Consider the following 72,089-nt stretch of genomic DNA (forward strand, 5'->3'; position numbering starts at 1 on the left):
CATGAGAACTACATGAAGGGTAACTGAACTTTGTATAAATCTTGGACCCTGTGCACCAAAATCAATACACGATTGGCCAGACTTTGAACCTAATTGTCTATGGAGCACAGTCTTATTTGGATGGGTCATGCTGTGTGGTTCTTGGCAAATACTTTGAACACAAATCTGATTAGTCAATCCATGGAAAATGCATTTATTTCTGGAGAAGACTCATATAAATCAAGTTTTCAGAGACCATATGCCAAATTATGAATTTACCCTAAGTAATAGAAGATCAGGAAGAACATGATGACCCAGTTTCTTTTTGTGCACATGCCACATGGAATGCTGTGGGGTTTCTTTGCATTTGGTGGTTTATTCATTAAGTCGTGTCCAACTCTGCGACCCCATGAACTGTAGCCCACAAGGCTCCTCTGTCCATAGGACTTCCCAGGCAAGAATACTGTAGTGGGTTGCCATTTTCTTCTCCAGAGGCTTTTCCCAACCCAGAGATTGCCCATGTCTCTCCTGCATTGCAAGCAGTCTCTTGTATTACAAGTGAATTCTTAACCAACTGAGCCACTAGGGAAGCCTTTCTTCTTCTTCTTCTTTTTTTTTTTTTTGCATTATTTGTTTACAATTCTTCCTTTTCCTCTCACCTTTGCCATGATTGACTGAGGGCAGAATATGCTTACTACTTTCTCTAACTTTGGTCTTGGTCCTATGACCTGGCTTGGCCAATGGAATATGAGGGATGTTCTGTACAAAACATGTACAAACCATCCAGTGTGAAGCTTTAAATGTTCTTCTGTGGTTTAGATTGCATTTGTGTCCTGCTCTGCAAGTATGCCCAATAGCCACAGTCCTTCATCCTGAATCTTGGAATAAGCAAGAGACATGTGCAACAGATCTGAACCCAACCTGAAGTCTGAAATAGAACAACTTTAGCCAACCCAAAGATCTGTGAGCAAGCAACAAGTGTTTGTTAATGAAGGCTACTAGGATTTTTGCATTGTTTGTGATGGAGCATTACTGTAAGTTACTGGCCAATACAGGTGCCAAGTCACAATCAGAAAGATACAGATTGGGAATGGAATGAGATCAGGTGGTTCAACCTCATTATTGGGTCTGATCACCTTCTCTCTTGAAAGGGCATTTCCATTATCAGCTTTCTTTTCCTTTGCTACTCTGGCTTACTAACTCCTCTTCTGCTCAACATAGCCTGTTTTTTCTTTTTTTTTTCCTTGATGGGGAATATCTTTAAGTGAGATAACATGTCTCTTTCATGTTTAAAGTTTTACCTACAGAAAGGAACCACGTTTCCCTGATTTTTAGCTATAATGATGCTTCCTTTGAGCTTCTTCTCAGTAGCAGCATCTATTGTAGTTAAGCCTGGACCATTTGGCAGGTGGGAAGGAAGCCCCTGCTAAGCTCTAGTCATAGTGGAAATTAAACCACAGTTAATACTGAGAAGTTTATGACTGGAGCATTTTGTGATCAAGGCAAACAAGGACTGGGATCCTGCCTACCTCCCTGAGATGGGGATGGGAGATGTGTGTTCATGAGCTGATTAACTTTAACTGCTGACCACATACCTGGAAAAGTGAGAGGAGAGAAGGGGAAGCTATGAAATGTGGGCTCAGACTAAGGATCAGGAAGAGTCAACCAGGCAGTTATTCTAGGTCCTCCAACTCCAATTAAACCAAATCTAATTAGTTAATTGAAAATTGACCAAGTCAGTTGCTTGGAGGGAGGAGAGTTTTAAATGGAGACAACACTTAATATAGTCATATAATCTCAGGATTAAGACCACAAGTTCAAGCAAGTCTACTCGGGTTTGTGCCCTGTTCTCTGCCACCACTGTAAGCTGCATCACATGACTGAACCTCAGGTGTTTTATGGCGGTAGGAAAATGTCCCCCTCCTAGGTTTGTTTTGGATATTAAATTAAATGACATGCATAAATGAGTACTTATTAGGGTACTGCTTGGAACATAGTAAAAACTCAAAAAATATGGCTTATTATTTATTAGATACACAGTAGCATCAAATCTTGTATGATACCAGATGTAAGACAATCTTTATGTTTAAGGAACTTAGAGTCTAACTGAAAAGGCTGCTATTTATCTATAAGAAAGTAAACAACTGTTCAGACAGTATTATATATTTGAAGGGGAAATTATAAATATCAGAGTATATTTTATATTTTAGCATTAGCTGAGATTTTTCTGTGCTTGGAAGACAGGAAAAATTATTATGAGACTGAGTAAATAAATTACAGTAATTTCACGTGATGGAGTACTATGAAGCTGTGAAAAAGAATGAGAAAGAACTCTAGATTCTTATTTTGGTGGTCTCCAGGGTGCATTGTTAAGCAAAAGCCAACAGAGTACAGGTTCAAGTTTATAGTCTGCTACCTTTGATGAGAAAAGCAATCAAATAAAATAATTATGTGGCTGTTTGATTACAAAATAAGAAACACTGGAAGGATAAGTCAGTTTTAATAAAAACAGCTACCTTTATGGATGAGGAGGGATAAAAACCAGATTCCTTTGAGTGTAACTTTTATATAATTTTGATTTTTCATCATATGAATATTTTACATATTCAAAAGACAAAATTAATTCAAAAGATTGAAAAAAGAGACAAACCCCCAAATGTAAACAAATGAAAATAAATTAGTCTGATTCTACTTCAGAATTATAACATAATCATGCAGGAAGTGTATCCCAAGTGACTTTTGAGCACAGTGTTCTGACTGGTCATTAGTAGGGTATATAACTGAAATGAAGTTACTCAGTCATGTGCAACTCTGGATTCCATGGACTATAGGGTGCCAGGCTCCTCCATCCGTGGAATTTTCCAGGCAAGAGTACTGGAGTGGGTTGCCATTTCCTTCTCCAGGGGATCTTCCTGACCCAGGGATCAAACCCAGGTGTCCCACATTGCAGGCAGACGCTTTACCCTCTGAGTCACCAGGGAAGCCCTATGACTGAAAACGACTACCAAAAAAAATCTTAAATTTCATTCAATGATTTTGTTGTTAGTAGTAGTAATATGGTGTTACAGACTTGAAACTGTTTCATTTATATTGTATTAAAAAATGTTCATACTATTAGAAACCAAGGTGTTCTAATATGAATATAAAACCAAAGACATTAAGAAAAGTCCTGTAATTTAAATTTGGACTGAAAAATATCAATATAAATTTATGATTTCTGAATCACTAAAGGATTTAGGAGCAATAATACTTCAGTAGAAAAGAGTACATGTAATAATGAATTTTGTTTTCTAACTACCATTCCCCATTCAAAGGAATCAGAGCTCATTAGAGAAATGGCTGATTTCAAATTTGGAACAGGGGATAATATCAGCAAGGGACACATAGTGCTAGAAGAGAAAGAAACACTCAACAGACTAAAGGGGCATGTCAGAGAACTCAGGAGTCACCTCAATGGTGCTTCCACTGCCCCAAATCTGTGGCAATTTGAGCATCAAAAGAATGATTATTATAATTAAGTGAAAAACATTGACTGAATAAAAACTGAATCCTAAGAGAGAGTCATTTGACAATATTGGAAGTGGTTATCACATCAACTCTTTATTCTGAAATGTAGTGATTGAAAAGAAAAGAAAATAAGAATAACAAGTTTAATGTGTTCTTTTTACAATAAGAATAACAAGTTTAATGTAAGAACTATATATCTGGTTGCTGAGGAAAGCTCTTTTTTACCAAAAAAAAAAAAAAAAAAATCTGAGATCTGAATGTTGAAAATTATGGGATGAGGAAATAACCATCTGCAGCCTCCAGGAAAAGTCTTGATTTAGACAAGGATGGTACATGGATGATTAAATCATTAGGTGAGAGGTTGTTGGGGCACTGGGATGCTGTCATGGTGCCAAAGGATCAGACCATGGTTTAATTACTGATTGCAAAGGGAGAGCCTACCTTTATAATCAGGGTGGCAACTTAGTATCATGAATAGTGGGACAACCTAACCTTAAGTGTCTCCACCTGATGTAATCTGAAGGTCCAGCATCTCCTATCATATTCTTGCCTGAAATATTCGCATGTGTGCTCAGTCACTAAGTTGTGTTCGACTCTTTGCAATCCCGTGGACTGTAGACCACCAGGCTCCTCTGTCCATGGAGATTTCCCAGGCAAGAATACTGGAATGGGTTATTTCCTTCTCCAGTGGATCTTCCTGACCCATGGATCGAGCCTGTGTCTCTGGCATTGGCAGGCAGATTCTTTACCTATGAGTTACCAGGAAATCCCCCAAATATTTAACCAGAACCTATCGAATGCTTGCTTCTTGGAAGAAAAGCTATGACAAACCTAGAGAGCATATTGAAAAGCAGAGACATCACTCTGCCAACAAAGGTCCCTGTAGTCAGAACTGTGGTATTTCCAGTCATCATGTACAGATGTGAGAGTTGGACCATAAAGAAGGCTGAGCACCAAAGAATTGATACTTTCTAACTGTGGTGCTGGAGAAGACTCTTGAGAGTCCCTTGGACTGCAGGGATATCAAACCAGTCAATCTTAAAGGAAATAAGTCCTGAATATTCATTGGAAAGACTGATTCTGAAGTTGAAACTCCAATTCTTTGGCCACCTGATGCGAAGAGCTGACTAATTGGAAAAACCCTGATGCTGGGAAAGATTGAAGGCAGGAAGAGAAGGGGACAACAGAGGATGAGATGGTTGGATGGCATCATTGACTCAATGGACATGAATTTGAGCAAGCTCTGGGAGTTAGTGATGGACAGGGAAGCCTGGTGTGCTGCAGTCAGTGGGGTTGCAAAGAGTTGGACATGACTGAGTGACTGAACTGAACTGAACTGAATGCTTTTGAAATGTCTATGTTATTGACAAGCTCTTCTATTAGATTTTAGTCAAGCATAAACCACATTAATGCCACCGCTAGAAGTGTGGGTTTCTCTATTATAGAGTTTATTTATTTGCTCTTAATAGTAATTTCCAGGCAGGATGAGCCGTAAGAGGATCTGGCCTTTAGTAACACTCGTTTGTGTTTTATTTTTCTGTGACTGTCTTGTCAGAATCCAAAAGGAAACCCATCTAAGCCTTCACATCACAACGATCAAGTTTGAGAGAATGTAGTACATCTTCTCAGAACTGTTTGAAAAAGAGTAGATTCCATGTAAACTAAAGGTTATTTGCAAAGTGAATACAATAGAGCTATTATGCATCATTTTGGGATTTGAGGAAGCGTACTGACTTTTTTTTTAAGTGAGTTAGTTCTCAGGTGATTGGCTTAGGGATCCAATGAGATGAAATAAAATCTGTGAAAATTCATTCTGGAAATAAGGCAGATCAAGATTAAATTTTATACTATCTCTGGGGCTGGGTGTGAACCTGATACTAATATTCTGCCCTTGCAGACATTTGTCAGCAGCATGCCTTAATTAGGGTAGAAGAGGCTGAATGGAGGAAGTTCTTTGGTCCCTTTGATCCCTTTGAAGATTTCTTGTGTATGGGGTTTGTATATGTGTGTCCTTATGTATGTATCCCTTCCAAATGCTTCTCCTCACCCCCCACCCCTGCCCCGCCACAGGAAAACTTTTTCTTTCACTGCATGTCCCCTCATACGATCAGACTCCCACTGTCAGTCATTAAACGCTCAAGCATTCTAGACAGTCTGGGCTCTGTCTTGGCATGGCTTTCCTGTCATTCAGGGTAGCTGGGGGTTGGACTTGGAGAAAATTGAAGGGCACGGTGAGCCTTGTTATTGCTACCTTGCTGCTTTGATCCCCCCTAGCAAGGGAAATGGAGAAGGCAATGGCACCCCACTCTAGTACTCTTGCCTGGAAAATCCCATGGACAGAGGAGCCTGGTAAGCTGCAGTCCATGGGGTCTCGAAAAGTCGGACATGACTGAGCGACTTCACTTTCACTTTTCACTTTCATGCATTGGAGAAGGAAATGGCAACCCACTCCAGTGTTCTTGACTGGAAAATCCCAGGGACGGGGGAGCCTGGTGGGCTGCCGTCTACGGGGTCGCACAGAGTCGGACACGACTGAAGCGACTTAGCAGCAGCAAGGGAAAAAGATCTGGAGGTGGAACCTCCGGGACGAGTAAGCAGTTTTCAGGTGAGACCTACCTATCTACAAAGAGAGGCCCTGTGAGCAATAACGTAAATTTAAAACTAGAAACAATGACAGAATGATAAACAAGGACCAGGAAGTTCAGCTTCAGTTCAGTTCAGTCACAGTCATGTCCGACTCTTTGTGACCCCATGGACTGCAGCATGCCTGGCTTCCCTGTGTAGCACCAACTCCCAGAGCTTACTCAAACTCATGTCCATTGAGTCGGTAATGCCATCCAACCATCTCATACTCTGTCGTCCCCTTCTCCTCCTGCCTTCAGTCTTTCCCAGCATCAGGATCTTTTCAAATGAGTCAGTTCTTCACATCAGGTGGCCAAAGTACTGGAGTTTCAGCTTGGTGCTCTGTAATGACCTAGATGGGGTTTGAGGGGAGGGAGGATCAAGAGGAACGGGATACATGTATACATATGACAGATTCACTTCATTGTACAGGAGAAACGAACACAATATTGTAAAGCAATTATACTCCAATAAAAAAACTAGATTGTTAATATTACTTTATGTAGTTGGATATCTATAAAAAAAAAACCCTAGAAGGATAAATCAAAAACCCTTGTCTCTCATTTAATGATTTTGATTTGTTTCTAAAAGCCTTGCCAGTAAGTGAAAACCCATTAAATATAAACATTTTTTTCTATTAATTTTGATTGGAAAAAGTTCTGATGCATTCCACCCAACCCAGAACACCCAATCAATATTTAAAATAGAAAATAGGATCAACTGAACAACAGGAATATCTTTCTATAAGTAATAAATGACAATTTGAAAGTAAATAGGCATCGTTTATTTAAAACATGAAACGTAATGAAGGTTTATTGTAATGTCAATTACTCATGAAGGAAGAGAGATGATGGTTGGCAGATACCAGGGAGGCACTCTTTTGAAGATTAGAGAGAGTTAGGTGATCAGCTTCTAGGCAGGCAACCTAGGGGAGGCAAGGTGGTGGATGGTAGAAGAGGTGCTGGGTTTTGAAACTATGTGAGTTACTGGATTCTTTTTATCTCTCTGTCAAGCTTAAAAAACTCAAGAGGCCGCTGAAATCTTTATCCAGATGAAGTTGGTGGGGGAAAATTTACAAATGCTGTCTCTGTCTCAGCTCAGTTCAGTCACTCAGTTGTGTCCAACTCTTTGCAACCCCACTGACTACAGCATGCCAGCCTTCCCTGTCCATCAATCACCAACTCCAGAAGCTTGCTCCAACTCATATCCATCGAGTTGGTGATTCCACCCAACAATTTCATCCTCTGTCATCCCCTTCCCCCCCCTGCCTTCAATCTTTCCCAGCATCAGGATATTTTTCAATGAGTTTTTTTTTTTTTTTTTTTGCATCAGGTGGCCAAAATATTGGAGTTTCAGCTTCAGCATCAGCCCTTCCAATGAATATTTAGGACTTATTTCCTTTAGGATTGACTGGTTGGATATTCTTGCAGTTGAAGGGACTCTCAAGAGTCTTCTCCAACACCACAGTTCAAAAGTATCAATTCTTCAGCACTCAGCTTTCTTCACAGTCCAACTCTCACATCCATACATGACCACTGGGAAAACCATAGCCTTGACTAGACAGACCTTTGTTGGTAAAGTAATGTCTCTGCTTTTTAAGATAATGTCTAGGTTGGTCATAGCTTTTCTTCCAAGGAGCAAGTGTCTTTTAATTTCATGGCTGCAGTCACCACCTGCAGTGATTTTGGAGCCCAAAAGAGTAAAGTCTCTCACTGTTTGCATTGTTTCCCCATCTATTTGGCATGAAGTGATGGGACCAAATGCCATGATTTTAGTTTTCTGAATGCAGAGTTTTAAGCCAACTTTTTCACTCTCCTCTTTCACTTTCATCAAGATGCTGTTTAGCTCTTCTCTTTCTGCCATAACGGTAGTGTCATCTGCATATCTGAGGTTATTGATATTTCTCCCGGCAATTTTGATTTCAGCTTGTGCTCTATCTGCTGATATTGTGCCTCTATCTGCTAATGGCATATCCACCTCTCCTTTTAATTTTTTAAATTATTTTTTAAAGTTTTTTTGAATTTGTTGCAATATTGCTTCTGCTTTATGTTTTGTTTTTTTGGCCCAGAGGCATGTGGGATCTTAACTCCCTGACCAAGGATCGAACCTACATTCCGCCTGTTGGAAAGTGAAGTCTTCACCACTGGACCTCTAGGGAAGTCCCTCCCCATCTCAAAATGACATGTCTTTCTGTTATTCTTTGTATTCATTCTCTACCAGAGTTCTCCCACTAACACTCCAAGAGAAAAAGAAAAGTGAAGAAGAAAAAGACTTTTATTTAGTTACTTTATCATGCCCTGTGGTTATTTGTTTATTTTTACTTGTTGTTTTGGGGGAAATGATTGTCCTGGGCATGTAGGCTAAACACTTAATTGAATTAAATGTTTGTTTTACTCAAATCTCAAAAAGTGATATCTTATAAGAGTTAAGAAGTGGGTTTCTTCAAAATCTTTAAAATTGTTTTTCCCCAAACATCAGCTTCTAAGATATTTCTTCCCAGCTGTTTTTGCATATTTATTTTCTTGTTGCAACCCTCTCAGTTGAGACTAGAATTCACAGCATCTCCCCACAGTGTCTTCAGTAACTTTCATTAAGACACTCTTTTGTCTCATCATGTAGATCATTAATGAAGCCGTTAACTAACACTGGTGCCTCATTGATTCCTGAGGCAGGGCTACCAGACCCTTCTGTACCTTGACACATTGATTTTATCCTTGGTTTCTATGTCACCAACACTCAGCTTTCAGCCAGTAGAGAATGCTGGAGTCCAAATCCAATTCAACTTGAATTTATTTTGCAAGTAAGACTTTATTAGAAACTGTATTAAGTGCTTTACCAAAATTAGGTTGTGTTACATCTTCATTCTCTATCTCTCTTTTATTAATCATGCAATTCCCTCTCCCTTTAAAAAAAGAAAAGAAAAGAAAAAAAAAGCAATTAGGTTTGCCCAGCTTGATTCAATCTTAAAATCCAGGCTGCTTATTGCCCTTGGTTCCATTATAATCTAAATGCTTACAGATACTAACTGTCAGGCGTCTTGCTTCTCTATGAAATCAGTACCATATTAGCTTCTATCAAGACTTCACACCTCCTTAGGCCTTAGTGGTTTTAGGCTGAAAATCCCACCTGATTAATGATGCTTGGATCTGGAAGTATCTCCAGAGGCATTGAATAATGTGGTTTTAAAGGGCTTTCCACGAAGTCCTGTTTCCTGGTAGGTGCCTTGGGAACCACAAGGGATTGACAAGGCAGAAGCCCAGAGGAAAAGGTTCTTCATCCTTGCTTTAGTCAGAGCAATTCAGTTTCCATCTGTCTTCTGTATTTAGTGTTCTACGTAGGGCTATCTCTAGGCCATATGAGGCTTCATGCAAGTTGAAAAGAAGTCACCCTTCCTCTGGGTAGACACTGACCCACAGTAGGGTGGCTGTGACTTTCAGTAACACTTGATTTCCAAAATGGGACTCCATGACCAAAAAGTAATTTGGAAAACCTTTGACCTAGGCCAGCCACCTTAGGTTCATGCATGCTGTCACTTCAGTCATGTCCGACTCTTCATGACCCCATGGATTGTAGCCTGACAGGCTCCTCTGTCCATGGGATCCTCCAAGCACGGATACTAAAGAGGGTTGCCACGCCCCCCTCCAGGGGATCTTCCTGACCCAGAAATCGAACCCGCGTCTCTTACTTCTCCTGCATTGGCAGGCAGGTTCTTTACCACTAGTGCTGGCTGTGAAGCCCCAGCCATCTTTGGTAAACCAAGATAAAACCCAAATCAGCAAGACCAACTTTTCACCATTCTACAGCAAGGCATTGTATTCAGGCCCTTTGTCTTAAGTGTGCAAATATTTTGTTATTTTCAGTGGATAGGCACTCCTGCCTTGACTGAATATTCATGCTCACAGACAAATGAATTCATTCAACTCATACTTACTAAGTACTTACAAAGTCTGTGCTCTCACAAGCTTACATTCAATAGGAATAAGATATATCCTAAACAAAATCCTACATAACTGAAATGCTAGGTAGTATAACAAAGAAAAAGAAAGGGAAAGCATGATAAAAGGAGAGCTTTAACTATTCTTCTTCTCCACTTGGTATTTAAAATACATTAATTATGGTAATAATAAAATATATATCAAACATAGTTTTTAATTCATGTAATAAATATTACTGGAGATTAAAAGGAATACATGCAAACAAATAAGATGTGTAATAAAAACATATTTCCTGCCTTCAAAGGAGCATGAAGTCTAGTGAAAGTCAGGATATACATTTAACCAAACTATAATGTATTTCCTAATGAAATAATTGTCCACAGGTCTTTCAGAGAGCAGTGATTAATTGCAGCTGGCAAGATACTGGGAAGGGGAAGGTTTTATTCAATAAAATTCAACAAACATTTGTGTGTATTTAGTAAGTAAAGGTTGGTCATTTGTGCGAGGCATGAAGGGGGCTGAGAAAGATTTCATAGGAGGTCAGGGTAGAGAAGGACTGAGCAGAGACAGAAAAGCTGGTCTGAAAGAGAGAGAGTAGCCTGATGCGGTCAAGATGTGCAGTGTGGCTGAGAAGACCCTGGAGGCATGAAACTGCATTCTCGGGAGCTGTGGTTTATCCCATAGGCAACAGGGAGAGATGGAAGACTCTGATACGATGAACAAATCAATCTAAAAGAGGTTCACAATGAATTTGTGAACCTTATATATATATTACCCAAATATATATAATTAATATATAACACAAATAATAGTACATTTTATTAGGGTTCTCCAAAGAAACAGAACTACTAGGATATATATGTGAATGTGTATATATATGTGTGTGTATGTATATTTATTTCTAATATCGATAAATGTTAAATATATTTAATATTTTAAAGTATATTTAAATATTAGAAATATATATTTTTATACATATATATATTTGCATGTATGTATAGAAAGAAAGCAAGACTGATTGAATTTTAAGGAGTTGGCTCATACAGTTATGAAGGCCAGTAAGTCTTCAGAACAGCAGGCTGCAGGCAGAATTCTCTTTCGCTTGGGGGATGTCAATCCTTTTTCTCTTAAGGTCTTCAACTGATTGGATGAGGTCCACCTACATTGTGGAGGATAATCTGTTTCCCTGAAAATCTACTGATTTAAATGTTAATCTCATCTGAAAAGTGAGGCTTCCCCTGTGGCTCAGCAGTAAAGAATCCACCTGCAATGCAGGAGACACAAGTTCGATCCTTGGTTCTGGAAGACCCCCTGGAAGAGGCATGGCAACCCACTCCAGTATTCTTGCCTGGAGAACCCCATGGACAAGGAGCCTGGCAGGCTGCAGTCCACTGGGTCTCAAAGAGTCAGACATGACTGAAGCGATTGACCACACATGTGCGTGCATGCACACACACACACACACACACTCATCTAAAAAGTACCATCATAGTAACATTTAGATTAATTTTGAAACAACTATCTGGGTACCATAACTTAGCCAAGATGACATAAAATGAGCCATCACAGACATCTTTCTACCATTTTGTCTCTGGTACTTGCTAGATGCTCAGTAAATGGTTCTACCACGGCTCAGTAGCAGTAGGTTTGTGGACAGTGTAAGTGGGAATAGGAGGAGAGCTCTGAGGTAAATATTTCGAGAGGGCACAGTACTGGAGCTCAGTGCTTCCCAAATACTAACTTGCTCGGGAAGCACTTGGAGATCTTGTTGAAGTGTAGATTCTGAATAGGTAGGTCTGAAGTGAGACCCAAGACAGGCATCTCTAAAAAGGGAAGATGACACCACTGGTCCACGGTCCACACTCAGGACTACAAGGCAGTAGAATTTCCAAAGCTTTTTGTGGAGGAAGAGCAGTCCTCTGAATTATGATTTGAGGGGTAGCAAAAATTGCCTCTAATGTCTGTTTGAAAGCAATTGTTGTCATACTTTTGTGCCTCATGGTCCTTTAGAGACCTTATAGACCGTAGAGGCTCCTGCTCCTGAAATTGTGACTGAATATGTCTGGTTTAAGGCCAGGACTCCACATTAATAATAATAATCCCAGGGACTATGATGAAGTTCTGAGACTAGCCTTTGAGAAACACTGGTTTAAATTTTTAAGGCTCAGGAAAAAATACAAACATATTCTCCAGGAAAAGTCTTTGAGTCACCTGCAATGACCTTTGCTGGAAAACAAAACAAAAGTAGAAGATGGAGAATCAGTTCAGTTCAGTTCAATTGCTCAGTCGTGTCTGACTCTTTGCGACCCCATGAATCGCAGCACGCCAGGCCTCCCTGTCCATCACCAACTCCTGGAGTTCACTCAGACTCACGTCCATTGAGTCAGTGATGCCATCCAGCCATCTCATCCATCTCATCCTCTGTCATCCCCTTCTCCTCCTGCCCCCAATCCCTCCCAGCATCAGAGTCTTTTCCAATGAGTCAACTCTTCGCATGAGGTGGCCAAAATACTGGAGTTTCAGCTTTAGCATCATTCCTTCCAAAGAAATCCCGGGGCTGATCTCCTTCAGAATGGACTGGTTGGATCTCCTTGCAGTCCAAGGGACTCTCAAGAGTCTTCAATTTTGGTAAATTTAGAGTTTTACTGCAGATGAGGGAATATATAGCCTTGGGGAGTGGTGAGTCTATACCTATATGGGAAAACCATACTGGGCATCTGTTCCTCTCCTGCTCAAGGCTTACCCAAGGCAAGGACCAAGAATTGTCCTTAGGACCTGTGCATAGATACAGGAAGTCTCTGGCTGTGCTGGTTATAGTATTTAGGATTGTCTAGTTGTAGAAAAATGCCTGCAAGTGAGTTTACTGAGATTTCTCTTTTTCTCATATAAAATAAGTCTAGCAGTAAGTTGTTATGTGGTGTGGCTGGTGTGGTGACTCTGGAAAACTCACAGACTTTTTCTGTGCTTAGTACATTGCTTCATGGTCCAAAATGGCTGCTAGAGAGCCAGCCATCATTTCCACATCTTTAGTAGCAAGAGGGAGGAAGAATTGAAGAAGGGCATATATTTTTTCCTTTTAAAAAGACTTTTCAGAAGTCCCATGTAGTACTTACTTTTACATTTTAATGACCATACTTATTCAAATTACCAGTTTAGTTTGAATTATGGAAAATATCTCTCCAGTTCCATCCCGTATTTGTATTCTCTGCTAACACTCAAGTGTTCTTTTACAAAGGAAAGGGGAGAATCAACACTGGAAGGCAGCTAGAAGTCTCTAGGATGAGTCGCTAGAGATTAATCAGCCCACAGATATGCAGAATGAGAGGGAGGGGAAGTAAAAGGCATTCTTACTTAAATGATGTAGGATGGAATGACGTATGAAGGCAGGGGCTTCACAGCTAATTTTGTAATCACTGTCGTCTTCATTCATTTATTCAAAAATGCTAATGGAATTCCTTCAATGTGCCAGACACTGCATTGTTTGATAATACAACTATGAATAAGGTCCAGTTCAGGTCTTTCAGGAACCTGATAAGAGCTACTGAAAAATTGAAAGATTGTTCAGTTCAGTTCAGTTCAGTCACTCAGTCATGTCTGACTCTTTGTGACCACATGAATCACAGCACACCAGGCCTCCCTGTCCATCACCATCTCCTGGAGTTCACTCAAACTCACGTCCATCGAGTCAGTGATGCCATCCAGCCATCTCATCCTTTGTCGTCCCCTTTTCCTCCTGCCCTCAATCCCTCCTAGCATCAGAGTCTTTTCTAATAAGTCAACTCTTCGCATGAGGTGGCCAAAGTATTGGAGTTTCAGCTTTAGCCTCATTCCTTCCAAAGAAATCCCAGGGCTGATCTCCTTCAGAATGGACTGGTTGGATTCCCTTGCAGTCCAAGGGACTCTCAAGAGTCTTTTCCAACACCACAGTTCAAAAGCATCAATTCTTCGGTGCTCAGCCTTCTTCACAGTCCAACTCTCACATCCATACATGACCACGGGAAAAACCATAGCCTTGACTAGATGGACCTTTGTTGGCAAAGTAATGTCTCTGCTTTTGAATATGCTATCTAGGTTGGTCATAACTTTCCTTCCAAGGAGTAAGCGTCTTTTAATTTCATGGCTGCAGTCACCATCTGCAGTGATTTTGGAGCCCAAAGAATAAAGTTTGACACTGTTTCCACTGTTTCCCCATCTATTTCCCATGAAGTGATGGGACTGGATGCCATGATCTTCGTTTTCTGAATGTTGAGCTTTAAGCCAAATTTTTCACTCTCTACTTTCACTTTCATCAAGGGGCTTTTGAGTTCCTCTTCACTTTCTGCTATAAGGGTGGTGTCATCTGCATATCTGAGGTTATTGAGATTTCTCCCGGCAATCTTGATTCCAGCTTGTGCTTCTTCCAGCCCAGCATTTCTCATGATGTACTTGTTACAATGTGTCAATTGCAATATTAATGCTAAACATAGGTGCTGAAGTAGCCTATAGCATCGATATTCAAACTAGCTCTGGAAAACAAGGAAGATGTCCTAGGTGGGGTGTGGGGTCACTGAGAGTTGAGGGGTGAGGAAGAACTCATAGAAATGTGTGCATATGTAAGTGTGTGTATCTCTGTGTGTCCACGTATGTGTTCAGATATGTACACACTCGGGGGAATGTTCCAGATGCAGAGAAGTCCCTTGCACTAAATAGGGAAGGATGTTAAAGGGACCTATTGTGGCAGGCTGCAAAGAAAGTTGGCTGGATCCTGAACTGCAATATACATATGCATCCCAACCAAGTGGTAAGCCAATGAGTGTGTGTGCCAGTATGTGCAAGTGTGCTCACCTATGTGCTTTCGTGGAAAAGTGAAGTTTCATTGGGTGTAAGGCTGAGAGAAGCAGTTATTTGTAAGGCTATATAAGAAATCAGACAGTCATGTCTGCCTCTTTGCAATCCCATGGACTGTAGCCCACCAGGCTCCTCTGTCCATGGGAATCTCCAGGCAAGAATACTGGAGGAGGTTGCCATTTCCTACTCCAGGGAATCTTCCCAACCCAGGGATCAAACCTGTGTTTCTTGTGTCTCCTGCATTGGCAGGCAGATTCTTTACTACTGCACCATCTGGGAAGCCCAGGAAATTATATTTTTAATATCCTCTATGCTATGCTAAGTCACTTCAGTAGTGTCCAACTCTGTGCGACCCCATAGACGGCAGCCCACCAGGCTCCCCCATCCCTGGGATTCTCCAGGCAAGAGCACTGGAGTGGGGTGCCATTGCCTTCTCTGTAATATCCTCTACACAAAATCAAATATGTGAATGATGAAAGATATTTTTCTCACCTACAAGGGATCACAGTACTATGATTGTGTTAGGGTAAGTAGATGGCAAAATCTAGTGTGTCTGTAGCCGTGTACAACTTCCATGCATGCATGCATATGAAAAAGCTGGAGTAATTCTCCTGAGATTCAGTTCAGATCAGTTCAGTCACTCAGTCGTGTCTGACTCTTTGCGACCACATGAATCGCAGCACGCCAGGCCTCCCTGTCCATCACCATCTCCTGGAGTTCACTCAAACTCACGTCCATCGAGTCAGTGATGCCATCCAGCCATCTCATCCTTTGTCGTCCCCTTTTCCTCCTGCCCCCAATCCCTCCCAGCATCAGAGTCTTTTCCAATAAGTCAACTCTTCACATGAGGTGGCCAAAGTATTGGAGTTTCAGCTTTAGCCTCATTCCTTCCAAAGAAATCCCAGGGCTGATCTCCTTTAGAATGGACTAGTTGGATCTCCTTGCAGTCCATGGGACTCTCAAGAGTCTTCTCCAACACCACAGTTCAAAAGCATCAATTCTTCGGTGCTCAGCTTTCTTCACAGTTTTCCAAAAATAGAATTTTACATTCAGAAAGGCAGAAGGCGTCCTTGAAACGAAGGGTTGAATTTTTTTTCAAAGATGCCAAATTTGAAAATTAAAATTTTGGTGAAAAGCTCTTTAATCATTGTGGTCTCTGGACCACTGTGGTAGATCCATCACAAACCCCAAATACCCAGGATGGAAGGTTAGCATACTGATAAAACTTATCCACAACCCCAAAGATGCTGTCATAATTAAGAAGTTTTTGTTTCTCCTAATGGAGTTTGATGGTCTTAGTTTATCAGCAACCTTGGAATCGAATTAACAACACAAAACTAATTAATCTTGGTATACCCTAGCAATCCACTTAGAAGCCGCATGCGAAATTCAATTAAGTCCCTTTGCCTTTTATGAAGCATGCACACTCAAGAAGCTTCGGTGTACAGCTGAGAATTAGGTAACAGAAAGAGCTTGTCGTGTTTTTCAAACCCAACTTTTGAAATTAAACAATAGGTTTTAGAATTCTTCCATGATTCAGAAAGTTGGAATCTGAATAAAAGGACTGAACAAAAACCCTCCCCAAGCTAATCAGCCCTTTACCTCCCTCGCCTTTCCTGAGATCAGAAGAGAAAGATGGTGGTATGTGCCTCTGCCTCTCTGGCCCTGGTTTGTCACCAGAGCCTTATAGCTCAGGCTGTTTCTTGAATGCTTTTTGCAAACTCTTCTTTTCCTGGCTTCTGGCATGCTCTGTGCTGTCAGTCTTATTGATTAAAACCCTTGGTGGATTTCAAGACCTCCTCGCCCCGTATTGTCACAGATCTACTTAAAATGGATTTTTTTCTCTTTGCCGGACCTGTGTTTTTCAGTTGGTTGAGCAGATGCAAAGCAGGTGGTACTGAGATTTCAAATAGAAGCTGTTTCTAGTTACTGCAGGGATAAACGGTGGCATTATCACTTCTTTTGTTTTCTTGTCTCTTTACATTTTTATTGATCTAAAAAAATTCTTTATACTTTTTAGTATGTATGGTTAATTCAAATAAGTTGTATTGATTGCTTTTAATAAAAGAATATTTGGCAGGGGTAACAGTCCGAGGCTTTGAATATCTAAGACATGACGTGAGAAAGATGTGAAAATGCACTGCAAGACTGAAAATGTGTTGTGTGTACTGTGAGCTGCTTCGCCCATATTTATTTTCCTTTCCCTTCTAACAGTCCTTGGCACTGGAAAAAAGAAAAAACACAAACAATCATGGAATCTGGTAAATCTGATTTCAGCCCCTCTAGCTTCAGTGAACTCCGGGAGTTGGTGATGGACAGGGAGGCCTGGTGTGCTGCGATTCATGGGGTCGCAAAGAGTCAGACATAACTGAGCGAATGATCTGATCTGATCTGATCTGAGCCTCAGATTTGGAAGCTATGACTTAAGAGTTACCAGGACATTTTTTCCCCTGGCTGGGTTGATTGGTTCAGGAGCCAACAGTGATCTAAGATGATCCTATCTGAGTGAATCTCGGGACTTTTGTTTGGAGTGCCAGGATTAAGGCACTCTTTATCTCTCTTTTTTTCAAGATGAAATATGTGAGATGAAGTATGTAAGAATGTCATTTTGTACCAAAGGGACAAAGCTGACACATGGAAGAGTCCAGAGGCCAGAGATTATACAGAGATTAACAGAGATTTTCAGAGGACATGCTGAATTTATGGGTCAAAACCAGCTAAGCTATCACCGGCCTTTTCAGTTTGGTTAAACAACCCATTTTAAAAATGCTTAAGCTAACTAGGGGCTTCCCAGCTGGCACTAGTGGTACGAACTTGCCTGCCAATGCAGGAGACATAAATAGAGGTGGGTTCAATCCCTGGGTCTGGAAGAGCCCCTGGAGGAGGGCATGGCAACCCACTCCAGTATTCTTACCTGGAGAATCCCAAGAACAGAGAAGCCTGGCAGGCTCCAGTCCATAGAGTCGCAGAGTCGAACATAACTGAAGCAAGTTAGCATGTACACATCCAAAATGGAAAACATTCTGAGTCAGTTGTTGCTTCATAACAAAATACCTGAAAATTCAATGACTTATTAAAAACAATAAGGTAATTTCTTATTATGGGACAACTGCCTGTGTGTTGGTTGGGGTCCCCTGATTCAAGTTCAGCTTTGCTGAGGGGCTCTGCTAATATCCCCTGGGCTTGATCATGAACCAGCTGCAAGCCAGCCAGCCGGTTGATTCTTCTGAGGATAAACTGGGGCTGTGCTTGAGTCTGAGCTGGGTTGAGTCAATTTGCCTGGGACAGCATCATTCCATGTGTCTCTTACTCCCTGAGAACCAGAAGGCTAGCATAGGTGTGGTTTTTTTCATGGCATGGTAGAGGCACAAGATGAAAGCAGAAACATGCACAGTCTCTTGAGGCTTGGGCTCCTTGCTAGCTCTTTCCTGCCTCACTCTTTTAGCCAAAGCCAGAGTGATACATCCAAATTCAAGAGATGAGAAATTAAACTTGATTTCTTTTGGAGGAAGCAAAAAGTCACATAAAAGGGCAGGGAAAGAAGAAGGAGTGACAAATTGGGACCCCATGTATGCGTTATCTTAAGAGCTTGAGATAGTTAGAAAACTGGATCATAAAACTGTACAGAAAGTTGTTACGCCAGATGTGGCAACCATTTGAAACCTAACTTATGTTAGTTAATCTATACGCATATTTGTGTTGTTTTTCATTGAAGAAGCACAATTTAATCTTGAATTTTGCTTCAGTTTCTATATAAGCTAACCTCTATTCATACATGAATTAATCATTTTCTACATTTGAAATATTTACTTTCTCTGCACATACTTTTTAATGATTGTAAAAACCAATCATTTCCGTGGGAAAATGATGTTTGTATATATTAATGGTCTAACAGGGGCTTCTCTGGTGGCTCAGATGGCAAAGAATCCATCTGCCAATGCAGGAGATGCGGGTTTAATCCCTGGTTTGGGAAGATCCCCTGGAGAAGGAAATGGCAACCCACTCAAGTATTCTTGCCTGGTGAATTCCAAGAACAGAGGAGCCTGATGGGGCTCCTACAGTCCCTGGGGTTGCAGAGTTGGATACGACTGTGACTAACACTTTCTCTTTTTATGGTCTAACAGTGCACCTTATGTGTGTTGCTGCTGCTACTGCTAAGTCGCTTCAGTCGTGTCCGATTCTGTGCGACCCCAAAGACGGCAGCCCACCAGGCCCCCCTGTCCCTGGGATTCTCAAGCCAAGAACACTGGAGTGGGCTGCCATTGCCTTTTCCACACCTTATGTGTGAACATATTTAATTTATTTTGCTGGAAAAAAGCACAGGTATTCAAAGCCTGGAACTTCTCACCTTCCGCATTCAGTTGGGACTTGGATATTCTATTGAGATTATGAGCATAATCCTAATAATAATAACAATAATAATAGCTGATGCTTATACAGTGTTTCCTGTGGTTTAGGCACTATCCTGAAGTGCTCTACATAGACGACCTCATTTAATCTCAGAACACATTATCTCCATTACACAGACAAGAAAACTGAGGTACAAATTCAGACACATGGTAAATGGGACATCTGGGATTTCATGACCTGAAATATGTTAAAATAACATTGGAAATGCCATCATTGTACTGTAGCACACCGTGATACCTATTGTTGTTGCTGTTGTTGTTCAGTCACTAAGTCATGTCTGACTTTGTGACCCCATGAACTCTGGCATGCCAGGCTTCCCTGCCCTTCACTATCTCCCTGAGTTTGCTCAAACTCATGTCCATTGAGTAGAAGGTGCCATCCAACCATCTCATCCTCTGTTGTCCCCTTTTCTTCCTGCCTTCAATCTTTCCCAGCATCAGGGTCTTTTCCAATGAGTCAGTTATTCACATCAGGTGGCCAAAGTATTGGAGCTTCAGCTTCAGCATCATCCTTCCAATGAATATTCAGGATTGATTTCCTTTAGGATTGATTGGTATGATCTCCTTGCAGTCCAAGGGACTCTCAAGAGTCTTCTCCAACACCACAATTCGAAGGCATCGATTCTTTGGTGCTCAGGCTTCTTTCTGGTCTAACTTCAAGATCACTGGTGATACCTGTAACAATATTATTCTCTGGGCTGTGATTCCGAGAGACTGCTGCTGCTACTGCTAAGTCGCTTCAGTAGTGTCTGACTCTGTGCGACCCCATAGATGGCAGCCCACCAGGCTCCCCCGTCCCTGGGATTCTCCAGGCAAGAATACTGGAGTGGGTTGCCATTTCCTTCTCCAATGCATGAAAGTGAAAGTGAAGTCGCTCAGTCGTGTCCGACTCTTGGCGACCCCATGGACTGCAGCCTACCAGGCTCCTCCATCCATGGGATTTTTCCAGGCAAGAGTACTGGAGTGGGGTGCCATTGCCTTCTCCATCCTAGAGACTAGTTTCATTAATTTTTATAAGCCCAGTACCTGGTATAGGGCCAGTAGTATGAAGATTATTAATATTCTGTGGTACAGAGATACATTTATCACTATAAGTAAATAAGTAATTATTCAAATCTGTAATTCATTTAAAGTCTTATTTACCATACTACCTTGATATTCACTTAGTCATGGCTCATACTTTCTGTGCTGTTTTTTTTGGGTGAATTCATTTTTCCTCCCCTTGAGATGATAGAATCCTAAATATTTCAGTGATGTTAGTCTGCTATTGACCCTGATAATCAACAAAACTCCAGTAACAGATTGTAATGAGAAGTTGGTCAAGTGTGGTTTGATGTTGTAAGAAAATATAGGCATTGGTCTAGAAATGAGAGTTCTTTAATCATTTTTTTTCAAAAGTTAAACATCAAATCTCTTAACTGTAGTTAACACTTCAAAGATATGTAGACTCAAGAGTAGGATGCTCCTGGGATCTTCATAGTATTTTATTCAACTTTTATTTTGATTATTTATGCTCTTACAGCATCTTCAATATTGTTTTGGGCAGGAATATAAATTGTATTCCATGCACATTTGGTACCATAGCATATTAGAACTCTCTAATACTCAGAGCTGAAACTGAACTTAGAAAAATGTCTTACAGTAAACAAATCTTTTGGTTCCCTTTAATATTATATTCTGTGATTCATTGACTAACACAATATTACACAAACAGAATTGGCTTCATTTCTTTGTTACCGTGTTTTCACAAATTAGACCTTGAACCAGACACCACTATTATGAGTTCCTTGAGAGTAAAGTTTATATCTTATTTATTGACATGCTGCAACACCTAATATGGTAGCTGGTGCATAATAGTTAACAGGGAAAGGATAGACAGATGGGTGAATGACAATCAAAGAAGTACAATTGATGTTTTTATAAGATATATATTAATGTCTTTTGATCACATGGAGATATTGCCAATCAATAGGCTAATGGCAACTGAAACACTAATTTTCTCACCCAAGTTAGTAACAAAAATTATTACAGTGATTATTAAAAATAAAAGAGCAAAAAAGTAAAAACAGTGTGTCTTCAACTATCCATACCACAAATCATACTTCCAATTGAATGCTGTCCTTCAAACATGGGGAAGTAGGCTCCTTATTTAATCCTACTTTGCTGCTCGTGCTTACGGCATTTTTGAAGTTTCCTTGAAAAAGATGTCACTCTCTCAAACATTTGGATGCTTGTTAAAAGTCATACACATTACTCTGTACTTACCATGCTCATATTTCATCAAGGTGAAAAGATGACATCTGGAAAAACAAGAGATGACAGAGGTAAAAATGTTAACTTTATTGAACTAATGAGATAATATAGTGATCAGCTGGGGGATTTGATGGCAAAATGAGAGTTTTGAAATGTTTCTTTAGCTACAGGACAATGATAAAATATGCCAATTACAAGACAGGACCTCATCTGCATTTCACTGTGGAAGACCTCATTTTCAAAGGACTCATTTTTAGCTGTGTGTCCTTTGATTTATGTCCCCTAATATTTAAGTAGGTGGCTAGATGGACGAGTTGGAAGCATGCCTTGAACACCTGACTGTCATTTTGCAGCTTCTCACACGAACTGTCTTTTAAAGCAAGTACCATTATCCTGTGTACCTTCATAACAGGGGCATTTTGACATTTTCCTAATAAATTATTGATAAGTGCATTGAGAGATGTAAAAAGCTATGTAACTGCTATTATCTAACATTGAGCATCCTGTAGTTCATTTTTAAAATGCCCATTATTATTGTATTTCTTCAGATCATTTAAACTGTGAAAATTCTCTACATTCATTACAATTTATATGTAATGGGGTCTTTGGGTTTTTGAGGCTTCTATGGGAAGTACTGATTCTCAAAGAGGAATTCAGAATTTTTTTATTTATATGAAATTTTCATTTTCTTTGTCATAACGTCTTTAGAAACCCTCAGCCTTCTCATCTCGGGATAGGATTATATCAAGAATTCAGAAAATGTAATTTTCCATTTTGATTGTTGAAATCCTGGGATCATGGTTATTCTGTCAGTTATACCACAATTGTATACGTCATAATGATTGTTACTATATTAATAACTGTGACAGTTGCTAGCAACTTTCCTCCTAGGGCCTTTTTCCCCCTCTGAAGCACACGTTGAGATTCTTTTTAAAGAGCCACAGCCATCTTCTTGTAGAAAACCACATTCTCTTATACAGTTGGAACCATACTTAACCTCTGCTTGGGTTTTACCATCATAACTCTCCCAGTCCTAGGAATTTAAATAATACATTTGTTTGTTCTTTTTTAAAAAATTTAATTGGAGGATAATTGCTTTACAAAGTGGAGCTACTTTCTGCTGTACAACAACTCTAATCACCCATGTTGTTGTTCAGTGGTTCAGTCGTGTCTGACTCTGTGACCCCATGGACTGCAGCACACCAGGTCTCCCTGTCCTTCACTAGTTTGAGCTTGCTCCAGCTCATGTCTGTTGAATCAGTGACTCCATCCAACCATCTTATTCTCTTGCCCCCTTCTGCTGCCCTCAATCTTTCCCAGCAGCAGAGTCTTTTCCAATGAGCCAGCTCTTTAAATCTGGTGGCCGAAATATTGGAGCTTCAGTTTCAGCATTAGTCCTTCCAGTGAATATTTAGGGTTTACATATGTATAATCTCCTCCCTTTTGAGCCTCCCTCCCACCTGCCCCTATCTACCCCTCTAGGTTGCCACAGAGTGCCAGGCTGGGCTTCCTGTGTTATACTACAACTTCTCACTAGCTATCTATTTTACACCATTTGTTTACTCTGATGTCCTCTTCTTGCTTCCACTAAGCAGTTGCCTTACTTGTCCAATACTGTATTTCTGTCTTCTTTTATTATGAACCTACCTTCCTTTAATTTTTTTTTCTACTCTCTCTCTTTTTTTAACCAGCATCCTAAGAATTCTTTTAGAAAGATAGAAGGAAAAAGTAAAATCCTTTGGGGGACTTAGTGTAGATAGGAATTGACCAAATTAATAAATGTGACTTTAAATATTCTGGATAATATGGCAAAATGAAAAAGATTGTTTTTTTTCTATGCTAAAATATTCTCCCCAGCCATCCCTCCCCTGCCAAATGTATGAGTTGTATAATAAAACAGAGAAAATAAAGTAATCTCTGCTTCTCAACACTGTCATCTTGTTGTTGGCTTGCCTCTGACACCGGCAGTAGTCATTATGAGATATATGGATTAGCAGGAGAGTGACAAGAGCCAGTGAAAAGATTTCGGACGCATCAAGTAGAGGGGCTTCTAAAAGCTCTGCTGTTTGCTAAAATAGGCTTTTGTTAAAATGGAAATCTCCAGTCATCTCTAAAATAATTGATTGGCAAATACAATGAGTGACCTAGCTGAACCAGAAAGAATTTGAAAAGTACCAACAACAAAATTATATCCTTTTAGCCAAATATGTTTTCTTCTTTTCACTGAAATATGATTGACTCATAATAATGCTAATTATGCCTAATTATCATCTCAATTATTTTATCCTAGCAAGAACATTTCATCATGGTGGTGTTTATCAGTTGTCCAATAATAATTTATATTGTTTCCAGTTTTTCAAAAGAGAAGTTTCACTGGTTTAAACACACTTCCATGGTTTGGTGAGATACATAATTATTACTGGCTTTTTATTTGATCATTGGTTTTTGATGAGTTAGGGAGCATCGATGTCTTTAAACTCTTCTATAGGAAATTCTATCTGGAGACTACCTTAAGTGGCATAACTGGGCCCTTGTAGGAAGGCTTTCCTTTACAGATTAATTTTGGGAGTTGAAATATCTTTTTGTGGGATAAATGTGCTACAGGACCCAATATAGAAGCAATCAGAAAACATTGTTGCAAAGTATTATACATGAAGGTAAAACTGTTAGTCACTCAGTCAAGCCTGACCTTGTGACCCAGGGACTGTAGCCTGCCAGGCTCCTCTGTCCATGGAATTCTCCAGGCAAGAATACTGGAGTGGGTAACCACTCTCTTCTCCAGGGAATCGTCCTGACTCTGGGATCAAACTTGGGTCTCCTACATTGCAGACAGATTCTTTACCATCTGAGCCACCAGAGATGGATAAACAACAAGGTCCTATTGTATAGCACAGGGAACTATATTCAATACCCTGTGATAAACCATCATGGAAAAGAAAAAAAAAATATATATATGTATATAACTAAATCAATTTGCTGTACAGCAGAAATTAATTCAACATTGTAAATCAACTATACTTCAGTAAAATTAAAGAAAAATTAAGCTGCTACCATAGCCTCAGAGCTACTAAAAAAAAAACAAAAACAAATAAAAAAACCTTACAGACCATTAAATGGGAAAATTCCCCTTTTGCCTTTGTATCAATCAAATCTTCGCTGGTCTGCTTTTGAACGTCTCCAGACTTGAAGAAGTCAATTGACTGAAACCATCCTTCCCATCAGTGGAGAGTTCTTTTCTCTGAACAGAAATGCTTTTAACTCTTGGTCCCACCTCCACCTCTTGGGGCCACACAAAGCACATCTAAAGCCTCTTCTGCATGACAAGCCTTCACTTTTAATAACGGTGCTTAACATTTGTGAAGCATTTGCTCATTGACAAAATGGTTTCACATACATTATCACATTTAATCCTCTCAGTGACCCTGTGACATAAGCATAGTTATCCTCCATTTCACAGAACACTTTTCTCTCTCTGCTGTCTCACCTTCACCTTTCTCCAAACCTGTCTCACTCAACTTTCAAGTCTTTGGACACACTTCTGTTCTGGCTGTTGCCCTCTGAGTTCTTTCTCTCTTGTCTGTTTTACTTGTTAAAAAGCGTAACTCTGAGAATTGAGCATCCTGCTAGACTTAGCCATCACAACCATACTTTAACCTATTGAGATCCAAGATGGCTCTTGTAAGGCAGTGTAATATTGCATTTGGCAATGCCATCCTGTGAAGGATTGATGTAGGCTTGGCCTCAACTGAAACTTCTAAGAGTTTTAATCACATGGCTGCTCAGTCCCCTTCCAGTTGCCTTTCCCCATCCTTCACATGTGAGAGTGTTTTCTTTTTCTATTTTTTGTTTTTGGCTGTAATTCTAGGACAGCACCAATTACTCCTGGGAGGTCTGGGGTGAATTGACTGACCACTGGACACAGACAGGTTTGCCCTGAGCTCAAGTTTCTGCTGTACAGTTAGTTAGCTAGTCTTTCCATCTCAGTAATTGGCAATGCCATCCAGTTGCTCAGACCCAGAACCTTAAAATCAGCCTTGACTCCACTCTCCAAAATCTTTTCAGCTTCAAACATTTCTGGAAGCTGATCATATCTCACCATCTCCATCAGAACCTCTCAGATTCCCATGCATCAGTTCTTGTCTGGGTTCTGCTGCAGCTTCCTAATTGGTGTCCTCACTTCCTTCCACACATGCCCCTTTACCGTCAGTTCTCTACAGCAGTCCAGGTGATCATTTTAAGTCATGTCAGAGCAGATTATTCCTCTGCTCAAAATTCTCCAATGTCTTATCATTTAATTCAGAGCAAAAGATGAAATACTGACAAGGCCTACAACCCCCAACACAAACCATTTCTTCCCTCCACCCTGTGATTCTCTCCTTGTTCAAACTATTTTCCCACTTGTTCATTCCATCCATCCCTGGATGCCTTGTGTTCCTCAAACTCATTAAAAACCTGCTGTAGGACCTTTTTAAAAACCTTTTTATTTTATATTGGAGTATAGCTGATTAACAATGTTGTGATAGTTTTAGATGGACAGCACAGGGATGCAGCCATATGTATACATGTATCCATTCTCTCCCAAACTCCCCTCCCATCCAGGCTGCCACATAACATTGAGCAGAGTTCCATGTGCTGTACAGTAGGTCCTTGTTGGTTATCCATTTTAGATATAGCTGTGTGTGCATCTCCCTCCCAAACTCCTTAACTATACACCTTCTCCTTATTTTTCCCCTTGGCAGCTATAAGTTTGTTCTCTAAGTCTATGAGTTTTGTAAGTAAGTTCATTTCTATCATTTCTTTTTAGGTTCCACATGCAAGGGGTATGCTGTATGTTCCATCATACATCATATGATGTTTCTCCTTTTCTGTCTGACTTACTTCACTCAGTATAGCAACCTCTAGGCCCTTCCATGTTGCTACAAATGGCATTATTTCATTCTTTTTAATGGCCGAGTAATATTCCATTGTATATATGCACCACATCTTCTTTACCCAGTCCTCTGTCAAAGGACATCTAGGATGTTTCCACGTCTGGGCTATTGTAAACAGTGCTGCAGTGAACATTGGGGTGCATGTGTCTTTTGAAACTCTCTTCTACCAGGTATCTGCTTGGCCCACTCCATCACAGCATCTGGATCTCTGCTCCAATGCCCCTTCTCAGAGAACCCTTCCCTAGCTGTACAGACTAGAACTTCCTGTCTTCCACAGCCTGCTTGATTTTCCTCAGTAGCACCCACCATGGCCTGCCGTGTCACATTGTTAAAAAACAAGCTGAGGTGTTATTACAAATTTTAAGAGTGGATATGAGCAAAAATGGATTCAAATTAGGCGGCAGGAAACCAGAAGCAGTTAGGAGCCCTCCAATGATGGAAGATTTATATAAAGAGGGTGCATAAGCAGAGAAAGGAAATGATTGGCTAGAGCTTAAAGCCTAGTTGACTGTGGATTTGGCTTAGAGTTTGATTTTATACTCTTGAGGCATTTACAGGTTTTAGTTTCTTTACACTGCCCACCAAACATTAGAGCCACGTCAGTCTACTGGCCTCCATGTTTAGTTAATTTAACAACATATTCACTTGGTTGCATTACTGGCTGTGTTCCTCAACTATAATGATAATTCCTGAAGGTCAAGACTGTTTTATTTATTGCTGAATCCCAACACCTAGAATAATGCCTGGTACATAGTAGGCATACAACACATATATGTCAAATGAGTTTTTCAGAATATTGTTACATTTCTGACTTTGATTTCTTTGTAAAAGAACATAAAATAGAATAAAAAATGAATAGTGTTTGTGTTAATTTCATAGAGGTGTTATAATGAAGTATCACCCACTTGGCTTAAAACAGTAGACCTTTATTCTCTCATAGTTCTGGAGGCTGAAAATCCAAAATCTAAGGTATCAGGAAGGTTGGTTCTGTTTGCTTTCAGGCTCTGAGGGAGAATCCTTTTTTTGTGGTTGTTTTAAATTTTGTGTATTTATTTTTGGTCACACTGAGTCATCACTGCTGTGCGCAGGCTTTCTCTAATTGCGGCGTGGCATGCAGGGGCTCCTGTTTAGTTCCAATATGTAGGCTTCTCATTGCAGTGGCTTTTCTTGTTGCAGAGCACAGGTTCTAGGGCATGCAGACTTCAGTAGTTTCAGTTCATGGCCTCAGTATTTGTAGCACATAGGCTTAGTTGCTCCTTGGCATGTGGGATCTTCTTGGACCAGGAATCAACCCATGTCCCCTGCATTGGCAGGGGGATTCTTAACCACTGGACCAACAGGGGAGTCTTTGAGGGAGAATCCTTTACCTATCTCTCTCCTGGCTTCTGGTGGCTGCTGACAGCCCTCAGTGTCCCTTGGCTTATAGAGGCATCCCTCCATCTTTGTCTCCATCAACATCTCTGTGTCTTATCCCCTTCTTTTCAAAAAACCATTGTCGTTGGCTTTAGCCTTCATCCTAGTCCAAGATGATCTTATCGCAACTTGATCTTAATTGCACCTGTAAAGCCCCTCTTTTCCTAATGAAGTCGCATCCATGTGTTCTGGGTGGGCAGATCTTTTGGGGAGCCACCATTCAACCCACTCCAGCTCTATTGTGAGGACTACACCAAATAAGGTTTATGGAGGCTCTTTGTATAATTTAATGTAGTAGTCAGATATGAGTCATTATGTTCAAACAGTTCATCCTCTGAGATCTTTTCCATTGTCCCAGGCCATTCAGTTCAGTTCAGTTCAGTTCAGTCACTCAGTTGTGTCCGACTCTTTGCGACCCCATGAATCACAGCACGCCAGGCCTCCCTGTCCATCACCAACTCCTGGAGTTCACCGGAACTGACATCCATCGAGTCGGTGATGCCATCCAGCCATCTCATTCTCTGTCATCCCCTTCTCCTCCTGTCCCCAATCCACCTCAGCATCAGAGTCTTTTCCAATGAGTCAACTCTTTGCATGAGGTGGCCAAAGTACTGGAGTTTCAGCTTTAGCATCATTCCTTCCAAAGAACACCCAGGGCTGATCTCCTTCAGAATGGACTGGTTGGATCTCCTTGCAGTCCAAGGGACTCTCAAAAGTCTTCTCCAACATCACAGTTCAAAAGCATCAATTCTTCTATGCTCAGCTTTAAATATGTTTAAATACTAATTCTAGTTTCTGATATATTCACTGGCCTTCCTAAATCCTGTGTGGCTCAGATGGTAAAGAATCTGCCTGCAAGGTGGGAGATCTGGGATCGATGACTGGGTTGGGATGATCTCTTGGAGAAAGGAATGGCAACCCACTCCAGTATTCTTGCTCAGAGAATCCCAAGGACAGAAGAGTCTGGCAGGCTACAGTCCATGAGGTCCCAGAGTTGGATGCATGACTGAGCAACTAACACTTTCACTTTCCTAAATCCAAATTGTTAGTAAAATTGCTGAATATGTCTTCCATAGATTCATCCTGGTAATTGATTTTAAAGACATAGTGAAAGCACAGAGCCATGGAGGGAGCTGTGAGATCTAAAAGCAGGCTGCTTATTTGATTGGCATGAATTGGTTAATCAGTACCTTTTGGGTATTAGGTTTTGTTCAATTCTGAATCTCTGTCAGGGCACTGTCTTCTTTCTGTTTCACCACAACAATATTATGGTATCCTGTTGTATATCTTATGGAAATATATAGTTGGCATATCCTACTTCATTTATTTATTTCTTGATTTATTCACCCACTCATTCAATCAGCAAACATTGAGTGACTTGTACTAGGTGCCAGGCACATAGAGAAGGTGTCTCTATGCTAAGAGAGCTCATTGTCATTATCTCCTAGTCTACGTACTGGATTTAGAATAAAAACTGTGTGTGGGTATGTTGGGAGAAGGGACCGGAAGTGAAGTTAGCCAGTCATGACTTTTTTGTTGTCCATCTTAGCTATCAATGTTCCTTCTCTAGGTGTTTTCAACCATCCCAGTCAGCTCATCTGTTCATGCATTCCAGCTTTCTCCTTATCTCATTTGAAAATTCGAAGTGCATTTGTTGGCCTCCTGTCTGAGGATATTGAGGTTTCTCTGATTCTTCAGATTCTACCTTGTGGAGGTTGATCAATCTTGGAAATCTCACTTGGTCCTTCGAGGTATAATTCACGCAGGGCAGCAGACCTGAACCCCTTAACAGGATCTGGATGCCCTTTACTATAGAACTAATATAAGTATTATTTTAAAGACAACAGCCACTACTATAATTTATTCAGATGCTCTACTGGGTTAAATGTTTAACATATTGTGTTTAAATAGCCTTACAAATTTCTCCTATGAAGAAAGCATTTTATCTCTGCTTTACAGATCAAGAGCTTGTGTCAGTGAGGCGCTAAGTAACTTGCCTAAGGTTACACAGCTAGTGGTTGTCAGAACCAAGTTCAAACCCAAGGCTCATATTATTTCACCACCAGGCTACCTGCCTCTGTTCTTTGCCTTTGATCTCAGAGCTCTTTAACTCCCTCCTGGTGTTCTCTTTTACTGATCTGTGCTCCATCCCTTTAGGGCTAGAAATCCGCCCCCCACCCCCCCCCCCCCTGCCCTTTTCCACAGCCCTGTTCTTCTTCCTTTTGGTTATCCATCGACTTAGACCACCAGCCCAAGGCCGAAAGCTGCTTAGCCCTGTCAACTTCATGTTCTGAATACAACTGTAAAAGCTTTCTTTGTTGTCCCTCACATTTTTCTCATCAAGCCTCAGTTCACTTGGGGCTTTTGCCTTTCTGACACAATTCTTATAAGTCCATGCCTCTTTCATCTGGTTAAGAGCCCTTGTAAGCATCTTTAGAATATTTCCATTTTAAAACTTGAGTGTCTCAGAGAATTGGCTTCTTTCGGTACTTCTTTTTTTTTTTTTTTTTTCCTTGATGAGATTTATTTGAAATTGGATGTCCGAATTACTTTTTTTAAAAGAACTTCCCAATTTTTTTGAATAACCTCCATTTTAGGATTTTGTAGTCTCAGCTTCACCAAAAAATAGTTTTATATATATATATATATACACACACACACAGTGGGTCAAGCACTGTGTTCTGTACAGAAGTCTAAGAATCCAGTTCCTCAATCTCTTGGAGATATTATAATATAATATGTATAGCAGCATGTACTGACATATATATTAAGTGTCAAATGTGTGCTTATTCATTAAATGGCATAGAATGGTTTAGGGAAATAGATGTGACCGGAGCAGTGAGGGAAACCTTCACAGAACAGGAGGGACTAGAAGGATAATAACAGAGCATATGTAACATTACAAACCCACTTAATCCTCCCTACAACTGACTGTGTTAAGTACTTAGAGTAACTTCATGCTTCTGATAAGACAATGGAAGTGCAGAGAGGCTAAGCTAAGCAAGCTGTCTGAGGACACACAGCTTGTATGTGGCTAAGTCAGGATCTGAACCTTGTGAGTTCCTCTAGAGTTAAAATTTTTAACTGCCAGGGTCTCCTGGGAAGCCTCTAGAAAAAGAGGAAAGAAAGCCTGCCAGGTGAGACATGTTCAGGTCTTGTTTGGGACAACTTTGAGAAGAGTTTTGTTGAAGGACCTTTACTTTTGATGATAACATGATGCCTTAATATCTAAACTGAAAACCAACTGAACCACAGGGGCTCAGAGGCTTGAAACAGCACCGATCTCCCAGTTCTGATATGGTGGGCAGAGTAAAGAGAGGCGAGACTCTTCCTGTGAATTTAAAAAATGGAGTGGCAGGTGACAGCAAGCAGTGTCGCCCCTTGCAACTAATCAAATGCATTCAATGTGAAAAATCATTAGAGTATGTTTTGACATCTTGGGTCATTCTCATGCTCACAGATAGTTGTATTGTTAACAATATTGTCACTGAAAAGGAAGAAAAATAACACACATAACAGGTAAGAATAAAGCCATGAGAAAGGTGTGGAATGTCTTAGAAAAGTGGATTTTGAGAAAATTTAAAGAAACATGCATTTGTGCCAGAACTCAATTATTAAACACCTGGAATGCAAAAAAAAGAGATGACTTTGAATAGCAGTTGGCTATATTATCAGCTTGTGGGACCTACCCCCAATAGGTAACCCTGTGAAAACACTACTCCTCTTGTGATCTGCCCCCATGTATTTCATGGAGCATTAAGTTGCTTTCTAAGGATTTCTAAATACCCGGTGGCTGACTGGGCGTGACTATTAACAATCAAAGAGTTCTGTTCACAAGGGTGAGGGCTGCAGTCCTGGGAATCTGGCTAACTTCCAATTGGGTAATTACATACAGAAATCTTGTTGAATCCCCCTTGGAGCTCTAGTTATGAAAGCAAGTTTTAGGGTGATTTGTAATTGTGTCTGTGGCCGGAAAGATAGTACAATGTACCAAAACTAAAATAAGCAGTAGCCTCCACTTAGAAGGTTAGAAAGCCACCATCATGCCTGCTATGGGAGGCTAATGGTCGTCATTAAAAAAAGAACAACAGCAACAACAAAGACTGCTGATGCAACCAGATGTAATCTAAATGAATTCGTTTACTTCCTAGTTTTGTCAAGTACAGTTAACTACTAAATTACAACAGTATGTCAGAGATTAGTTTTGAGGTAAAAAAAAACATTTGCTTTTGCATTATTTATCCTGGATATATTATTTCTTAGGAGACAATTGTAGTCTGAGTCCTGTTAGTTGTTTTTGGTATAATAAAGCAAAAGGGTTTTTCTTCTGTAAATTATATCATCTTGAACTTTGCATCCCATAGATAAGGAAGCAGATAAAATTTTTGCTGTTAAAAGATTTGATAATTTGCATTATTGGATACCAAACCCATTAGATACACCTGAAGAGCTTAAAGATTAAAAAATACTCCATGTTTCCAGGTCCCACCCATGACCTATTTGATCAGTATTTTGGGGTGGGGGTAGAATTTGGTAAGCTGTATTTTTAAAAATCCCCTTCTGATAGTTACAATGTGGAGCCAGGTTTGAGAATATCTGGGGCTTCCCTCATAGCTCAGTTGGTAAAGAATCCGCCTGCAATGCAGGAGACCTGGGTTCATTTCCTGGGTCGGGAAGATCCCCTGGAGAAGAGAATGGCAACTCACTCCAGTATTCTTGCCTGCAGAATCCCATGGGCAGAGGAGCCTGGCGGGCTGCAGTCCATGGGGTCGAAAGAGTTGAATGAGACTTGGCGACCAAACCACCACCAATGAACCCCACTTAGCCTGTAGAAAATTCCTTTCCTTGAGAGTGAAATGTATTTTTAAAAAATGTCTTAGATTAAAAGAATGATAGAGACCAGGATAACTTCCCATGCAAAGGAGAAGCAGAACCTTGGGGACTGATGGTGCATGCTGGGGCAAGGACATCTGGAACCACAACCTTTTCTTTTGACATGGCCTCAAAGTTGTTGTTGAAGGTAGAAAAATTTTTTTAAAAATCTGATTGGTATCTGATTTATTAGACAAAGATTATCAACCACTGATAAATCCTGTGTCTTAAGTGTGTTTCACAGTACCTTCTTGAAAATAGACTACAGTCATTTTCAAAAACAGTCGCTTTTTTTAAAAAAGTATAAGGAATTGAAAGATTTTCTGATAAAATCTCAAAGGGAAACTAAGTAAAAGTTCATCCATTTCTCTTTCTGGAGGCATTGTTTTTGTTCCCACGTTGACAGTATATTTATAGAAGTGATGAAAACTACCTAACTTAAATTGACTGTTTATAAAAAAAAAGTTTATTTTTTGTGGCGTGGAGAAATTCTAGTGTCTTCAGCTGAACCATGGCCGTCTCAATTCATCAGACCACCTATAACTCAAAAGAGTTGTATTCATCAGATTTTGCCAGTTTATTGGCAATGGAAAAGAAAAGTTTATTCATCTTGTTGGATTTGATGCTCTCTAAGGTCCTTTCTGTCTCTCAAATTCTATTATTCTTTTCCATCCCAATGATAGACAAAGTACAGAAATTCATCACATCTCTCTGGTGCAATAGAAACTAGCAGAAACCCCAAGTATTTTAACCCCAAAGTTTTGGTCTTCTCTTGTATTTCACTGGTGAAGCACTTTATGCAGTCTTTACTTTTTTATGATTAAAAAGTAAAAATTCATCAGTAATAGTGGTCACAATCAATATGAAGGTGCTGACTGGTGGTGGTAAATAATAGTCTCGTTACTATTCTCTTGGGTCTTATTCCTAGCTGTTGATAAATAATCTTTGCAATAAATAAGATCCTCTAGGATATTAAATTATATGAAACCTATGGAATATCAAATAGCCATGCCTCTACCTTTGGTATTCCTGTAGTTTTCACATATCTGTTAACTCCTCACTATTTTGCAGTGTTTTGGTTATGTGTCTGTTTCACCTACCAGGCCGGGAACTCTTTGAGGGTCAGATCATTCATCTTTACCTCCTAAGGACATAGACTGATGCTTAGAGCATATTTAGTTGGCATTTGATAGGATGTCTCTTGAATATTGAGTTCAACCGCTTTCCAGTGACTGCTTAATTTTTTTGAAATAAATCTTCAAAGACAAAAATAAAAAATTCATTTTGCAAAGTCTATGATGAAGCTCAGAAAAGAAGCTAGAAGAACCTAGGTGCCTAAAAGATGTTAAGTCAAGAGAAGAAGGCTGAAATATTCACTTATCAGGCCAGTTTTTGTTTTCTTGGGTTTTTTTTCCTTCTGCTTCTAGCAGGGTTAGGTAGATCAATTAAGCAATCATTATATTTCACTTCAGTTTAGTGTCTCTTAGTGTTTAGATCAAATGACACCATATGCACCATTGATTTCATGGGGCAACTTCTCCCTAAGCCAATATTTAGGGATTTAGTGGGCTGCCTTGGCAAGATATTTAAACAGCCTGAACCTTACTACATCTTTTAAAATGGAAAGGTTAAGTTATATCCATGGTTTTCTATCATTATTAATAGTGGAATCTTTTCTGTCTTTAAACACATGCATATGTAAAACCCTTTGTGTAAAAATGGAACATGCAGTGTTATTTAGATTGAAAAAGTGGTTACTTAAGATATTAACACTAGTAATGAAACAAATGACCCTGAATCTTAGTAATGCAACAAAATAGTTTATTTTCTACTCACATAAAGTCAGTTTATATCTGAGAGTAGAGTTTGAGGGATTATATCTCTCTCTGGATGATTACTCAGCAGATAGAGTCTCTGACACCTTCAACATGGGGATGCCAAGGCAGCCCTAGGTTTTGACCCAACTAGAAAACAGGAAGAGAGAGAGAGGATTACCCATGGGAGATTGTTTGCTGTCCAAGCCTGAAAGGTGGAGCGTCAGTTCTGTCACACCTAACTTCAAGGGGGGCTGGGAAATGTGATCTTCCTCTGTACTCAGAACAAACAAGAGAAATGGGTTTGGTAAGCAGATCGCTGTGCTCTGCCACAAAGGATGGGGTCTGGCACCCAGGAAAGATTGCCCAGCACTCTGAGGAGCACAGTATTTAAGCCCTAAAGCAGATGTACCCCAAGAACCCCTCAGCTTAAATGTTCTCTGATTGTACCCAGTGCTGTGCCTGATACACAACAAGGGTTCAATAAAATATTTCAGTTACCCTGTATCTTTGAAACAGAGATGTTAATTCCTACTTGGTCACAGCACAGAGCAGTAGTAACACAAGCTGTGTTTTGGTACCTCCTCTCTGCCCTATCCGACAGTGCACTAACACTCCAAGTAGTTTTGGTGGGCCTTGAATTTGGGCTCAAGGAGTGTGAGCTTGCAGAGCTATCTTATTTCTGGTGTGAAGTTGTGGAGTAGGTTTAGCTGACTTTAGTTAAGATTAAAGAGGATTCAGAAGACATAAATGTGTAGAGTTTGACTCACTCATACCAGATAAGAATTCAAATCCAGGTGATGCTCTAGATATCAGCTCTTCTTTCTGTTTAACCACTGTTACAGACTCTTGGCAAGATCTTACTCCACCCATGCCTGGCTTGTGTCCTCTATTGGCTCAGTTCTTTCATCCCTCCTCTTGCCCTGTGTCTCTCATCATTTGTGCTTTTCTTAAGCAAGCTAACCACAAACAGAGTTTTCATTATTATTTGATGACTTCCAAAGCTGTTTATTCGGTGCAAATGTCTCTCCCCATTTCTATAGGTCTGTGTAGCCAGTTGCTCACTTGGCAAGATATTTAAATAGCCTGAACCTCACTACATCTTTTAAAATGGAAAGATTAAATTAGATCTACATTTGGATCTCTCAGTGTATCTCAAGTTCAGAATGTCCAAGACCAAAATCCTGTTCTTCCTCTCCCTGAAAGCTGCTCTTCTTGAATCTTGGACATCTTGGAAGGTGGCACCATCATTCACTGCTTCATCACATTCAGACCCAGGAATCATTCTGTTCCTCCCTCTTTTTCAAACTCTTCCAAGTCAAATTGTTCACAAAGCTATAATGACTTCTGTCTCCTTAAAAGGGTTTCAGATTGCTCCCCTTTCCCTTTAGTGCCCATCTTTTTTCAGCTGGACTATTTCTACAGCCCCTTTAGCTGGTCTCACAGCCTCTAGTCTCTCCCCTCTCCAGTCTGCAGTGCATATAACATACATGTCCCTGTGTAGGCCTTTTGCCTGCCCTTAGGCTACTTATCATCAGACTCCTGCCAACTGTTTGTCTTCATTCACTGTCTCTCTCCCACATGAACAATTTGCTACAAATTACTTTCTTTTTCTAAATGCTCTGTGCCTCTCATCCCTCTAAGCCAGGAGCTAGAAACAGACATAATCAGTAAATAAACAAATGGACACAGCTGTGTTCCAATAAAACTTTATTTAGGGGTTTTCCTGGTGGTCTAGTGGTTAAGAATCTGACTGCCAATGCACAGGTCATGAGTTCAATCCCTGATCCAGGAAGATCCCATGTGCTGCAAAGCTGCTAAACCAGGGCTCCGCAGCTACTGAAGCCAGTGCGCCTAGAGCCCATGTGCCGCAATAAGAAGACTGTGCACCGTAACAAAGAGTAGCCCCCGCAGCAATGAAGACCCAGCACAGTCAAAAGTAAGTAAATAAATCTTAAAGAAAATAAAGCTAAAGTATTAAAAAAGCTATTTACAAAAGTATATGGGGGTTGGATTTGACCTTGAGGCTGTAGATTGTTGACCCCTGCTCTTTGTCTGTACCTGTTCGTTTTGCCTGGAATGCCCTTCCGTCTTCATTGCACACCTCATTGTCTACCCCTCCACTCCCATTTTGAACTTTTATTTTTTTTAACTTTTTAATTTTGTACTGGAGTATAGCCGATTTAACAACGTTGTGACAGTTTCAGGTGGACAATAAAGGGACTCAACCATACTTATACGTGTATCCATTCTCCTCCAAACTCCCCTCCCATCCAGGCTGCAACGTAACATTATGCAGAATTTCCTGTACCATACAATAGGTCTTTGTTGATTATCCATTTAAAATATAGCAGTGTGTACCTGTTGATCCCAAACTCCCTAACTGTCTCTTTCCCCCATTTTTCCTTTCTGGCAGCCATACGAACTTAACTTTTAACTTTTAAAATGTTTACTTACCATTCTTCCTTTATGAAGCTATGCTTGAATAATACTTACTGGCAGTTTTATGCATAGAGTCAGTTCTTACTATTCACTGTGGTTATTTTCTATAAAGGTGCCTCAAACACTGAATTAGCAAATACTGAACCATTGCTCCTGGGGGAGGTACAGGGGTAGGTTCCTGAGAGCATGTGGTCACAACGCTTTCACTAACCAGTTGATACCAACCTTGTTTATAAGTGTTTCTGTCTAAAGACACCTTATAAAATATATTGTTTATATATTGTTGGTTTATTAGCATTGAACTCACAGCCAACAACCCTATAACTCAGGCCTAAATGAAGCTTGTCTGACACACTTATTTTCTCCATAAGGCTCATCACAGCCTTCTGCTCCTAGGATCACTAGATAGCACTATAGCACTACACTTAGGGGACATTTGAAACATCAGAATCACCAATGAAAGAACACAAATGTGAAAAATGTGGCACTAAATTGATCATAAAAAGAACAGTTGTTGGCAGTGTAGAGTGGAAGCAAGAAGTCTGAGAACCCTGTCTCAGACTGTTGCTGAGAACACGCACACCAGGAAACTCAACATTTTCACTGCCCTGTACATGTCTGTGAAAGACCGTGAAAGCACCAAGAGTATTGATTTTGGGGTTACAAATATGTTTTAGAGAATAGAGGAATTTGCAGATACGGAACTGGTAAGTAATGAGGACTGACTGTATCTCCATGCCAGAACCAACAGACTGGATCAGTTCAGTTCAGCCACTCGGTCGTGTCTGACTCTGCAACCCCACAGATTACAGCACGCCAGGCTTCCCTATCCATCACCAACTCCCAGAGCTTGCTCAAACTCATGTCCATTGAGTCAGTGATACCATCCAACCGTCTCATTCTCTGTTGTCCCCTTCTCCTCTTGCCTTCAACCTTTCCCAGCATCAGGGTCTTTTCTAATGAGTCAGTCTAATGAACAGACTGGATAGCTAGGTCCTTGTAAACTCATTAATTTGTTTTCTTCTCCCTTTCTCCATGACCTTACTGCTTAAATGAAGATTTTGAATGAATATTTGTATGAATGAAGGAAGGAATAACTGAATGACTTGAATAAAATATGTTTTGCTTAATATTTTCAGTAGAGTCTATAAATGCAGGAAAACTTTTTTTAAATGCCTTTTTTCAGCATTTGTTAAGTGATTAGTAATTCTGCCACAACACATAGGGAATGATGTTGCTTTCTTCTTATTTAACATCTCATTAATGATCTTCAATAGTCAGTAAACAATAAATTAATGAAATCTACAGATGATCCTAAATTAAGAGGTGTTGAAAACATCAGTGAGAGTACTGCTGTAGCATAAATGCACTTAGGTTAAAACTTTGAAGTAAGTCAGGACTGATGCAACTGGAAAAATACAAACTAGAAAATGTAGCCAAACAAATTCTAAATGTTCAGGAAACTGGGCACTACTGCTTGTTAATTTTAAATTACCCATGTATTTATTTACTCAGCAGGCATTTATGGAGGGCCTACCATGTACCTAACCTAGTGCTCTGTCCTGGACTTTATCAAAGTGAAAAAGACAGTTGAGGCCCCTGCCTCATGGAATTTATATTCCAGTGGAGGAGACAGGAGAGAGGATTGAGTAGTTAAGAATCTCTGAGATAAGTGGGACGTGATATTGGAGTTGAAACATGAGGGATAAGTGGAGGAGTATGGTGGCTGAGTGCTGCAAAGAGAGGAATCTCAAGAGTGAAGGCCCAGAGCGGGAAAGTTAGGCATGGCAGTCACAAGGAGCAGAAAAGAGGACGGCTAGAGCTCACAGCTGGGTGACCGGGAGGACAGAGATGGATTGTAACCTCGACAGAGCAGGCAGGGGACGTGTGGTGGTGCTCTTTAGACATTGCCAAGGAAGTTGGATTTTATTCTAGGTGCCAAAGGAAACCACTGAGGAATTTTAAGAATGGTGAGACAGTTTGACTCACCCTATTGAATGCACTCAGGACAACTATACAGCAAGGTGTTCAGTTAGGAGGTGGTAGCAGTAATTCTGGCTTCCCTGATTGCTTAGCTAGTAAAGAATCTGCCTGTGATTCGGGAGATCCTGGTTCAATTCCTGGGTCAGGAAGATCCCCTGGAGAAGGGATAGGCTATCCACTCCAGTATTCTTGGGCTTCCCTGGTGACTCAGATGGTAAAGAATCTGCCTGAAATGAAGAAGACCTGGGTTCCATCCCTGGGTTAGGAAGATCCCCTGGAGGAGGGCATGGTAACCCACTCCAGTATTCTTGCCTGGAGAATCCCCACGGACAGAGGAGCCTGGTGGGCTACAGTCCACGGGATTACAAAGAGTCGGACATGACTGAGTGACTAAGCACACAGCAGTAATTCTGGCAAAATAAGATGGTGGCTTGGACCAAGACATGGAGCAGGAAAGTTTGGGAAGAATTAGAGTCTATTTTGGAAGGCAGCTGTGCTCACCGCTATAGCACCCATGCTGCACTTGGGATGTATCTTGGAGTGAAAACTGGCAGGGCTTGCAAATAGACTGGCTGAGAGTGGGGAAACTGCGGAAGGACAGAGGAATCAAGGACGACTCCTAAACATTATGACCTGAGTAACCGATCGCTTGTGAAACCAAGAGCTGGAGCCCATACTGGATTCGGGGGATCTAGAGGCTAGAGGAGAGTGAAAAAGTTGGCTTAAAGCTCAACATTCAGAAAACTAACATCATGGCATCTGGTCCCATTACTTCATGGGAAATAGATGGGGAAACAGTGGAAACAGTATCAGACTTTATTTTTCTGGGCTCCAAAATCACTGCAGATGGTGACTGCAGCCATGGAATTAAAAGACGTTTACTCCTTGGAAGGAAAATTATGACCAACCTAGATAGCATATTGAAAAACAGAGACATTACTTTGTCAACAAAGGTCTGTCTAGTCAAGGCTGTGGTTTTTCCAGTAGTCATGTATGGATGGGAGAGTTGGACTATAAAGAAAGCTGAGTGCCAAAGAATTGATGCTTTTGAACTGTGGTTTTGGAGAAGACTCTTGAGAGTCCCTTGGACTGCAAGGAGATCCAACCAGTCCATCCGAAAGATCAGTCCTGGGTGTTCATTGGAAAGACTGATGTTGAAGCTGAAACTCCAACACTTTGGCCACCTCATGTGAAGAGTTGACTCATTTGAAAAGATCCTGATGCTGGGAAAGATTGAAGGCAGGAGGAGAAGGGGATGACAGAGGATGAGATGGTTGGATGGCATCACCGACTCAATGGACATGGTTTTGGGTGGACTCCAGGAGTTGGTGATGGACAGGGAGGCCTGGCGTGCTGCAGTTCATGGGGTTGCAAAGAGTTGGACACGACTGAGTGACTGAACTGAACTGAACTGAACTGAGAGGCTAGAGAGGGCTTCCCTGGTGGCTGAGATGGTAAAGAATCTGCCTGCAATGCAGGAGAGCCAGGTTCGATCCCTGGGTTGAGAAGATCCCCTGGAGGAGGGCATGGCAACCCACGCCAGTATTCTTGCCTGGAGAATTCCATGGACGAGGAGCCTGACAGGCTACAGTCCCTGGGGTTGCAAAGAGTTGGACATGACTGAGCAACTAACACACATGCACACACAGAGGAGAGAGAGTTTAAAGGAGGGAAGAACAGAAATTGGTACTTTGTAGATATGTTAAGCTTGAGTACTTACCAGACATTCAAGAGAGATTTCATAATGATTTTAGTTTGTGTTTTCCTGATGGCTAATAATGTACAGTGCTTTTTCATGTGTTCATTACCCATTCATATATTTTCTTTTAAAATGTTCCTGCTTAAGATTTTTGCCTACTTTAATTGGATTATTTATTTTTGCTAATATTTGATAACTGTTTTTGCTTTTTTTGATCATAAGAGAAGAATTTTAGTCTTTTTTTAAAGTCTTTGTCTAGTTTTGCTGTCAGGGTAATGCTCACCTGTAATTTGGTTATAGATTTTCATAATGTATCCTTTGATGAATAGAAGGTTTTAGTTTTCATGATGTCCATTATATCTTTCTTCAAAAAATTATAGTTAGTGCTTTCTGGTTTCAAATAGATCTTTGCCTATCTCAATGTAGAAATTTTAGGGAGAGTGGCACTCTTGCAGGAAGTTCCATGCCTTTCCCCTTACCTTGCCCTGTGTATCTTGTCTGGCTATAGTTCTGAGTTATACTCTATCCTAATAAAGTTATAATCTAGTTAGTAAAATGTGCATTCTGTGAGCCACTCTAACAAATTAATCAAACCCAACAAGATGGTCATTGGAACCTCAGATCCACAGCTGGGTGTTCAAAAGCACAGGTGGCGATCTGTACTTTCAGTTGGCATATAAAGTGGAGTGGGGTGCATATATATGGAATCTAGAAAAATGGTACAGGTGAACTTATTTGCAAAGCAGAAATAGAGACATAGATACAGAGAACAAGCTTATGGATACCAAGGAAGGAAGAGGGGATGGAATAGATTGGGAGATTGGGATCGACATATATATAGTACTGTGTATAAAATAGATAACTAATGAGAACCACTGCTATAGCACCAGGAACCTAAATGTGAAAGAAATCCAAGGAAGAGGATGTGTATGTGTGTGTGTGTGTGTGTGTGGTTGATTCACTTAACTATACAGTAGAAAGTGACACAGCAATATAAAGCAACTACACTCCAATTAAGAAAAATAAAACAGGGTGAGGGACTGTCTTATAGGACTGAGCCCTTAACTTGTGGGATCTGATATTGTCTTCAGGTAAGGAGCTTCGGAATTGAATTGAACTGGTGTCCAATAATTGATTGTGTGAGAGACCACCCCCACACATTGGAAATTGGGTCCAGAAACTTTTTACTGTCTATTGAGATTTTACTTATGGGCTGACATTTGATCTATCTTGGAGAATGACTCATGTCCATTTGAAAAGCATGTGTATTCTGCTTTTGTTGAGTAGGTCTGTGTATGTCTGTTTGATCTAGTTGGTTTATTGTTTTGGGTAATCTCTCTCTTTCCTTACTTCTTTTCCGTCTGGTGGTTCTATTCATCATTGTGAGTGGTGTACTGAAGTCTCCAACTATTAGTATAGAACTGTCTATTTTCACCTTCAATTCTGTTGGTTTTTGCTTTATATATTTTGATGACCTGTCATTAAGTGCGTGAAAGTAAAAGTGCTAGTCACTCAGTTGTGTCTGACTCTTTGTGACCTGATGGACTGTAGCCCACTGGGCTCCTCTGTGAAATTCTCCAGGCGAGAATACTGGAGTGCCTTGCTTCCAGAATGGCAAGGAAGGTTGCCATTCTCTTTTCCAGGGGCTCTTTCTGACCCAGGAATTGAACCCAGGTCTTCCACATTGAAAATGGATTCTTTACTGTCCAAGTTTCTAATTATTCTATCTTCTTACTGTATTGAGCCTTTTATTATATATACTGTCTTGTCTCTTGTAGCCTTTTGTAGTTGTTGTTTTAAAGTCTGTTTCTCCCATATTAGAATAGCTACACCTGTTCTCTTTTGGTTACTATTTGCATGAAATCTCTTTTCCCATGTTCAATCTGTTCGTGTCTTTGGATCTTAAGTGGGTTTCCTGTAGCCAGCATATAGTTGCATTGTTTTCATACATTCTGCCAATCTTTGTCTCTTGAATGGAGAATAGTAACTTTCCAAGTTTCTGCTGTGTGCAGGCACTGTTCTTGGCCTTGTCAGTAAAGCTAAAACTAAGACTTGTGACTAATTCCCTAAATCTGTGACTTCAGGAATTTATGTGTTCTTGGAGGTATACAATCATTAAAAAATAATCACACAATTAATTTCTTCCAATTGTATAAATCCTACAAAGGACAACATACAGGGGAGTGAGACACAGAATGACTTGTGTGAGATTAAATTCAGGCTTCAAGCCCTAATTAATTATTTAAATCTGGAACTGACTAAAAATAATAGTGTAAATGTTCCTCTCTCTCCATGACTTTACTTGATGGGCAAGTTACATATAATTTTTTGACAGATCACTATTTCTTTTAATGAATAAAATACATCAATAAGCCATTTAAACGTTCAGAAATAGACCACAGAGGATATGCCTATAGTGATAACTTTTCTTAGAAACAAATAACATTAACCTATTTAATACTTGGTTTCATCACAAGAACAGGCACATTCTATTTTCCTTACTGCTGGATTATAGATATTAAAAATGAAAGAAAACAGTATTGGCTACAAAAGTCAGCCCTCACCGCCTCCCCACGACTTAAGAAAATGTCTAAATCTCCAGGAGCCTGCCTGACCTCCTCGTTCTGGTCCACCACTTTAGAGTGATTGCATCAGCTCGCCCATTGTGCTGGGCAGAGGTAAGAAGTCCTAATGTAGCCGACAGGAGGTAGCTGGTAGGGTAGACGATTTCCCAAAGCTGTGTGATTGTCTCAAGTGCCTCTATGGGCTAGCCAGCCATGACTGGCCTGATTACTTCCTTTCTCCACATTTTTGATTTTGAGTTCTCTTAGCTAAAAGTTAGCTTAATTTTTAAAACTCTCTGAAATCCGATTATTTAAATACATTTCATTGGATTCAATATCGACAACCTCATTATATGCTGTTCCAAATCCATTAATAAATTAACCATAATTCAACTCACTTCTGTGTATTAGAGTTTTTGCCAGAGGTGCTGTAATTAGAAGAACACCACCAATTGCTTGTTATTTAATCTAGCGATTTATAAGGATTTTTTTTTTAAGTGCTTATAATAGGAAACCAAGTGGCATTCGTTGGGAGTGTTGTTTCTCCATTCATTTCTGGACTCTAATAATTAAACACAGCTTCCTGAAAGAGCTGGTAATGAGCAGCAATGTGATGATAATATAAGCTATTAATTGACTCATCAACTCATAGGACATAAACTGTTCAGTTAACATATTTTAGGAGTTGGAAAAAAATTCTCTTTGGAGAATGAGACTAGAAGGTGGGCATACTCGTAAGTAACAAAGTTTAATTTTCTCTTTCAACGTGAACTTTATGAATAGTTTTAAGCTCCCCAAATCTAGAATTCAAAAATGGATTTCAATAAGCATGGCATGTACGGGAAGCCAGTGATGTGACAGGGCAGGGAGATTTTGTCAGGCCATGCGATTTTATCACAAAAGCCCATGGCTTGCAAAGAAGGGCAGGTTTCCACGTTTCTGTTTTGGTCAGCTCTTTGCTTTGTTGATTGCTTCACTGTAGTGCTGTTGTCAGGATTTTGTCAATAGTCACATAGATCTCATGACTGGCATTTTGCCTTTTTAAAACCATCCCCTTTGCTGTCATAGAGAATTGGAGCCTTGAAGCCTGGTGGGACTGGCTGGTGCCTTTTTATTATCATTTATGAATTCATCAGAAACGAATATTGACTTCTAATTAAAACTGGAAAATTACTCCTGGAATAAATTGCTAAAGGTCAGTCTCTTTGCAGAGAACTTGCTGTGTGTCTTTTTGTGCCACATTTTTTCACTTTTATAAATAAGGCAGCTTTCAACCGATTTGTAAGAATAGGTAAAGATAACAAATTGTGATATTAGGTCTTACTTTTAGTACTGAATTTCAAGTAAAGTTTTCTTATGCTTTTTCTGTTCTTGGTATGTTTCTCTGCTGAGGGTGGGGAAATCTGCTCTGTAATTAAAACAATTAGAATATCCCATTTTTGTTTTTTCTTAAGGAAAGTAGTATGTGTATCTTTGGTCTAAAAGAATTAAAATGGCAAAACTAGAACCTGACTTCCTAACAAAAAAGAAAGTCTTTCCCCCAATTATAGGAAGTTCTAGGAAAATCATTTGTCTATTTTGGATTAGGAAATCAAAGTGAATCAAAATACTGTAATAATCAAAAGAAATAATCAAAAGAAACAGCCTCACTTGAGATTTTGGCAGTGAATAGATATTTAAATATTTAACAACTCTTTTTATCTTTACCTGTTCACAAGTTATAAACAGGGAGTTGGAATGAAATGAAAAAAAAGCTGCCTATTGGCTTTGATATTAAAGTAGGTATTATGCCCAGGTTTTGAATAACTTCTCTTTGGTCTGTCAGAAGGCTCTGCTCTCAGTCTTGCTGGGGTTAAATTAATCGTGTGTGTAAGGATGTGGTCATCATGTCATGTCTTTGCCATATATTCACTTATATTTTTAGATTCTTGAGCAGGTTTTGAAATTTATCTACCCTGAAAAAATATCTTGGAGGTGATTTCTATAATCTTGTTGTTATTAAATTTGATTAGTAGATTTAAAAAATTGCAATCTTTCTACTTTAAGCACTTAGAGCAGAGGTTATCAACTGGGGGTGTTTCTAGCAAATGTCTGGAGATATTTTGGTGTCATTAACAGGGGTCGTGGTGTTACTGACATCTAGTAGGTAGAGGCCAGGGCTGATACCCAATATCTTTCGATGTTGACAAGACAGCCTTTAACAACAACAAAAAATCTGGCCCAAAATAATAGTGTAGTAGTCGAGAAATTCTAAGTTAGAGAAATATGATAAAATATTATTCAATGATAAGAGTGCTTCAACAGTAAAACTTCACATTGGGAAATAATTAAAAAAACAACAAAACATCTTTTTCATCCATCTGGGTAGCAAAAATCAGAGGAAATAATAACACTAAGTTCTGGTAAAGATGGTAGGAAGCAAGTACACTCATACATTGCTGATAGGAGTAATATGGCAAAATCTACTAAAAATGAAAGTACACTTCTACTTCACTCAGCATTCCCTCATTTGAAAATATCAGTATACAAAGATCCAGCCTTTTTGTTTGGCTTAAACAATTATGGGGAAAAAAGCCTGAATATTAACAAATGGGGGAATAATTTGTGGGACATCTATAATATAGAGTATAATAACTTATTAAAGTATAACATTTTAGATCTATGTCTAAACTTGGAGGGTATCCATGATGTCTTACTAGGTGAGAGAAATCAGTTTCATAATAGTGTGTGTAAATAGTGTAAAGCAACTAGCAAATTTCTTCTGTTGTTGTTGTTGTTTGGTCTCTAAGTCTGACTCTGTTTTAGACCCCATGGACTTAGCCCACCAGGCTCCTCTATCCATGGGATTTCCCAGGCAAGAATACGAGCGGATTGCCATTTCCTGCTCCAGGGGATCTTCCCAACCCAGGGATCGAACCCACACCTGCATTGGCCGGTGGATTCCTCACCGCTGAGCCACCAGGGAAGCCCACATACTATTAACAGCTGTTTAACTTGGTAATATCATTGGAAGAGATAAAAACGATGATGGCTGGAGCTTAATTATTAACTTTTACTTTATTTGCTTTTCCATTTCCAACTTGAATCTTAATTTCAAAATTACTTTTGTAATTTGCAAGCAATTTGACAGAGAAAACCTTAAGGAAAGTGTATCAGTCTTCTGTGGCCGTTTTATATTCAATATCCTTGTCTTGTTAACCTCATGGAAATTTACACCTCGGTTAGTATAATCACTAGAAAGATATTGGGCTTTGTTTGTGTTTTTACATGATAGATGAATAATGCTAAATTTTAAGATATTATAAAGTAAATATATGTAAATGCTTCCTTTTTTGTCTTCATGGCAAGTATCTTATTCTACCATTTATCATAGGATATAGATTTCATATAATAAAAATTTCCTTCATTAAGAAAATCTGAAAACAATATCATATAATGATAGCAGATAGTGAGGACGAGAATTGGGAGCAGCTCTGCAGGCCCATGGGCCAGCCATGCAGAGCCGTCCAGGGACCTGTTGAGGAAAGGGCATTGTTGTTTTCCAATGTCAACCTCAAAGGTTAGGAACCCATTCTGAATCTTTTATTATCTCTATGTTATGGGGAGTTATAAGCGTCTCAATAACACAGCAGTTGTTGGAGGTGTGACTTGATTTTGTTACAATTTGAGAATAATAATGCAGTTACTTCCTTTTCTTGAAAATGACATGTGAATATTTTGGTGCATAAATTATGGTTAAAATATTACATTGCCTACCATCTAGAAAGGGAAATAACAGTGAGAAAGTGTGTCTGTACCTTCTTCAGAATTTAGATATAATGGATTCGAAGTCACAACAGAAAAGTATTCACTGAACTCCATGACTCTATCCCCAACTTCTCCCACAAAATCTGCCAGCATCATGGAGTCGGTATTGTGTTTTTGATCCTATTATGATCTGTTTGTATGTATTAACTGTGTTGATTTTCATGACAATCTGAAGAACCATATGTTATTTCAATCCTTATTTTATATATAGGAAAACATACACAGAGAAATACTCTAGAGGCTGTGTGTCTTCGGGCAAGTTACCTAATTTCTCTGTGTATGTTTTCCTATATATACAATAAGGATTGAGCCATAATCCTTATTGGCTCAATAAGCCAGAATTCTGGCCAAGGAAGAATGACTCCAGGGTCATTGAAAACGTAATAGAAATTCAAGACTATGGAAATGGAAGAATTTTATTATTTTCTTCTGAATAAGATAAGAAGAAAAACCTATCACATCCTAATTCAACATATTCTTAGCTTTAATTATCAGTAACTTGGTAAAGAAGACTCTTATGGACTAATGTAAGAATTGATATTGCCTATTATGGACTTGCTAAAGAAGATCCTATGGATTAACATAAGAATTGATATTGCCTATTATGGACATTGGGTTTCCCTGGTGGCTCAGATGGTAAAGAACCCACCTGCAATACGGGAGATCTGGTTTCGATCCCTGGGTTGGGAAGATCCCCTGGAAGAGAGCACGGCAACCCACTCCAGTATTCTTGCCTGGAGAGTCCCCATGGACAGAAGAGCCTGGTGAGCTACAGTCCATGGGGTCTCAAAGAGTCGAACATGACTGAGTGACTAAGCATAGCACATTATGGACGCTAGCATTTGATATTTAGCTGGGAGTTGTTCATAATTTTTTTAAATTGTGTTTATTTTGGTGCAGTAAGTAAATAGCGTAATGTCTTCAACTTCTCCTCTTCTTTAGACTGAATATGTATATATTCCTGTGATTGCCTTGGAGTCAGTTTGTAGGCAACACAATCTCCTATAAATAAAAAATATTGAAAATTTAAACCATTTGAACCATAATCCAGCTTTTCTGGCCTGGTGATCTTGTGTCTATGATTATAATGTATGCAGTTCTATTACCTCTTAAAATCTCATGTATATGTTCAATTGCATTGTGACACCAATACATCACAGAATGTAGGTTATTAGATGAATAAAAATAAATAGTTTGAGAGTGCTTTCTCACATTTGAGGTTTAATTCTCTCTCTGCTGGGAGTGTTATATTGAGAAGGACATATTTTGCAATCTTTCCGCCTTTGCAGTTACAGTTCTCAATTTCTGTCTCCCCCTTTCCTTTATTATTTCCCTGTTTTTATAAAATTCTTCAGCCATAAAGCCTACCACTAGATGACTGGCTTTGGGGGGTCCACTTTGCATCTAAGTTTTCTTGTCACTAGTGAGCATTTTTCCCCTTCTCAATTTATTGCACAGATTTTTCACACAGCACATAAACCACACATCCTAAAGTGAAAACACTGGTACAGAGTCCATATTTGGGTGGCTGAGTGCATCCCCTCCTTTTTTTTTGCCCTGAGGAACAGAAAATTCAAAACACGAAAAACCGTTACAACTTATCCACTGCTTTTGATGAACAAACACTTGTACTGACAAGGTGAAAAAATATCTAAGTGTGAAGATCTTTGAGCTTGAAGATTTCTGACAGTTGAGGTTATCTGAGATGGGAATAAGTGAGGGGGAGGTGTGGGATCTCTCCTTACTGGAGATGGCTGTGACAGGGCAGATGGCTCTAGGGTCAGACTCCCCCAAGGATAATTCTTCACGATGGTGCCTAGCATGATGGGGAGTGGGCAACATAGTATCTGCCAGTCCTTCTTAGTGCTTTCCCAGAAATATAATCAAACAATGTAATCAGCCTGAGGAAGAATTGACAGGAAGGTATTAATATACCATAGCATTCTGCCTAAAGAAGAGTGGTATCTTTGGGGACAATTAATCCTATTGAACCAGTGAACTTCTCTCTCTCTCTTTTTTTTTTATCGTAACCATCTTTTACCTACGAGGTGTAGAGGGTGAACAAAGTTGAATAAGACATGACTGGCACCTGTTCTCCAGAGGGACGTGATCATTTGATGATGTATATAAGTGTTCTTGGAACTAAGTCTAGAAAAAATCAGATTGAGGTAAGAATTATTATGAAGTGTACAAGTTATGTGAAATAGAAAGAAAAAGAGGGGAGATTGGTTACAGTCAGGGATGAAACATCTAGGAAGAGCTCAACTAGGAGGTGGTATGTGAACAGGGTCCTTTAAAATGTGCAGGACTTGGGCAGGAAGGAAGAGAGGGATTGTGGGAGGAGGGTACAGTCTGAGTGAAAGCAGGAGGATGTAAGTTGTGCAAAGTGACTACTTTGAGATGGTTGAAATAGGAAAAATCAAAGAGCTTGCGGTGAGAGAGAAATTTGGGATTCAATCATGGAAGACCTGGTGCATGTTAGTCACTTGGTGGAAGGGAAGGAAACATAGTTGCATAATGTCTTGTCTAGCACTCAATAGATGCTCTATGTATGTTTCTGAGTAAATACCCAGTTCTCTCTAACCTAAAGAGTTAATTTCAATCTGACTGTGTGCTCAAGTGTGTTTTGGCAATATTCACCCCTACCCATTGTCAATATGAATTTCCACCATTAATCCAGTTTTAAGCAGAGTGTTCTGATTTTTAAATCTTATGCAGAGGGGAACATTACTTTGTGACACAGCATTATGCCCGGAGTTGTAAATATGGAGTAGGTGGCCCTTGACTTAAATAGGATTAATATAACCCCTCATTTGTTTGGCCAATTGGAAGGAGATTAAACACGTCTGTATCCAGGAGCAATACCCCCAAATACTATAACTCTGGCATTAAAAAAAAAAAAAAAAAAAAACCTGATGAGAAATGCCTTGGCTACTCCATCTTTTTCACCCTCTCCATCTTGGACGTTGGATTGAAGGGGAGGCAGCGTGTGAATAAGGTGAAACAAATCACGTCAGTGTGATGGATCGAGGTTGGGCTTGGCACACCCCAGGTGATTGTGTTGGGAGGAAGAGTCATCAATTTGGTCCCCCAAAAGGGTGTGTGGTAGTCATAAATATTTCACAGAATGTGGGGGTGGCATCTGCTTTTTTGTTTACTGAGAACAATGCCTGCTAGAATGTTCCTCCTCCAGACAGTTGTTCCTAGTCCTGAGCTATCAAAAACTTACTTACCTACATTGGGAACTGTTGCTATTTCTTTTGTTTTCCTTTGAGTTTTCATTTTGATTTTTGATAACTGCATATTCTCCAGAGGCAGCTATTTTTTGTCATGCATTTTGTGGGAAGCAAGAGAAAATACACATTCTTGGTTACCGGTTTGAAGTGGCAGTTTCTAAAGGGCAGAATCATTTTTCATGTACTGGTATTTTGTGATTCAGAGAAGAGAAACAGAGTTTTTATAGCATCACAATCAAGAGAGATATCAAAGTGCACTTTGGAATTTTAGTTGGACCTGTTACTGCTTGTACATTGTCATAATAATTCATATTTTTAAAAGTACTTTTATATGTATAATCTTATATGATTATCACAAAAGCTGCACAAAAGGGTAGGAATTAAATTTTTTTTTTCCAGAAAGGAGCAAAGCAAGCCTCAGATGGGTTAAGATACTTACCTGAATTGATACAGTTAGTTTAGTAGTGGAGCTAAGATTAGAACAATGATCATTTGTGCACAGTTTCTTGCATGTGCGTGTGTGCTCAGTCATGTCAGACTCTTTGGGACCCCATGAACTGTAGCCCACCAGGCTCCTCTGTCCATGGGATTCTCGAGGCAAGAAGGCTGGAGCTGGTTGCCAGTTTCCTTCTCCAGGGGATCTTCCTAATCCGGTGATTGAACCACGAGCCTCCTGTTTCTCCTGCGTTGGCAGGTAGATTCATTACCACTGAGCCACCTGGGAAGCCGTCTATAGTTCCTTAAATATGAGCAAAAAGAGTCTTTAAAATGTTGCATCTTTTTGCCTGTTAGTTTTGTTATGTATGGAGCATTCAAAAGTCAGTGCAGTTAAGATCATGGTTGGCAATGAAGTGTATTTGTGTTATTTTGCCCTCTTTGCAGTTAGGAGAAATTGGGGTAGGGGCAGAGAAAGTGAGTGATTTGTTTGTGGTCATAGAGCGAGCTGTGGGAAAGACTGTCAAGGCTCTGTGATTTTTCAGGCTCAGTTTAATCAGGTCCCCCTGCAGTTGAAGCCTCTTCCTTTTAATCCAAGTAATGAAACTGCAGAGATGATAGTGCGCTTGTAATCATCAGTCAGGGCTGTCGGTTAACTGCGCCATCCTCTCCCACCATCACTGTTACATGCTGGAAATGCAGCTACCCGGCTTAGCCAAGGGCTTCCTCCTTTGTTAAAATTACTGTAACTCTGACTTATTGCGAGGCCAGGCTGCACCCAGTGCTGTTTCCAGTAGAAATGAATTGTTATCCAGTGTCTGTTTGAAAGCAACAGAAATGTTTTTGTTAAAAAAAAAAGTTCCGAATAAACACTGGAAATGATTTTGAAATATAACTTAATGAGGTTTCTGTGGTAGCTGAATGTTCAAATAGGCACAAACCTGAGGTTATTTCAACTTTATTTTTGGCCCCTCTCTGGGGGATTTACAATGGAAAGCAGCTTATTTTATTTTGTAATAGGATCCTGCTTTCAGTTTTTTTCTTTATTTTTACAAATATTTGAATTAAGTGCTATTTCCCCAATTTTCTAGGACCTTTTTTTTTTTTTTTTCAGTAAAAGATTTGAGAGGGCATAATATTGAAGAGTGGTGGCTTAGTTGCTAAGTTGTGCCCGCCTCTTGCGACCCCATGGACTGTAGTCTGCCAGGCTCCTCTGTCCATGGGATTCTCCAGGCAAGAATACTGGAGTGGGTTGCCATCTCCTTCTCCAGGGGATCTTCCTGACCCAGGGATTGAATCCTGGTCTCCTGCATTGCAGGCAGACTCTTTACCAACTGAGCTACAAGGGAAGCCCAATACTGAAGAGAGGTAATGTAAAAAATTATTCACAAGGACATATTTCAGTGTGCTTCTGTCTTTGCAGTGATAGGCACGTATCTGTCCCCACTTGCACTTTGAGGTGTTGAACTCAGTTTGTTCCTGCTGCTGGTGGAGCTGGCCTGAAGGGAGCTGGACTGGGGTTTGTCTCCAGGACCTTGCTTGTGGAAGAATGCAAGTCATGCTGGTGTCTATTTTTGGTTGGATTGTTTTTGTGTCTGGGATTAATGGGAATGAGCGACTTCACTTTCACTTTTCATTTACATGCATTGGAGAAGGAAGTGGCAACCCACTCCAGTGTTCTTGCCTGGAGAATCCCAGGGACAGGGGAGCCTGGTGGGCTGCCATCTCTGGGGTCACACAGAGTCGGACACGAGTGAAGTGACTTAGCAGCAGCAGCAAAGTCATAAATGGGACTTTGGGGACATAGAAACAGTGCTGAGCAGGGAGCTTATTCTTGAGGACAGCAAGGAAAAATAAGTGTGAACTTGGTTGGATGGATTATTCATCCCTGCCCTCCATTATGAACATAAACCAGTGTATAGGGCCAAGATACAGATGCCCTGAGAGGCACTCAAGTCAAACTGTCCTGGGAAGTGCCAGCTTGGGCTTCCCAACCATGTTGGGCCACTCTGACAACATATTCTGATTAGAGTGAGCCTCACCCTGCTATCCCCAGTCAGATCCTGGGACCTGAACATTCTCAATATTTTCTTCCGTTCTCTGGAATTCCTGTGAGTTTTCAGTTTAAGGCATATTTTGGCTTCCTAAATACATTTTAGGAAGTGATCAGACTTGTTTTTCTGTGATGCATGCATACAGTGGTTTCTCATTTGGCTCCAAGTCGATAATGCAGTTGATTTAGGTCATGAGAAATAGAATTAGATGAATTTTTCACCTTGAAATGAGATTATTGGGTCTGATAGACAACTCCATATTCATTCATCTATTTATTCAGTCAGTCACTCAACAAATATTTGTTGAGTGTTGACTGCATGACCAGTAGTGACCTAGGCATTGGAATACAACTGTGAATAATAATACAACAGCAATAGTGAGGTTGAGCATTTATGGTGCTCACCGTGTGCCTGGGATGGTTATAATAACTTTTTACATATGCATTTACAACAAAATGGTGGACTTCCCTGGTGGCTCAGATGGTAAAGTGTCTACAATGTGGGAGACCGGGGTTCAATCCCTGCTTCGGGAAGATCCCCTGGAGAAGGAAATGGCACCCCACTCCAGCATTCTTGCCTGGAAAATCCCATGGATGGAAGAGCCTGGGAGGCTACAGTCCATGGGGTCGCAAAGAGTCCGACACGACTGAGCGACTTTCTTTCTTTTTCTTTCTTTACAACAAAATGAGGTTATTTCCTGTATTATTTCCATTTCACAAATGAGAAAATTCAGGTTCAAGAAAAATGCCTAATAAAAATAACTTGAAAAAAAGTGAAAGCGTTAGTCACTCTTTTGTATCTGACACTTTGCAACCCTATGGATTGCAGCCCACCAGGCTCCTCTGTCCATGGGATTCTCCAGGCAAGAATACTGAAGTGGGTAGCCATTCCCTTCTCCAGGGGATCTTCTCAACCCAGGGATCAAACCTGCATCTCTTTTGTCTCCTACATTGGCAGGCGGACTCTTTACCACCTGAGCCACCAGGGAAGCCCCAATATAAGTAACTTGCCCAAGGCCAAATCCAGTCTCTCTTCAGAGCCCAATCTCAACACCACAGAATCTTACCCCTTAGGAGAATGTAAGCTGAAGGGCAGTGGGTCATGTTCTATTAGACTAAACAAATAGATGCACGCACTAATTTCAAGAGAGTTGCTTATTCAGAGAATGAGGACAACATGAGCTAGTGTATTCAGAGAAGAGCTCTTTGAGGAATTGACAGGGGAGCTGAGACCTGAGTGACTAGAAGCCAACCCTATAAAGTCCTGGGAGGCACTGCACACCCATTGGGGGAGTAGGGAAGCAACCAGAGTGAGATCCGAACACACTTGGTACAAATACAGTTGACATATTGTAAACACAGAAGGAAGGCCACAGTTACCAGACTGTGGAGCAGATGAGATTGTATAAGACAAGTTGAGAAAAGTGGGCAGAGGCCAGATTATGCAATTAGAGAGTTTGGATTTTATTCTCAGTGCAATAAGGAATTTTAAGCACATGCAAGAAAACACCTGGTTTATATTTTGCAAAGATTCTTCTGACTACTCTACGGAGAAGAGGTAGCAGGTGGCCCAGGACAGAAGTAGAGACATTAGACAGAGGACTAATGTACTAGCCCAAGAAGAGATGACAGTGGCTTGCTTAGTCTCATAATAGTGGAAGAAGAGAGGGGTGGTCTTCTGGATATGGAGGGATATAAAATGCTGGCTGCTTATTAATCCACTTTTGGGCAGGGGCTTTCCATTTTCGTTACTCACTGTATTTGTGATGCCATCCTACTTTCAGAGTTTTTTTCTTATATTTATTTTTGCAAAAACTACTTGAATTGAATGCTGTTTCCTCTGTTTCACATGGCCCAGGGTCAAATGTGTTTTTTTATGAACCTGAGAGTCCCTTGGACTGCAAGGAGATCCAAACAGTCCATTCTAAAGGAGATCAGTCCTGGTTGTTCATTGGAAGGACTGATGCTAAAGCTGAAACTCCAATACTTTGGCCACCTCATGCGAAGAGTTGACTCATTGGAAAAGACTCTGATGCTGGGAGGGATTGTGGGCAGAAGGAGAAGGGGACAACAGAGGATGAGATGGCTGGATGGCATCACTGACTCAATGGACATGAGTTTGAGTAAACTCCAGGAGTTGGTGATGGACAGGGAGGCCTGGCGTGCTGCAATTCATGGGGTCGCAAAGAGTCGACACGACTGAGCGACTGAACTGAACTGAACTGAAAGAGAAGTTAATTGAATATTCAATTCAAAACATTATAATAAAAGTGTGTATCTTGTCCTCAGGTAGTGAATAGTCTAATGAAGGAAATAAAACATAAATACAAAATAAAATGCAGGGCATAGGGCAAGAAATGAGTGTGTTAGAAGTATAGACAAAACAAAAGGAGAGTTCAGAGGAGGGAGGCTGCTTTCTATAGTTACTCTTTTTCTTTAGTCCCTACTATGGCATTGGGAGCATATTAAGATGTATTTGTGTGTTGTTTTAGAAATTATCTGAATTTGTATGGAGTTACTGAAACACCCTTGAGATGTACAGCTTTATCTCTTTGTATTCTCCTTTCCTTCTATGCTGGGTAAAGTTTTGAGCTCAGTTCAGTAACAGGATTGATCTCTTGAAATGCAAAATGTACACAAAAGAGCATAGTGGTTAAGAAGGCAAAACGAAGAAATCAAAGAAAGTAGCGTTTAACTTGGGTTTTGAAAGAAGGTGTGTTTAAACAGGATGGAATAGTCAACTAATGTCCCAGTAAGGCTGTGTAATAAAACACCTCACACATCATGCATTTACTCTCACCCATGTGTCTCTGGGTTGGTCTAGTCTTGGTCTGGCAATAACTTGGATAGTGAACCTGTGCCACTGTTAATTCATGTGGCACTGACTCCAGCATCAGAACTCTTGGAATAGAATACCTCATTTTGGCTGCACGAGTCAACAATTGGTTTGGGGACAGGCACATAAAACAGTCGAGCTAATAAGAGCCAATAAGACTCAATTCTGTTTTTTTTTTTTTTTTCCTGAGATAAAGAGAAAGCTAATCTTTCCCCCCCAGTTTCTCCCAAAGTTATGAAGGTAGAGAGCAGCCATAGCCATCATATGTGCATGCTAAGTCGATTCAGTTGTGTCTGACTCTTTGCAGTCCTCTGGATTGTAATCCGCCAGTCTTCTCTGCCTATGGGATTCTCCAGGCAAGAACACTGGAGTGGGTTGCTCTGCCCTCCTCTGAGGGATCTTCCCAACCAAGGGATCCAACCCATGTCTCCTATGTCCCCTGCATTGGCAGGTGGGTTCTTTACCACTACTGCCACCTGGGAAGCCCAGCCATCATAAGATCTGTGTGATAATGAAGCCATATACAAAGGAAGGCAGAGGTGAATAAAGAAACAAAGACAAATGGTCCCAGTGTCAATGGGGTGGCTGCTCCATCAAGCTATTCTGAAGACAGAATTACCTCTTGCTTCTAGTCTACAGATAAGAACATTTGAGTGGAACATCTGTCGCATACTCAAATCGTTTGGGAACGTATTTTATTTTTTGTACTTGCTGATAACATCTCTCATGAGTTCTTTAGCCATTTCATGTGTCTGTCCATAATTATAAAACTTCTTAGATGGGAGATTTCCCTACAGGAAGACGTAATTTCCTTTTTGCCCTCTCCTCACCTGGTGCGATAGAGAGCGCATGGAGGCTGACAACTAATTGGTTGCTGACAGCTCTTCATGAAGGCTACTCACCCCAAGATGTGACTCATTTCCCTCATTAACTTTACAGTTTGCATTCGAGTTAGCCAAGAAAAAGGATCTTCTACCTACTGCTAGCACTTGTCTCCTCTGTACATTTTTTCCTTCTAAAATTAGGCAACTTTACTCAAGAAGACACAGTTCCATGCCCAATAAACATAAACTGTTGTTATTGATAGTATTCTGTGATTAACTTCTATTCAGCTTTAAAGTTTAAAAATTTTTACTTCTTCAGTGGTTTCCAACCCTAAAAATCATAGAAAAATTCTAAATAAGTTTTAAATGCTTTCTTCTTCAAAGACATCTCTTATCATCCCATTTTTATATATGTGTATGTGTATACAGAACTACATACACAATTATTTCTTGTAGATCAAAGTTAAAGATCATATAGCCTTTGTTCAAAAAAAATAACAGAAGTTTAACATTCTTAACAGAGAAATAAGTTTGGAATGCATATAGTTGAAAGCATATAGTGAAATGAAATCACCCATGATCTTATTATTATCTTTGAGAATTATACCTGATACTTTCATCATTAACTAAGCACATCATTTTGTTCTCCGCAACAAATGTGTGAAGTCTGAAGAGCAAGTATTATTTTTACTGCTTTTTATGGATGAAGAAACTGACACAGAGAGGAATTTGCCTGAGGTTCCATGTAAATGACCAGGTGAGGATGATTCCAGCTTACTCTCCCTGTCCCCCGACACCTTTGATTCTTACCTTGTTTGGCATCTTGTTCACAGTGCTTTTGTAGTATGGTTGGCTAAGGTTTCTATTCTAACAGCTCCACAAAATCAAAACCAATTGGGAGTATACCAGGATTTGGATTGATTGGAATTTTGAGAGGAAGAGAGGGTTCATGACTTAGACAAACTCTGATGAGCCAAGCAGTATGTGCGGTAGCCATCATTTCTGTGTGCACAGCGACCTTGTGCGGTAGATGTCATTCTTCCCATTTATAAACAAGTGAAGAAACTGCAGTGCAATATTGTGAAAACATCTATTCAAGACTAGTAGCAGAGATGAGGTTTGAACCTGGGATTTTGTAATTCTCAGGACTGTCCACTTCCTTTTTCACAATTCTGTTTCCCATACTTATAAGAGAATCAGTTAACTCCTGTTCTCAGCATTGCCACAATATTCAAAGGGATCATGAGAGATAATGAAAAAAGATGAGGTGATAGAAAAAAATTCTGATCCTCCTCCATAGAGAAACAAAAACTACTTCCAGGGAAACTGTTTTCACTGCTTTTTAACCTGCATGTTATTAAAAAAGTATAAGGGACAAAGGAAATGAAACCTGATATTCCTTTGAAATCTACATATTCAGTGCATTGCCTTTTGAGTAGAATGTGATTAATCTAGACTCTTATTTTGAGAAATTATTCAACATCTGTTAGTCAACATCTGGGAATAACCAACAGTAGTAGATAAAGGACAGAAAGAAAATGTGACTGTATCAGGCAGGTTCCTGTTAATAACATGGATGGTTCTGGAAGCAAGCCTATGGCAGTTGTTCAGATGCAAATGCCCCAGTTCATCATGTCTTTTTTAGAGTCGAGACTCAAGAACAGTGGCTTAAGAAGCAACTGGAATCTCTAAAGTTCATGGTGTGATTGTGAGCACGTCATTTCTGGCCCCTTTAGGCCTGTTTTCACCTCTGAAAATACACCTAATTGTCTTCACAAAGGTTTTGGGAAAAGATTCATTAAGGAAATTACCACTCATTTAGCAAATTGCTGCTCAAGTTCACTAAACGTCTCCCTGGTGGGCTTAATGAGCAGGAGGCCCTGCTCAAGGTGGATGAATCACCTTTGTTTCCCTGGGGAAGAGCTGTGCTTTTTTTCCCCTCCACCCCACTCCATGTCTAGTGGTGCCTAGGACTAACAGTTTGGTTTCCTTAGGAAGCACATGACCTATTTACCCCATCTTTTAAAAAGAACTTTGCTTCTTTAAAGTGGTCTGGTTTGTTCTGAGAATTTCCTTCCTATTCATTCTAGACTTGTGAACATGAGGGGTGTTTAGAAAACGACCCATGTAGAATAGCATGAAGACGGGCCCCCTTGATGTTTCCATAATGACGAGTGATTATTCACTCTGTAATTTTCGGATATGATTAGTCAGGATGAACATTATTTTGTGCTGAATTGATGTATAAAGGCACATAAGAGTAGCATGCCAGACAGTTCACCGATCTTACCCACTGTTAAGTATTTCATAACCCACTTGTTTCTCAAGTCATCAATGAGCACAGGAACAAAATGCCAAAAACAGCCTGACTTGTTCAGCAATCAGGCGGGTAGTTGAAGATGCTTGGTCAAAATCCTCAGTGAATATTTGACTGTATGAACAAAATGATGAAGTAGACACTGTTATTATTGGAGCTGATGGGTGGAAAGACTGGAACATTAGAAATTTGTCTTTTTCTTTTCTCTTGTTGCTGATAACTTCAGGCTTCAACCATCTTCCATTCTACATTCTCCTCTTGAAAGAGAAAACACGGGAATTATTCTGATTGACTAAGAACTTTGGCTGATAGAATATTGTTCATTTCTTCTATTTCTGGCCCTGCGTGTCTTTCACATAATGGTCTCTGAAATCAAGGCCTGGGCTGGCAAACGCTTTGAGCAGAGACTCTTCTGGTGGAGGCTCAGTGTGATGAAAAATTCTCGCCTTCATCTTTTTGTTGATTTGGAGGCCCTCCTGTTGCTGGACAGAGGCTCTCACTGGGGCTACAAAAGCATACCTCAGGTGGCTTTGCAAACCAAAAGCCAGCTTTGTAGGTATGTTTTCTCTAATTCTATCATTTCTTAATATTTCTCTAAGCATATTCCAAACTCATGTATGAGGAAATATAGGAGTCCATTTATTCATGCATCCAACCGACATTTTATTGAGATTTTCTGTACGACATTATCTAGAGAACACAATCTATACAGTAGTACCTCCAAGTAGTAGAGAAACCATAATGAGGAGAAAGAAAAAAAGATAGTTCTTGAAGCTCAAATCCTTTACATCAGTGAAAAGCAGAGTTAAAGAAAGATGAAGCTTGTGTGTGTGTGTGTGTGGGTGTGTGTGTTGGGGATGTCAGGAGGGACAGAGACCAAAGGCCTATAAAAACACTGACCAGGGGACTTCCCTGGTGGTCCAGTGATTAAGAAATTGCCTTCCAAACACAAGAAATGTAAGTTGGATCCCTAGTTGAAAAACTAAGATCCCACATGCCCCAGGGTCAACTAAGCCCAGTACCGCAACTAGAGAAAGCCTGCACAGCACGGTGAAGACCTAGTGCAGTCAAAAGAAAAAAGAAACGCTGACCAGTTCATCTCTCTACTGAATAAAGATTTGTTCTAAGTACTGGGGAAATAATGGTAATGAGGTTTCTGCCTTCACTATGTTTTCGTTTGAGTTGATGGAATAGTTTGGAAGATTCTGTTCAGAAAATGTGAGTTCTTTTAAAGATCTAACAGTATTTGGTAAGTAGTGGAGGGCAGGCCACGTCTTGGAGGTCTTGGGGGCTCAGGAAACAGGTAGAAGGAAATAAATGACCCTTTGTTGCATCTGTACTGTGAGCCAGTGCCCTGTCAGGAACCTTCATTGCCGCCGTCTCACTCAGGGTTTCTGCAGTCATACACTATAGGTCAGGTCTCTATGTTTTAATGACAAGGCAGCCTCAGAGAGATAATTTAGCTTCTTCAAATGAGGAAAGAAAAGAAGAGAACCTACCCACATCCAAAAAGGCTGCAGTAATTAAGTAGTGCTTCTTTTGGCTAAACATTAGAGATTTATAATCCTAAACAGCCTGGCTGCACCCAGACCAATTAATTCCTGCTTTCTGGAGGTGGAGCCCTAGCATCGGTATTTTTTTAAATCTACCAATGTGAATCCAGTGTGCAGCTCCTGTTGAGAACAACTGTTTTAGATGATATTTAAGGTACATTTCATGTATATTTTGTTCTTCAAGACAAAGACTGTTAGGGCAGGAAAGAACCCTAAAATCACCCAATCCAATTGGTTAACTCTACAAAGAAAGACACTAGGCGTGAGAGAAGTCAGGTGACTGACAATATTCTTATGGCTAATCAGGGCTAGAGCTGGGTGTCTTCCTGTCACTTTGTCTGGTTGGCTCCTCCAGAAACACTTGAACACAGGATGAATGCTTGCTCTTGGAGCTTTGTGTGTGTGTGTGTGTGTGTGTGTGTTAGTCACTCAGTCATGTCTGACTCTGCGACCCCACGAACTGTAGCCCACCAGGCTTCTCTGTCCATGGAATTCTCCAGGCAAGAATACTGGAGTGGATTCCCATTCCCTTCCCCAGCTTTACTACAAATTTCCTTGAATTTTCTTTTTTCCCTTGTATTAGCCATACCACAAAGCATGAAGGATCTTACTTCCCCCACCAGGGATCAAACCTGTGTCCCTTGTGCTGGAAGCACAGATTCTTAACCACTAGACCACCGGGGGAGTCCCAAAGATTTTCTTGAATTTTCTTTTTTTAATAGTGGAAGCCATTTCTATACATACTACTGTACATTAATATTTTAGTATCTGTTTTGATGGGCTTTATTTAAGGGTGTGATCTTTTTTTTTTCTTTTCTAAAGAATATCCTGAAGGCGAGGCTAGAAAATAGAAAAGTAATTTAAATTTTATCAAGTTTTTGCATAACTGGTGTATCTCTGCTGTCTCAGAAAAGGACTGGGGAATCAGAGGTCAACTTGAAGAACCTCATTTATATGATAATTACCAGTAAGCAGTGGCCAGCGATTCATGATACAAATCATTTGTTCCTCTGGGACTTGTATGTTTACTGGGCAGGAAGTATGTGATTATGTCGTACTAATTAGTTTCTCGGTGACAGAAAGAATGTAGCACAATTGAGACTAAGTTTGTTAATTGTGTGCTGTTTAGTTTCTTTATTTACTTGTTATGGCAGAGTTTTTAATTTAATTTTTAATCCACAGTAAGTCTCTGGGTGAATACACACCTGGATGACTAGATACTAACTTCATATTATCACTTTCATAGTTTATAAGATGCTTTAATATGCTAATCTTATGTAATCCTAGCACCAGTCCTCTGAGGCACATATTATCATTGTCATAAAACTCCCTTTCCAGATGAACAAGCTGAAGGCAGAGAAGTTAGAGTAAGACTTGGTGATCCTACAACTAGAAATGGATCATATTACTCAGAATCCACATCTCCTGTAATTAATACTTATAAGGAATGATAATGAACCTCTAGAAATGATCATTGTTTAGCTGACTTTTTCTAATTTTCTCAACTACTAAGAAAAAGACTATGAAGAAAGGAGATAATAAGAAATTGTTATCTAAGGGATGGGGAATAAAATTACTGGTGGGAGTATAAATTTGAAGAGGTGATATTTTCACAACTAGGGGAGAGAGCTTCAGTGGACAAAAGCTGAATTTAAAAACAGTGGAATGCTATATGCTATTTGTAGTTCAGCCAAAAAAACAGGAGAGGTCTGAGAAAAGGGAGAAGGTAAGAGCAGCAAAACAGAAACTGACAAAGGCCAATAACAGCAAATACGGAAGGACAGAAGAAAGTGGAAGATAATGAGCAAATATAGTGCAAGAGAAATCTGTCATTAAACCAAGCCATGATGGGAAATTAAAATTAGAGGAATAATAATCACTTTATTTTTTAGTGATTTTTAAAAAAAATTTTTAAGTCAAGAAATACTCATTTAAAAGGTAGACAGAAAGTCATTATTATCTGAAATGGAACAGAAAGAATGGATAGGAGCCATTTCTATTTACAGCACAGTGGTCACTGCATTTGTCACTAAGGCAAATGATTCCTGAATATGTGTGATGGAGCCTTTCTGACAAATAACACAGAGAGTTTTATTGCCTGAAGTATGAGAGAAGTGCTAGCTAGCATGGAAACCAGAGGCCCTCAGATATGGGTGACGCGGAAAGAATATTATCTCTGAGAAGGCAGATTTTGCTACGCTTATAAAAAGCCTTGGGCAAAATGTAGATTTTACAAGAACCCAAGTCTATCATTGTAGAGGTAAAGCACTCCACAATCTGATAGACAGAATGGTGCTGCCATAGAAGAGTAAAATTCATGAACACAAAGGGCATCATTTGATTTAATGCCTTTTAAAATCCCCCATGATTTCCTGAGGAAATGTTTCCATATTTCCATAAATTCACAGTCAAAAAAGAATTTGGGGCCAAGGGTATGCTATATATTGTTCCCAGTTAAGTCTCCATTAAATAAGCTTTGATCATGTTCTGCTCTCAAGCGGCCCATCAGGAGAACATCAGAAATAACTAGTGTAGTAGTCAGGGTTTTCCAGAGAAACAGAACCGATAGGATGCGTGTGTATGTATATGGAGAGATCTGTTTTAAGGAACTGGCTTAGGTGATTATGAAGACCATCAAGTCCAAAATCTGCTGGATGAGCTGGCAGGTTTGAGACACAAAGTAATGTTACAGACAAAGTTTGAAGGCCATCTACTGGCAAAATTCCCTCTTGTTCAGAGGAATTCAGTCATTTGTTCTATACATTCCTTCAGTTGGTTGGATGAGGCCCAACCATATTGGAAGGGCAATATGTTTTACTAAAAGTCCACAGACTTAAATGTAAATTTCATCCACAAACCCCATTCCAGAACCATTGAGAATAATGTTTTACCAAACAGCTGGGCTACGTATTGCAGCCACATTGACACATGAAATTAACCATCACAGCTAGCCTGGTGAGATTTTATATTCATCGACTTTTACACTATATGAATTCTCTTATTCAAACTCTTCAAGGGGTGTGTGTGTGTGTGTGTGTGTGTGTGTGTATTATCACTTCATCTCCAAAGGAAAGGGAAACATCATTGGCTGACTGGAGAAATCACACTAGAATTCAATTCTTTATTGGTGTGGATGGGAAATCCAAGAATAAATGTATAAAGCTGGACATAACTTGTGACAACAGATTCTAATAGCTTTAGATGATGGTATCTGTGAAAACTACTATATGAATATGTAAGCACAGAGATGAAGGTTTCTATTTTAAAGGAACAATCTTTGGATATGCTTAATAATGGAGAGATATAAAATTTACAAGATGTTCCAAAGAATAGGACTTGAGTCTTCAAAAGGAAAAGACACTACTACATTTGGTTTAGGGAATAACAATAATAATAATGGCTAACATTATAACAAGTCCTTTAAATGCAAGTTTTTTATGGAATCTTCAAAAGCAGTCATCTGAGTCTCCAAATGAGGAGACTAAAGCACAGAATGGCTAAGTAATCTGCCCAAAGTCAAGAAGCCAGCAGATGCTAGGATGTCCTTGTGCAAAGAGGGACTTTGACAGTCATGTGGGTTGCTCTCCAACCCAGTGTCCAGTTCTTCTTGACAACAGTGTTGGCAAAGGGCCATCCTGCTTCCACCTATCATCTCCAGACACAGATTACTGCCTGTTTATCATTTTTGCAAATCAAAGAAGGATTCTGGTGAGATGTCCATTTATAAGCAGTGACCCGCAGTTCATTCTAAGCCCTGCAACTACCATTGAGCCCTCCATGCTGCCTGGCCATCATGCCACTCATCTCTGGCTGGCAGCTTTCTCTGTTCCCATGATGGATATTTGGAACCTTCATCAGTCTCCTCAATATCCTTCCCATCCCTGGTCACTCAAAGGAGAGTGACCTTACTGAGCCTTACTGAAAATGTAGAGGCTGGTGAACATGCATTCCTATGACTTACCTCCTCTCCATCCAAAAGACAGCCCCATCTTCACCCATCCTAGCCTCTTCCTTCCATCCTAGAGCCTTTACTCCAAGCTGATCAGTTCAGGATGGTCCAGGAGGAAGTTCAGTACTTCGTGTAGCGGGGGGCAAGGGGGATTCTTAATGCACACTTTTTATTCAAGCTAAATCTTGAACTTTCCCATATGATCTTTTTAAACTTTGCCCACTCGATTTTTCAATTTCCTGTATCAGGGCTTCTTAATCCTATTTTTTACTCACCCATCAGATTTAATGCACAAATTTTTGTTTTTGCTTCTTTTTTACAATAATTTTTGCTTCTCTCTCAACCATAGTGATGACTTGCCTTCTTGAAATTCTTCCCTGAAATATTTAGAAAGGACAGTTAGCTACATCATCATCATCATCATAATAATAGCTAAAGGCTTCCTGAGTGTTCACCATATGGCTGGTACTATTTTAAATGCTTTCCAGGGACCTCCTCATATAAAGATACTTAACTTGTAGCACTAATTCCTTTGAGAACCTAAATCCTTTTGCCAGAAAAATCTGCACCCACTTATCTTCTGTTTTATTGTCTATTACTGTGGAAGAAACCACCTCCAAACAACAGTTTTTGTTTTTTAAAAATTTCTCATGGTTGCGTGCACTGATAGGTGATTCTTCTGATTCATCTGGTGTCAGCTGGGACACTGGTGCAGCCAGGTATTCCAAAATGGCCTCATTCACATGGCTGGAAGTTGGTGGTAGCTGCTAGAGGCTTTTGGTCATTTGCTTCAGTTGTCATCCTCATGGGCCCCTCCATGTGGCTGCTTGGATTTCCAACAGTCTGGTGGTCTCAGAGTCACAGGAGTTTTTACAGGTGGCTGGCTTTTCTCAAGACTTAAAATCTTAAGACCAGATCTCAAAACTGACACTTCCTCCAAATTCTGTTAGTTCAAGTAGATCACAAAGCTTTCCCAAGTTCACAGGAGGAAGCTACACAAGCACATGAATACAGTGAGGCATGATTCAGTACACTTACCAAAGATCCAGCCTACTGTGTGCATGCACAATTTTGTACTATAATTTCAAGAGGTATGTATACCTCACAAATCCTTTTAAGGATCCCAAGGAATGGATAGGTTTCAGGTTAAGAACTCATGACCTAGGATCAAGCAAGGGAACCCTTTTCCCCAACAGTCTAATGTAGAGTTGTGGGAGATGAGCCGCAGTCTGAAAAGAGTTGTACCTGCATAGTACATGGTATGTTCCAGGAATAGTTAGAAATCAGTTAACTAAAAGACTTGGAACTAAGATTGAAATCAGATTATGCTATATTTGGAAAGGCAGCCCGTGGCACTTGAACTTCATTCCATGGGCACTGGGGAGGCTATTGCAAGTGTTTTTGAATAGATATAGCAGCACAAATGTCAGAGTAATTCAGGAGAACTACACGAATTAAGAAATAAGGAGAACGGTGTGGAGGAAATTATGTTAAAGGGGTTTGAGGGGTGATGGGGTTTTGACTCAGGAAATTATGTTTGAGGCGTGATGGGGTTTTGAATCAGGAGTAAGCTTTAAAGTCAGGACTGACAAAATCATCCTCATAAAGAATGGAGTCATAAAAATTTACCGTAGTAAAAGATTTTGTAGTGCATGATGTAGCAAATATATGACAATATAGAAAGCATTATATATCTAGTATCATTTTGTGTGTTTGGATTAACAAAGAGCTCCGTCAGCTTTTATAGCTTCAATTGACATGAAGAAAAAAATCAAGAAGGGAATTTTTGGAATTGCTTTCTGCCCAGAGTTAATAGAGTTTCTAGTGTGGCTGTAAAGGAGTCTAAGACTGAGATAGTCTGACTTTGGTCCCTAAGAACAAAGACAAAGCCTGTGGGATCAAAGCAAACCTTGACTGTTAGCAGGCTACTTCTCACTAAGGGAGAATACTAAGCATACAGCAAAAATCCCAAAGGTTGGAAAAGCATCAGTAGTAGCCCATTTACTGTTTGTCAGCCCACAGAACTGAGTAGAAGACCTCCCCATTTTGGGCCCTAAAATGATGCCTGCAGTAGTGTTTAAAGGATATATACAAGAGGTTAGGTGGAAGGACATAAAAGCTCACATTTATTTCAGGGGTACATTTCTCTCGTAGACTTGAATCTGCTGTTTGCTTTCTGAAACCACCTCCGCTGGCTTTTATCGTTAAGCTCTTGACTCCATTGGTACCTAACAGTGGCTCTACTATGTGAGAAGATGGATCGGTGCTGAGCTGTCTACATTTTCACTGCGACTTTCTAAGGTTTACTGATCACTTTTTAAAGGCTTGGACAGGATGGCATTTAGAGTGCCATCCAAGAATATGGAGCTGGTCAAAGTCAATGAGGCTACAGGGATTTCTCAATATTGGAGGTTCACAGACTTAAAAGAAATTGAATGCTTCTGTCTCACTCCAGACATTTTCATTTACTTGGTCTTGGATAGAGCCTTGGAATGGGGGATATTGTGTACATGTGTGTTGCTGGTCTTCCTTTTTCTTTTTCTCTTTATTAAAACTTTATTGAGGAATAGCTGATGTGATGATTATATATGTATGTGTGTGTGTGTGTGTGTGTGTAATTACCAAGATCAAGATAACAAAATTTGTGTCCTTTGACCTGCATCATTGGAATGGGTGATTCAATTGGCAGCCATATTTGGAAACCACTACTTTATATTCTGCTGCTTACTATGGGGCACTTTTGAGCTAACTTAACCAGCCATGGTTCCTGTTTTTGTAAGTATTAAAGTTATTTGGGACAGATTGTTCTCAGGCACTTATTAGGAGACAGAAGATGGCAAAAGTAAGTCCTGTATGTATGGTATCATAAGTTATTGGCTCAGAAAATTCAGAGAATACTGGAATCAGGACTTAGAGGGATTTTAGCTTTCTACTTTCCTAGCAGTTAGGTCTCTGTGGTGAAAGCCAGGCAAAAACCAGTCTGGGAAATACACTTGATCTGCAAATGAAAGGAAAAGGGAAAAAACAGCTGCTGGATTTTTCACTTACTGCATCCTAGTGCTAGTGGGCCACATGTTTTGTCCCCTTGTACTCGATTCGGGGTGTTCCAGCCTCCCTTCTCAGCAGCCCAACATCGTGACTTCTGGATTTCCAGTGTCTCCTTAGCCATTTGTAATTGTCATTTCCTTGTCGAAAGGCATGGCTTCTGGCCCTTAATATGCTCATTGTACTTTTAAAGTCTAATTCCATTTTGGCTGTTCTGCACTAAGTATGGCCTTTCATCTCTCAGCTCTGTGTTTTCAACACCGTTCTCACCAGCTAGCTTTTTACTCAACCAGTCTCTCTCTTTCTCTCTCAATCGTCCTCAAACCAGTGTCCCTCACCCCCCAGTTTTAATACTATTTCATCTCTCTTATTCTCACTTTCAACAACCCAAATGTAGTCTCTCAGGCAAAAGTCACATTCAATAACTTCAGGTTTCCATTTGCTATATTGGAGCACTTTCTTTTTTCTCACTTCACCAGCAATAGCCTTTATGCTGACATAGCAAGAGCTTTGTTCTCAGGATACCAAGAGCTACAAATAAATGTGTGTATGTGCATGTGTATACATAGCAAGATAGGGAACGAGAGAGGGTTGGAAAGCTGAAATATGGACAAAGATAACGGTCAATACTGGGCTTGAAAACTAGTTGGACAATCTGTCTTGACTTTAGTTGAAAACTTTTCTCATTGAATTGCCCTCTTGGGGATGGAATCTATTCAAATTGATCTTTTCTATGAGTCGGCAGATCATTTTAGAAACATTTCTGTAAAGATGCTCTGTTTTCATGCTTAGGGAAGCACACTGCGTGCTGAGTGAGACTGAAGGAAATGCCAAATTAATTCATTACTTCCCTGGCAATGTTCTTTTCCCAGGAAAGGGCGGCTTTAATAAGGCAGGTGGCTGTGTGTGCCCTGGCGTGCCTGCCTCTGTAGGAAGCTTGGTAATCTTCTCTCTGGAAAACTCCACTCCTGTGTTTGCTGTTTGAGGCTCTTGAATGTACTGTTAGTTTACAATCCCACTCCTGGACATATTATATAAACAGTGGGGGCAGAAAGACAATGGAAATTATGGCAGAGAAGGCTTGAGTTAAGCCTTTCAGAATGTCCGGTATTGTGCGTGGCTATGGGTCTGTTTTCAGCACCCTGCCTGAATGAATGAATGGCCACGGTTCATTGTTGAACACAGGCGACGGTGGGGCCACTTCAAAACATCAGCGCAACAATGTTATCAAGCGCCCGAGTTCCTACTTCTGTCACTAAGCCATCATTATTCCTCAGGAGCCGACTGCAGGCGAGGGCCACTGCGACAAACAGTCTTCTGTTGCATTTTAATGTGCGCCAATCAGCTTAACGCTGGCCCCAGCATCCATCTCAGGTACTGCTTTTCCACAGCAGGTGCCCGCGTGCTGGCTTCAGCCGGGACTCCCCGACATGTCTGAGAGAACAGAGAGGCACCACGAGAGGTCACCTCCAAAGAGAAAGGAACTGAATCTGTGGGTGGATTGAGCACTTTGCAGTTAAGTTCTGTGGTCTTTTCCAAAGTCCTGTCCGCATCGGCGGCTGAGCAGTCTGCACCTTCACCGGTGTACCTGTTCGCAGGTCAGAGGCTGAGACATCTATCTACCCAAGTCATGATGCGCTTCTGCTGTCAAAGTGCACCAGAGAGTCTGTTGATCTCTGGGGGCTTGTAGGCCCTGTGGGGATTTAGCTTAGTTCTTTAGGGAGGGGCGTAAAATGTGGGTGTGATGCTTGTTGTCACTTGACATTTCAGGCTTGGGGGTGGAGGCCTCCAGAGGTTATTTTCTTGAGCTTCCGTACCTCAATTCTAGACGGCTACTGTGGTGGCTGGACTGTCATTTCTGGGTCACAGAAACCTATCCTCCTGGAAGAACAGACAATTGAGACAGTGATCATCTGTCTAATCATGTTTGTCCTGTGGGGCAATGGGGAAAAATTTTGTTATAATATCTGAACCTGATAATCACTATACTTTAAAAAGTCTGCGTATGTACTTCAAGGCTAAAAGAAAACATATCCTTTGACAAACTCAGTGATCATCAGCAATTGACACTTATACTTCTGGACTTTTTAATAAAAAAATGTTAACCTTGAATTTCCTAAATGAGTTAAACCTCCTTGGAGGTGTTTAGGTAGTCTTAGGCTAAATGTTTTCATAGCTTTTGTTCTCTTCATATATTCCGTTAGCCTAGGGTTCCCAAATGCTGCGATGAACTACCAGGAAAAGAGAAAAATATGCACAATGTGATGAATTTTTTCTTAAAGATAGATTTATTGAAATTAAAGTTCTATTTTGAGATTATGGCTTTACTACTTCTAGTTGAATTGCCCTTTCCTTATATGAAAGTGAAACACATTGTTGTTTGTGGTTTTTTACATCCTAACTTGGCAAAATGAAGCTTAATGTCTATGATAATATACTCAATCCATCTATTCACCCAGCTACTTTTTTCCCCTTGGTTCTTGAAATCCAGAAGTCTAGGAACTGCTGTTTCACCAAATAAATCATAAATTCTTAGGAGAAAGATTCAAAACGTCTGTGGGTTCTCCCAGCTGCCAAATAATAACAAACCAGACTATATAACAAAGAGCCAATTATGTAGTGATGTGAGATGTAAACCTGTAAAAGAAGCCACAATTTTTTCTAATTAGCAATTCTCCACTCCCTAGCTTCTTGAACCTTTCAGTTTTCTCTCCCATTGAATGTCTAGTCAGAGATGTTTACCAATTAATGTACATTGAATGTAATTCATATACTTAGTCATGAAATGTTCACCTTTGTGTTATGTTATGTAGTTTTAGCACCTTTAAAAATGTATGGCCCTTGTCAGAGACATCTGACATACTCTCTTTTTTTTTCTTTTTCTTTTTTTTGCTGCCCTGGGTCTTCCTTGCTGTGTGTGGGGTTTTTTTTTTCTAGTTGCAGCAAGTAGGGGCTACTCTCTAGATGCGGTGCATGGGCTTCTCTTTGCGGTGGCTTTAAGAAAAAAATTATTGTATTTTTAATTGAAGGATAATTGCTTTACAATGTTGGATTCATTTCTGTCATACATCAACATGAATTAGCCATAGGCATACTTATATTCCCTCCCTCTTGAACCCTTCTCCCACATCCCACCCTTTCCTACCCCTCCAGGTTGTTACAGAGCCCTGGGTTGAGTTCCCTGAGTCATAGAGCAAATTTCTATTGAGGATCTATTTTACATGTGGTGGTGTATATGCTTTCTTGCTCCCCTCTGCATTCATCTCACCTGTGGCTTCTCTTGTTTCTGGATCAGGGGCATGGGTTTCAGTAGTTGCAGTACACAGGCTTAACTGCTCTGCAACATGTGGGATCTTCCCCAGCTAGGGATTGAACCTGTGTCCCCTGCACTGGCAGGCAGATTCTTAACCACTGCACCACCAGGGAAGTCCCAGATATAGATTCTTTTAAAGTAAACAAGTTCCCAGCCACTTATAAATTTTACTTTTTGAACACTGGGATCATGGTTTCAAACAAAGTTATGATGTAAATACTTAATGATAGTTGCCTATACTTTCAAGTTTCTACAGGATGTTACATAAGACATTCTCAATCTCTCCAGCATGCTTGCATGAGCTTCCATGTTGTGAGATTCCACACTGAATATCTGAAGAACAAGATTGGTTCTTTTGACAGGTATATCTTAAATAGGAAGAATCACACAGATCATCTTTTACAGCCTATATTTGTTATCAGTTGCTGCATAAAATTACTATAAACTTAGTGACTTAACACATCCTTGATCACATCACAGCTTTGATATGTCAGAAACCTGAGTACAGCTTAGCTGGCCTCTGCATCAAGGTCTCTCATGGACTGTCAAGGTATTGGTCAGGGCTGGATCTTATCTGAGGAATCAAGTGGGCAAGGATCTGCTTCTAAGCTCATGTGTTTGTTGGCAGAGTTATGTTTCTGGAGGGTTGTTTCAGTGGAATAAGGGCCTCAGTTCCTAGCTTACTGTTAGCTGGAGGCCACCCTCAATTCTTTGCCAGGTAAGCCTCCAGAATGGCCACTTGCTTCATCAGAGCATGCCAGCTGAAAAGCCAAAAGAGAGTTAGCTAGCAAGACGGAAGTTATAATCTCATGTAACATAAAGGAAATGACATCCCATCCCTTGCCGTAGTCTATTGGTTAAAAGCAAGTCATAGGTCCCACTCACACTCAAGCAAAGGGGATTACATAAGGACATGGATATCACGAGGCAGGGGTGATTAAATAACTTTCAAATTGAATAACTTTTAAAAATATTTTTTTCAAATCGAGTAAATTAAAAATACAGTAAAACAGCATCACATGCAATTCCCGTTGAAAACTCTTTCCAATTCACTTCTCAAAATTAACTTACAAAATTGTGTGCAAAAACATTGCCCTCAAATAAATAGGGGGAAAAATGGGAAGAGCTGAACAGTTTTTTGTTTTGTTTTGAAATTAAAAGTTAAAAGCAGTACTTTTAACTTTTGCACTTCAAAGTATTTGCAGGATGAAATCTATCAAGAAGGCCATGTAAAACAACCTTCAGAGTCAGAGTTACATTTTCAGGTGAGAGTTTCTGTGTTCACAGTTCACAAAGGATGCCTCTGTTGTGGTCCCTTACCATGCCCTCCTTAACCAGCTTCAGGAGGAACCTAGCCTCTTTTCTTGTGTTATTCATGGTCTGAAAGCTTGTGGCAGCTATGCAGACTTTGACAAAGTAGTGCAGGTAGGTTTGCAGTTGATTGAGATTATATCTAAAGCATCTTAGAGTC

The sequence above is a fragment of the Bos taurus genome, chromosome 5, assembly GCF_002263795.3.
Source record: "Bos taurus isolate L1 Dominette 01449 registration number 42190680 breed Hereford chromosome 5, ARS-UCD2.0, whole genome shotgun sequence".
NCBI classification, from domain to species: domain Eukaryota; kingdom Metazoa; phylum Chordata; class Mammalia; order Artiodactyla; family Bovidae; genus Bos; species Bos taurus.